The 69,315-nt window shown below is 60.3% G+C and overlaps 2 protein-coding genes and 1 non-coding gene across 4 annotated transcripts in view; 1 reads left to right on the forward strand and 2 right to left on the reverse strand.

Moving 5' to 3' along the window:
- Positions 1–18,786: 18,786 nt before the first annotated feature.
- Positions 18,787–55,645, reverse strand: LARP4 (La ribonucleoprotein 4). Its single transcript, XM_029073831.2, has 16 exons — positions 55,549–55,645; positions 39,305–39,452; positions 35,403–35,561; positions 33,455–33,530; positions 32,422–32,558; positions 29,463–29,566; positions 28,024–28,134; positions 27,513–27,566; positions 26,242–26,454; positions 25,652–25,755; positions 23,283–23,516; positions 21,056–21,104; positions 20,547–20,705; positions 19,752–19,867; positions 19,348–19,513; positions 18,787–19,151 (listed from the first exon to the last, which is right to left on the reverse strand). The coding sequence occupies exons 1-16, from the start codon at positions 55,564–55,566 to the stop codon at positions 18,807–18,809; spliced, it is 2,193 nt and encodes a 730-aa protein (XP_028929664.1). The 5' UTR covers positions 55,567–55,645; the 3' UTR covers positions 18,787–18,806.
- Positions 38,744–38,822, reverse strand: MIR1357 (microRNA mir-1357). The gene has a single exon (NR_034719.1). It is a non-coding gene; the product is annotated as a microRNA mir-1357 (primary transcript).
- A 3,365-nt stretch (positions 55,646–59,010) lies between the features above and the next one.
- Positions 59,011–69,315, forward strand: part of FAM186B (family with sequence similarity 186 member B) — a 20,136-nt gene continuing 9,831 nt past the window's right edge. Inside the window, exons 1-4 of one of the 2 annotated variants that reach the window (XM_029072798.2) lie at positions 59,011–59,313; positions 61,854–62,082; positions 62,988–63,164; positions 65,647–69,315. The exon at positions 65,647–69,315 is cut by the window's right edge and continues 610 nt beyond it. In XM_029072798.2, coding sequence (XP_028928631.1) covers positions 59,122–59,313; positions 61,854–62,082; positions 62,988–63,164; positions 65,647–69,315 — 4,267 coding nt within the window. In that variant the 5' untranslated portion in view covers positions 59,011–59,121. Of the gene's footprint in view, positions 59,314–61,853; positions 62,083–62,621; positions 62,666–62,987; positions 63,165–65,646 lie in introns of those variants that run through there. The other variant, XM_029072799.1, reaches the window with a different exon arrangement.

Consider the following 69,315-nt stretch of genomic DNA (forward strand, 5'->3'; position numbering starts at 1 on the left):
GAGAAGTCGCGCGGCATCCGCGGAGGCAGGATGGGAACCCAGCAGCGAGGCCGGGGCCCGGGAGTCAGAAGGACCCGGGTTTTCATCTAGGCCCCGCCACCCGTCGGCTGGGAGACCCTGGGCAAGTCGTTCCGCTGGGCCTCCGTCTTCTCATCCGGAAAATGGGGCTCGAGACCGGGAGCCCCACGGGGGCCAGGGACCGTGTCCAATCTGACTAGCCCTGTATCTACCCCAGCGCCTGACACACAGTAAGCGCTTAACAGAAACCGTGAGACGAAACAAAAGAAAAGAAAAACGGTCCTCCGACGGCGGGGTCCCGGCTCTTTCCTTTAGGCCGCGCTGCCTCTCTCCTCCCCGTTTTAGAGATGGGGAAACGGAGGCCCAGAGAGGTTGGCATCCGCCCGGGGTCACAGAGCAGACTCAAGGAGGGGCCGGAGCCAGAGCGCGGGTGTCCTGACCGCCGGGCCCCCCCCCCCCCCCCCCCGTCTCGCCAGCGTCGCTCTGCCAGCTCCGGGCCGGCCCCGGCCCCAGATGGCCTTGGGGGGATCCGGCAGCCCAGATAAGCCGGACGCTCGGAGACCAAGGACCCGGGGAGGCCCCGCCCGACGCCCGCTCCCTTCTCCCTTCATCCTCCTCCTCCCCTCCGCCTTCCCCGGGGAGGGAGGCGCGGGGGAATCACCCTGCGATCCATCAGCGGTGCTTGTTGGGCGCTCGCTGTTTTCGGAACACCGTATTAAGCGCCGCGGGGAGGACACCGCGGCAGAATCAGCGGACGCGTCCCTCGCCCGTAACGAGCTTACGGTCTAGAGGGCAACTGTAGGGCTCAGGTCTCGGACCCCCGGGGGGTTGGGCTGCCTCGGTCGAGAGCCCCGCAGCCCGCCAGGGAGCCCGAGCCCCCCCGGGGACGGGTGGCGGAAGCGGCGGATGACGAGGAACGAGGGCGAGCGCGCTCACATCCGTTCTCTTTTCTCCCGACGGGGCAATACGGATGTCGTCCCGTCCGGTCGGCGAGCCGCCCGGGCCGCCCCTACGTGAGAGAGCGCGGGGCCGGGGACCCAGGCCGGTCATCTAACCTCTCGGCTTCGGTCTCCTCGCCTCTAAAATGGGGAGAAGATGCCCGCTGTCCCCCCCCTCTTAGTCTGGGAGCCCCGGGCGGGGCGGGGACCGGGTGCCGTCGGATTATCCTGCGTTAATACCAGCGCTTCGCGTAGGGCCCGGCTCCTGAAAAGGGTTTAACGCCTGCCCTGGGTGCCCCCCGTGATGATCCCCCGGAGGTTAAGCCGAGACGGAGAGTCTGAGAAAGAGCCCCCGGCCCCGCCGAGGCAGGCCGGGGCAGGTCGAGGCAGCGGCCCCGCGGGGGTACCGGGGGCCCCGGCCCGGAGCTGCGGCCACCCCGGCCGGAGCCGGAGGCGAAGGTTCTCCTAGCCGCCGTCTCTCGGCCGTGGCCCGCCAGTAGCTCAATCGCCGGCCCTCCCGGGAGGGAGGAGGAGAGGGGCGACGGCAGGGCGGGGGGGCTGCGGCGCCGGGGCAAGGGGCAAGTGGACAGGAGGGCACCGGGGGTGGGGGGAAAGGGAAGCGCCGCTCGTCTCAGGGAGAGCTTCCAAAAAATAGAGTCGCTGACGTTCAGAAAGCGGAACCTCCTTCCTCCCCCCTCCCGCCCGGGTGGGGGTCGGCCGGGGTTCGGGCTACGAGCGGCCTCGGCTGACGAGCCTCCACTCCGCCCGAGCGAAGTGGAGGCTTTCGGGGTCTGGGGGACCTCGGGGGCGGACTCTGCCCGCTCTCCCCGGAACCAATCATCGACGGGCCTGAAGCCAGAGCGCGGCGCCTTTTTATTTTTTAATCTGTTTGGTATTTCTTAAGCGCTTACCGCGTGCCAGGCACGGTACGGAGCCCTGGGTTACATATAAGCTACTCAGATCGGGCACAGTCTTGTCCCGCAAGGGGCTCTCGCTCTCAACCTCCATTTTCCAGACGAGGGAACCGAGGCCCGGAGAGGTGAAGCGACTCGCCCAAGGTCACCGAGCGGTCAAGTGGCGGAGTCAGGATGGGAACCCGGGTCCTTCTGGCCGCCAGGCCCGTGCTCGAGCCACCTGGCCGCCACGCCGCCTCCGGTCCCCGGTTCCGGCCCCCGGCTGCGCCCGGCCTGCTGGTTGACCTCGGCCCTCTAGACCGGGAGCTCGCCGTGGGCAGGGAATGTCTGTTTACTGTCCCGTCGGACTCTCCCACGGCGCTCCTCGCGGAGTAAGCTTTCAAAAAATAAAACAATGAACGAACCAAGTCACACGCTCGCCCTCCCCCCCCCCAGCCTCCATCTCCTCATCCCTTAAGCGGGAATAAAATCGCCGCTCGCCGTCCCTCACTCTTCCACGGGTCGGACGGGGACCGCGTCCGATCGGATCGTGGCGCGGTGCTTGGCACGGTGAGCGCGGAACCAGTGTCCTGACTGGTCCGGGAGGGGGAGGGGGAGAGAAGGGGCAGGGAACGCCGCCCGACACCACGGACGGAGACCGGCCCCCCGCCGCCGCCGCACAGGGCCCGGGACACTTTAACTCCCCCCGGGGCGATACCCCCGGGGACATCCGGCCCTCGGAGCGCCCGAATCTAGCCAACGAGTCCGGCTGAGTTCACCCCGGGGGACCTTCCCCCGAGACTCCCTTCTCCAGCCTCTCCTCGAGCCCCGGAGCAGAGCGGGCCGGGGCGGAGGGGGACGGGGACTCCTCGCTCCAGCCCGTGGGCGCCGGACGTCGGCGGCTTCTCCGAACGACCCGGGGCCACTCGGGCCGGGCGGCCCCGGTCACCCCCCGGGTCGAGGGCTCCCGGCTGAACTTCCCCGCCTGGGAAGGCCCCGGCTCCGCGGGCCAGGGCGGAGCGGGAGCTGTTCTCGGGAGCAGGCCGGCCCCCCCGCCCCATCCGTCCGGAAGCAAGCTGCCCCCAGCTGCCGGGCCCGCCGCACACCAGGCCGGAGCCCGGGTCGGGAGGGGGACGCAACCGCCCCTCCTCCCCATTCCCATCCTCCCTCCCTCCCTATTCCCCGGCAACGGCCTCGTCGTTCCTCCCCCCTCCTCTGCCCCTTTCCCGCCCCCGGTCCAAGCTCTCTCCCAGGCGCCCCCTCCCCCGATCCCGTCTTAGAATTACGGAATCTAAGACAGGAAATAGTAATAAATAGCCAAGAAAGCCTGGCGGGGGGGCGGGGGGGCGTTTATTTTTAACCCGCCCCCAAAATGCTCACATTCAGCAAAATGCCTTTCTGCGTGGGGCTGCCTCTCTGTCTCGCTCTGTCTCTGTCCGCATTCGTTCGTTCATTCCAACTGATTGAGCGCTTACCGTGTGCAGAGCACCGTGATAAGCGCTCCAAGTTCACGTGAACTCCCGTCAGCCTTGTTGGTCTCGGTGCCCAGAGGAACCGCACGGTTACCGCTTAACTTCTCCATCCCAAGACGCCCCCAGGAACTGGTGAGAGGGGGCGGGTGACGGCGCTCCCGGGGTTCATTCGTTCAATCGTATTGATTGAGCGCCTACCGGGTGCAGAGCACCGTACTGGGCGCTCGGGAGAGGACGACGACGATAAACACACACGTTCCCCGCCCACGACCCGCTTACGGGCTAGGGGGTTGAAAAAGGACTCAGCTCTCACCTCGCGGCGGGGGGGATTTGATTCAAGAGGGCGGCCCTCAAGTCGGCGGGCACACAGGTTTCTCGGCCCGTCCACGGGGTGACCGTCCCGGCTCCCGCCCGCGGAACCGACCCCGATCGGGTCCACGGGCTGGGGGATGGGAGGACGTGGAAACCCGGAATGCCCAGGGAATCCCACAACCTCCTGTGGCCTTTCCCTTTCCGCTCTCCCACCTCTCCCCGGCGCTCCCGCTGGGCAGGGCCATCGGCCTCTCCTCCTTCCCCGTCCTCGGGCGGAGAAGGAAGAGGCGCCGGGCGGCGAGGGGGCCGGGAGGAAGGAGGAGGCCAGACGAGCCGAGGGCCTGGACAATCCCTGCCCCGGATAATCAGCCGAGGAAACTCTCCTCAAGCCGACGAGGGCATTTTCGCTCCCAGGGCACCTGGGGCGGCGGGCGGTGGGAGAGGGCAAGGATCTGGGCTAGGCCAGGGGTGGCCGGGCGAGCTTCAGCCGGGGGTCATTCATTCCTTCATTCATTCGATCGTATCTACTGAGCGCTTACTACGCGCAGAGCACCGTACTAAGCGCTCGGGAGGGGACAGAACGAGAAACGGACCCGTTCCCTGCCCACACGGGTCGCCGGGTCGCCCGCACCGAGGCTCCGTCGTCTCCCGCCATTCATCCGCTCGTTCGCTCGATCGTAACGAGCGCTCACTGTGTGCAGAACGCCGTACCAAGCACCGGGGAGAGTACGCTACGTCAAGAAGCGGCGATGTTCCCCGGCCACGATGAGCTCGTGCGGCCGGGCGGGGGGGGGGGGAGACGGCCGAGCCTCCCGGGCCGCGGCGGTCGGGAGGGACCTCGGCTTCCGGAATCGCGTCCCCAGCCGCGATCGGCGGCCCGCGCCCGCCCTCGGCCGCTCCTTCCTCGGCCGGTCGGCCCGGGCCCCGGCTTCCCGGAAAGCGGCCCATCCGGCCCGCGCGAGGCAGGGCTGGGTGGGTCGGGGACGCGGGCGGCCGAGGCCTGCCCGGGCACGGTTCCGACACGACTCGCTGACGAATCCGAGGGAGGGCTCGGCCCCGGCCACCTCCACGCGCGAGCCCCACGCTGCCGCCCGCCTCCCTCGGTGGCCGGACGGGCACCGGGGGGTGGGATGGGGGGTGGCTTGGCGACCTCCGCTCCGGTCAGCTGCACTGGGGGCACGCGACCGTTTAGGCTCCGGGAAGAGGTGGGCCGGTCGCTTCACGCCTGGGCCTCAGTTACCCCCTCTGTAAAATGGGGGTGAAGACCGGGAGCCCCCCCCCCGTCATCTGATGATCTCGTATCCACTCCAGGGCTTAGAGCGGTGCCCGCCACACAGTAAGCGCCCAACAGGCACCATCACTCACTCAGTCGTACCTATCGAGCGCTCACTCTGTGCAGAGCACTGCACCGAGCCTTTGGGGGAGTACGATACAAGCGATCCGAAATCTGAGACGGTTTCACGCCGCGGGAAGGAGCTCTGCCTTCTGTACAAGAAGAACGACCTCAGTGTGCGCAGAGCACGTACTGAGGGTCCGGGAAGTCGACAACAGAGTCGGTAACGATAACGGCATCTGTCACGCGCTCACGTGCCAGGCACTGTACTGAACGCTGGGGTGGATACAAGCAAAGCAGGTCGGACGCAATCCCCGTCCCGCATAGGGCTCCCCATCTCAATGCCCATTTCACAGATGAGGCGATAGACCCAGAAACGTGAACTTGCCCAAGGCCACGCAGGAGGCAAGAGTCGGGATGAGAACCCATGACCTTCCGAGTCCCAGACCCGGGCTCTACCCACTACCGACGAGGAGACCCTCCCGCGTCCTGCGCTCCCGTTGGGCCCCGGACGCCAGGCTACAAGACCGAGTGCTCAGTACCGTGCTCCGCACACGGTAGGCGCTCAGTAAATACGTCTGAATGAATGAACGAGGCCCGGCACGGGCCCCGGCTCAGACAACGGGGCTCCTGTCTCCCAGCTCCGTGCTCTTGCCCAGTGAGGCTCGGCCAACGCTAATGATAATAGTAACGATCGTATCTGTGAAGCACCGACTCTGTGCCAAGCCCTGTTCTGAGCACTGGAGTAGACGCAGGTTCATCGGGTCGGACGCAGGCCCCGTCCCCACACGGGGCTCACGCTCTTCGTCCCCGTTTTCCAGGTGAGGGAACTCAAGCCCAGAGAAGCGAGGCGACCCGTCCGAGGTCACGCGGCAGACAGGTGGCGGGGCCGGGATCGGAACCCAGATCCCTCCGACTCCCAGGCCCGGAGTCTACCCGCTAAGCCACGCTGCTTCGAAGTCATCCACCCCGGAGGCGGGGGAGGGCGAGCCGCCGGCCCGACCCGGCCGGACCGCGACGCGGGATGCCCTCCCGAGCCCCGGGAGGACGCCCCCCCCGGAGGGTGCCCGGGCCCGACGGTCCGTCCCGCGTCGGCGCTCTCCGCCGGGCCCCCCCGAGGCCACCGGGCCCGGCTCCCCACCGCGGAGTGCCGCCTGCCTGCCTCCGTGGGCGGACCACCCGGGCCCGGGGACGTTTTGATGGGAGCGTTTGGCTCGTCCTCGTCGTTCCTCCTCGGCCTCTCCCCTTCCTCCCCCGCTCACCGGGCCGAGGCCCCGGGGGCCGAGCGGAGGCCAGAGCCGGCCTCCTCCCGGAACGTGGCGGGGGGCCGGGGAGGGGGCTTCCCGCCAGACCCCGCGCCCGGACCCACGCCGGCCGTTCCTCTTTTCCGCCCCCACCCACGCGGGGCCGGAAGCTCACTCCGTGACCCCCTAATCCGTCGGGGACGCACGGTGAGCATCCGCTGCACCGAACCGAGCGCCGGCGGGAGGGGGACAGAGCGGGCGGACACGATTCCCGCCCTGGGAGAGCCGTACCGGGGCGTCGGGGTGGGTACGGGCAAATCCAGGTTGGAGACGATCCCCGGCCCACGTGGGGCTCGCGGTCTCGAGCCCCATTTTACACGAGGCGAGCGAGGCCCGGAGGAGCGGAGGGACCGGCCCGGGGTCGGAGAGCGGACGGGCGGGACGGGAACACACGACCTCCCGACTCCCAGGCCGGGGGTCTCCCCGCTCCACCGCGCCCGGGATGGGATGGGCAAGACGGGGCCTCCTCCGTCGGCAGCCGTCCCGGACCCCCTCGGACCGCCTCGCCCGCCCGGGCAGGGGACCTCGACGCCGAGGCTTCCGCCCTCGGCCCGCCCGAGCCCCGCGTCGTCGGGTCGAGGGTTCCGCCGAACCCCGGGCCGGGCCGGGACCCTCCGTCCCCCCGGACCGACCCCGCCGCGGGGGGGCCCTCCACCTCCCCGCTCCCGAGGGGCCGATCCACCGACCCGCCCGGCGCGTACCGCGCGCGGAGCGCCGAGCCGAGCGCTTGGGAGGGGACGACGCAACCACGGTCGGGCTCCCCGGCGGCGGCCGGCTCCGGGTTCTCGGCCTCCGGACCTCCGGGGTCCGCGTCCCCCGGCGGGGAGGATCCCGGGGCCCTCGAGCTGAAGTCCGCGGGCGAAGCCGCGGGTCAGGGGACGACCGTCCCGTCCGACCGTCCTCCGCTGGCCACGGAGCCGCACCCGCCACCCGATCGCCGCTCCCGCCGCGGGATTCGCTCTCGTCCCCGCCGGGCCCACGGAGGGGGAGCCGCCCTCTCCCGCCGGCACCCCCTCCCCCGGCCCCTCCCGCCGGCCGGGCGGCCCGGATTCCCCCGGCGCCGCGCCGCCCCCCGCCAGCTCCCGTTCCCCTCGCCCTCCGACGCGAGGCGAGCGGAGGAGGAAGAGACCGAGGCCTCCCCGTGGAGGCCGAGGCTCGCCCCGGGAATCCCCGGTGGGTTCCGCGGGCGGGAGCGAAGCGCGTGTGGCAGGGCGGGGGCGGGGGGCGACGGCCCCGGGGGGGCCCGGCGGGCCGGGGACCGGCCGGCGCCCTCCCTCTCCGCCGGGCGGGATGCTCTTCCCCGCCCAACTCGGCCCCCGGACTGGAAGTTTCTCCCGGCCCGCCCGGGCGGGTCACGACACCCCCGCCGCCCCGACCCTTCGTCTTTTCCTACTCTCAAAAAAAGGAGAGAGGAAGAAGGAAACGGGGGCGGCGAAAGGCTCGGGGTGCCCGGCGTCCCCCGCTCATCCGACCCTCGGGGCGCCGGGCCCGACGCCGGGCGCTCCGAGGAAGCGGGACGGCGGCGTCTCGGCCCCGCTCGCGGGCCGGGGCGGGGGTTCGGTACGGCGCCCGTGGGGGGGGCGGAAAAAAGCTGGGGCGTGTTGGACGGACAGGCCCGACTGTCCGTTCCGAGCGCTGGGTCCGGTGGCTCCGCACGTAGCGGGCGCTCGCTAAATACGACGGAACGAGTCGACGACGACGGCCCCCGGGGCGTCGAGCCCCACTGAGTCACGCTGCTAACGGGCGCTCGCTGCAGGGCGGCTCGGCGGCGAAAGCTCGGGCTGGACCGGCTAGAGGTCACGGGTTCGAATCCCGGTTCCGCCCCCGGGGGGCTGCGTGACCTTGGGAGAGCGGCTTCCCCGCTCTGTGCCTCAGTTTCCCCCCTCCGGCAAAAGGGGGTGGAGGCGGGGAGGACCACCCGATGACCTCACACCCAGTCAGGTGTGAACTTCCCCCCCCTCCCCGTCATCGTCCCCGGGTGCGGGACCCTGTGCTGAGCGCTGGGGGAGGAAAGACGGGGGGCCGCGGGCCGTCCGACCGTTTGGCCCAGGGGAAGGGGTGGAGGGGCGAGGTGGGGGGGCGCAGCGTGTGGGGGAGGACCGGCCCCCCCCCCAACCCCCCCGGGAGACAATACGGGGAGCGCGCGCGCCCCCGCCCAGCGCGCCCCCCCAACGCGCGCCCCCCCCAACGCGCGCCCCCCCAACGCGCGCCCCCCCAACGCGCGCCCCCGCTCACCCTCCGACAGCTCCAGGTCCAGCTCGGCCAGCTGCGCCCGCACGTCCGGAGGCAGCGCGGAGGAGGAGGCCGAGGAGGCCGAGGAGGAGGAGGAGGAGGAGGCGGCCGCCGCCGCCGCCGCCGCCGCCGCCGCAGGCTCCAGGCCCCGCTCCGCCATCGCCGCCGCCGCCGCCGCCGCCGCCGCCGCCGCCTCACGCACCGACCTCCGCCAGCAGGGACCGCCGCGCCGCCAGGGGCACGGGAGGGACACGGGACGACGACAGGAGGGGGGGAGGGAGGGAGGACCACACGACAGCCCCGCTCCGGCCCCCACCGCCTCAGCCGCCTCCCTCAGCCTCAGCCTCAGCCTCAGCCTCCCTCAGCCTCAGCCGCCGCCGCCGCCGCCGCCTCCTCCCTCCGCCGCCATCAGCGCCGCTCACGTGACCCGCCCGACCCGCCTCCTCCCTCCGCCCTCCGCCCTCCGCCCGCCTCCCAGCCCGGCGCCGCGGCGCCCTCTGCCGGACGCCAACGTCCCTACCTCCCTCGAGCAGTAGAGGGGCGCCCTCTGCCGGACGCCGCCGCCCCTCCCTCCCTCCCTCGGGCCGGGGAGGAGCGCCCTCTGCCGGACGCCGCCGCCCCTCCCTCCCTCGGGCCGGGGAGGAGCGCCCTCTGCCGGACGCCGCCGCCCCTCCCTACCTCGAGCAGTAGAGGAGCGCCCTCTGCCGGACGCCGCCGCCGCCGCCGCCCCCACCTCGCGCCGGAGAGGCGCGCCCCCTGCCGGACGCCGCCGCCCCTTCCTCCCTCCCTCGGGCCGGAGAGGAGCGCCCTCTGCCGGACGCCGCCGCCGTCCCTCCCTCGGGCCGGGGAGGAGCGCCCTCTGCCGGACGCCGCCGCCCCTCCCTCCCTCCCTCGGGCCGGAGAGGAGCGCCCCCTGCCCGGCGGACGGGGAAGCGCAGGCCGCCCCCGGGGCCCCAACGCCCTTCTTGGTTCAGGTCCCTGGTGAGGCTCCCAGTCTTCATCCCCATTTGACAGATGAGGTCACCGAGGCACAGAGACGAATAAGAATGTTGGTATTCGTCAAGCGCTTACTCTGTGCAGAGCACTGTTCTAAGCGCTGGGGGAGATACGGGGTCATCAGGTGGTCCCTCGTGAGGCTCCCAGTCTTCATCCCCGTTTGACAGATGAAGGTCACCGAGGCGCAGAGAAGAATAAGAATGTTGGTATTCGTCAAGCGCTTACTCTGTGCAGAGCACTGTTCTAAGCGCTGGGGGAGATACGGGGTCATCAGGCGGTCCCCCGTGAGGCTCACGGTTAATCCCCATTTGACAGATGAGGTCACTGAGGCACAGAGAGGCGAAGTGACTGGCCCGCAGTCACGCAGTTGACAAGTGGCAGAGTGGGTATTCGAACCCATGACCTCTGGCTCCCAAGCCCGGGCTCTTGCCACTGAGCCACGCTGCTTCTCTCACTCCGTTGACCCATCATTCATTCATTCAATAGTATTTAAATGAGCGCTTACTATGCGCGGGGCACTGAACTAAGCGCTTGGAACGGGCAACTGTGCAACAGATAGAGACCATCCCTGCCCGATGACGGGCTCACGGTCTAATCGGGGGAGACGGACGGACGCAAACAAGACAACAATCATCACGATAAATAGAATCAAGGGGATGGACACCTCATTCACAAAATAAATAGGGTGAGAAAAATCTAGACAAATGAGCACAGCGCTGAGGGGAAGGGAGAGGGGGAGGAGCAGAGGCAGAGGGGGGAAAGGGGGCTTAGCTGAGGGGAGGTGAAGGGGGAGCAGAGAGGGAGCAGAGGGAAAAGGGGAAGCTCGGTCTGGGAAGGCCTCTCGGAGGAGGTGAGCTCTCAGTAGGGCCTTGAAGAGGGGAAGAGAGAGAGTTTGGCGGAGGTGAGGAGGGAGGGCGTTCCCGGACGGCGGGATAGGCATGAGTGGGGGATAGTGTTGGTCTCTGTTAAGCACCTACTATGTGCCGAGCGCTCTTCTAAGCGCCGGGGGAGATACAGGGTCACCGGGTTGTCCCACGTGAGGCTCACGGTCTTCATTCCCCCCCCCCCCCATTTTACGGATGAGGTCGCCGAGGCCCCGAGAAGTGAAGTGACCTGCCCAAAGTCACACAGCTGACGGGTGGCGGAGCCGGGATTAGAAACCATGACCTCGGACTCCTAAGCCCGGGCTCCTTCCACTGAGCCGCGCTGCTCGTCAGCGCTTGCTGGGTGCAGAGCACTGTACTAAGCGCTTGGGAAACAACAATAAACGGGGACGGTCCCTGCCCGTGACGGCCTCACAGTCGGGAGGCCCCACCGGGGCTTCGTCCCTTCTTTGTTTTAAATGGTATCTCTTCATTCATTCTTTCATTCCTCTGTAAGTATTCAGCGCTTACTGTGTGCACAGCACTGTACTAAGCGCTTGGGAGAGTACACTACAACAATAAACGGGGACGATCCCCGCCCACGACGACCTCACAGACCAGAGGCCCTGCCCGGCCTTCGCCCCTTCTTTTTTTAAATGGTATTTCTTCGTTCATTCCTTCATTCATTCAACCTTATTTATTGAGCGCTCACTGTGGGCAGAGCACTGTCCTAAGCGCTTGGGAGGCTCCAATACGACAATTTTAACATCCGTCTCCCCCTTTAGACCGTAAGCTCTTGGCGGGCACAGAATGTGCCCATTAACTCTTGTCGCACTGACCTCTCCCGAGAGCTTAGCGCAGAGTGAGCACTCAATAAGTACCACTAACCGGATCGATTGAAAAAAAATCCCGGGTCTGGGAGTGAGGGGGTGTCCGGGTTCTGCTCCCGGCTTGGCCGCTCACCGGCTGTTTGACTTCAGGCTGGTCTCTTAACCTTTCTGGGCCTCAAGATGCCTCAAACCCCTTCTCCCTACCCTCACTGTTCTCAATTAATGGTATTTATCGAGCGCTCACTCTGGGCAGAGCGCTGTACTCGGGCCTTGGGAGAATACGGTAGGGGAGCCGGTGGACACGTTCCCCGCCCGCGACGAGTTTACCGTTAAGGAGGGGATGTTTTATGGAAGTGCTGTCGGTCTGAGGGTGGGGTGAGTAGGAAGTGCTTCAGAGGCCCCGTTCCAAGCGCACGCGTGACGCAGGAGGGAGAAGGAACGGGGGAAATGAGAGCTTAGTCAGGTTAGGCCTCCGCAAGATGGGATTTCCAATAAGGGTCGGAAGGCGGGGAGAAGAGGGAATTCCGGGCCAGAGGAAGGACGTGGGCTGGGGGCGGCGGCAAGATGGACCGGATCCAAGTAGCCGGCGTTGAAAGAGCAGAGCGCGCGGGCTGGGGTGGCGGAGAGGAGCCGGGCGAGGCGGGGCGAGGCGATGGACCACGAGGAGTTTCCGTTTGGTGCCCGGGTGGATGGGCGACCAGCGGAGGTTCCCGAGGAGTGGGGAAACCCGGCCCCGGCGACTCCGTGGAAAAATGACCCGAGCGGTAGAGTGAAGTAGGGACCGGAGTGGGGAGAGACAGGAGGCAGCGAGGTCGGGGAGGAGGCCGATAGTCATCGAGACGGGAGAGAGTGAGCGTTTGAATCGATACGGTGGCGATTCGGAGAGGGAAGAAGGGGCAGGTTTTAGCAATGCTGTGACGGTCGAAGCGACGGGATGTGATAATGATAACGATGTTGGTGTTCGTTAAGCACTGTGTGTCGAGCACTGTTCTAAATACTAATAATAATGGTGGTGTTTGTTAAGCGCTTACTATGTGCTGAGCACTGTTCTAAGCGCTGGGGGAGATACAGGGTAATCGGGTTGCCCACGTAAGGCTCACAGTCTTAATCCCCGTTTTACAGACGAGGTGACTGAGGCGCAGAGAAGTGAAGTCACTTGCCCAGTCACACAGCTGACAAGTGGCAGAGCCGGGATTCGAACCCATGACCTCTGACTCAGAAGCCCGGGCTCTTTCCACTGAGCCACGCTGCTTCTCGATGCTGGATAGTAATCGTATTTGTTAAGCGCTTACCGTGTGCCAGACACTATTCCAAGACCCACGTCCTCCGACTCCCAGGCCCGGCCTCTATCCGCTTCTGCTCCTCGTTGATGTGGACGAAGGCTGCCTCGTGCTCCCCTTTCAGCACGGACCCCAGGAGCGTCCCCGGGGTCTCCACCATGGCCCCCGGCCCCCCGCTCCCAACGCCCCATCCGTCTCCCCGCAGCGCCAAGGCAAGACCCGGGGCCACAAGACGGAGGGAACCGTCGTGACCGTGAGCTCGTCGTGGGCAGGAAACGCGTCTGTCGACTGTTGTACTGTCCTCCCCCAAGCACCGTGTGCTCTGCACACGGTCGGCGCTCGGTGAATACGACTGAAGGGACGAACCGACCCCCCCACCTCCACCTCGTGCGGTTCGAGCCATGCCGGGGTTTTCTGTCTCCCCCTCTAGACCGAAAGCTCATCGTGGGCAGGGAACGTGGAGGCGGCCAGTTCTGTCACGGTGTCCGCTTCCAAGCACTGAGTAGAGCGCTCTGCACACCGTAAGCACTCAATACCCCCGATGCTTAACAAATGCCACAATTATTATTGATAGTATTGATGATGTTGATGATCTGAAGGAGCGTGGCTTGGTGGCTAAGAGCACGGGCCTGGGGGGGTAGAAGGACGTGGGCTCTAAACCCGGTTCTGCCCCATGTCTGCCGTGCGACTTTGGGCAGATCACGTAGCTTCTCTGGGCCTGAAAACGGGGATAAGATTGTGAGTCCCGTGTAATAATAATAATGATGTTGGTATTTGTTAAGCGCTTACTATGTGCAGAGCACTGTTCTAAGCGCTGGTGTAGATACAGGGTCATCAGGTTGTCCACGTGAGGCTCAGTCTTCATCCCCATTTTACAGATAAGGGAACCGAGGCACAGAGAAATTAAGTGACTTACCCACAGTCACACAGCTGACAAGTGGCAGAGCTGGGATTCGAACACATGTGACTCCCAAGCCCGGGCTCTTTCCACTGAGCCATGGACCCCACTGAAGGTTCACCTCCAGGCCTTCCCGGACTAAGCCCCCCTCTTCCTCTGCCCCCCTTCCCCTCCCATCGCCCCGACTCCCTCCTTTTGCTCTACCCGCCCCCCCCCCCCAGCACTTGTGTATATACATATTTAATTCCATTTATATTAATGATGTGTATCTATCTATAATTCTATTCAATGATATTGATGCCTGTCTACTTCTTTTGATGCCTGACTCCCCTTTCCTTGACTGAATAATGTTGGTATTTGTTAAGCGCTTACTATGTGCCAAGCACTGTTTTTTCCACTGTGGGCACCGATGGTCTCTTTTTGCTGAATTATGCTTTCCAAGCGCTCAGGACAGCGCTCTGCACCGAGGAAGCGCTCAGTAAATATGACCGAATGAATTAAATGGATGGATGTGTCCAACCTGATTAATTTGCATCTAGCCCTAGGGCTTAGAACAGTGCCTGGCACAGGGTGTGCTTAACAATACCATGAACTCACTGTGGGCAGGGAACGCGGCTGCCAACTCTGTCGCACTGCCTCCTCTCAGGCGTTCAGTACAGCGCTCTCTACACGGTAAGTACTCTAACACCACTGGCGATGGTGATGGACAGCACGGGGGTGGGGAAGGCTGGGTGTCGCCACTCAGAACTCAACAACGGTGTCTCTCCCCCAGCCCCCGACTCCCCGGACAAAAGGGCGATGGTCTCGTCTTTTCGTCACCTTTATTTGGGTTTTTTTTTTCCTAGTTTGTTATTTTCATTTTCCGTAGCACCTCGGCAATGTCAAAAACAAAATACAAATACATGGATGTCATCGTTTCGACACTTAAAGCACGGACCTACTTCACACCTTACTGTTTCTGGATAGTTTGGACGACGGGAAGAAACCAGAGCGATGGACGGAGTCAAAGTCGGGTCCCCCCCGGCTGGTCCGAGAGGTCAACGTCAAGGGAAGCTACAATCAGCTACAATCAATCATCTTTGGAGCGTTTTTTTGGGGGGGGGGGGTGCGCGGAGGGGGGAAGAGCTGGACATCTCTAGACGTAGATTTTAATCAGAGTGCGGCTTCTAAAAGACTGAAAACAAAAACCCATTCACACGCACCGTCTCGACGTCCCAGTGGCACTTCTTGGAAATTGCCCTTTTTAAAAAAAGTCCTCGGTTCTTATATATATATAAAAATTCTCAATCACTCCGGGTTAACTAGCGAGTGGATTTTCTGAGCGGCATCACTCTCGATTGTACGTTAAAACGAACCCTCTTCCGCCAAACTCTCGAGCGTCCGAACGCCGAGCTAATTTAAAATGGAAACGAACACGTACCCTTCTTAAAGGAAGCCCGGACTAGACAGAATGTGTACAACACACGCACGTAGAAAAAAAGCCTAAGTAGCTTAGATTAATGGCAACCAGGTTACAAGGAAATATAAAAGATTAGAAACAAAAGACTCATTTGCACATCCGCCGTACTCCAGAATTTATAAAAACCTATCGCAAGCAACGGCATCCCGAGAAGGGGGGACGTTACGTCTCGTCGGGAATACGGCGGTGATTTTCAGCATGCTCCAGGAGGAGAGCGGGCGGTGAAGAGAGACGGCGGAAGGATTTTCCCCAACATTTAAGCCGACGGATCCGGCGGAAAGGCGGAGCGTCGAGTCACTTTTTAATTACCGCTCCGCCCCAGCAACCTCTTTCTCTTTCTCCTCTCCGGTAGTTCTGGTGAACCGCTTCCGGCGTCAACAGGTGGGAGACCGCTCCAGCCCAGCCCACCGCGACAACCCCTCTCGGTCGACCTTCCAACAGACGGACCTCACTCACGCCACCTCCGTTTAAGGAATCGAGCGTCTGCCCGGCGGGCCACTTGGCCCGGATTAAACCCAAGCAACCGACGAAAACCCCAAGCGCCCTCCCAGAAAGATCCATCTCTTCCACCAAGGTGGAAGATCTTTAGCGAGCCGCCGCGTGCTAAATGAGCCGGTTGGCGAGAGAGGCGAGCCCTGCATCTCCCGGGAAACCGGGGGGGTCCGCAAGCCCCGTCAGAGGGAAGAGCGGACACCGGTGGCGGGTGAGCCGGGCGGGGGGGAAGGTGGGTGGGAGAACTTATCCGGAGAGGGCTTTGGGACTTGTGGGATAGAATTCCCGCCGCGCGTAGAACTAGCCTTTTCCCGGACTCAAAAGGACCGATGGAAAGGAAGGGGGGAAGAAAGCCGCGTGGCCGCGCGGAGGAAGGCAACGGTTCCGTATCTCCGTTCTAGGCCCAAGAACCAGAGGGATACCGGGGCGGCGGTCCCAATCTGTCGGCTTCCACCGGTCCCTGCCGGACCCTCCCCACCCTCACTGCCGTGGGCTGGACACACATTGGCCGCCGTGACGCCTGGAGGCTCCGGAGATAGTGTTTCCGCTCCTCCCTCCCCACCGAGTTCCCATCCTCTATTGAGAGAACTGATGTGAGCCACGGTTGGGAGGCGGGGTAGATGGGGGAAACGGATTTTAAAAGCAACGCGGCCTCGGTCTACCCAACTTGCACCCGCTGATCCGGGGCCTCCCTTCCAGACTTGGGAGATTTTTCAAGCCGGACCAGGCGCACCTGCCCCCTTCCGGGATCGTTCCCGGTGCCCGGCACGGCGCCGACCCGAACGGCGGGAGGGGTCCCGGTGGGCGGCTCTGTTCCGCGCGGTCCCCGGCCCGATGCCGCCGCAGAGGAGATCTTACGGTCCAGTTGGGCGGGCCTCGGTTTCCCGTCTCCAGCGAACCGTTTTGCAAGGGGGATCCGTTCCTTCTCAAACCCACCCGGGGGCCGCTCGCCTCCAGTGCGGCCTTCCCTAAGTGAAGTGTGCATTCTTTTTTTGGTTTCGCTATCGTCGGTGCGATCGGTGATTATCAACAAAACAAACAAAATGAACCAAAAAAAAAAAGAGAGAGAGAGAGAGAAACACCACACAAACCTAACCCCCTCCCGACTCGGTACAGGTATGTTTATTTTAGTGAATAATTTTTTTTTGTTTATAATGGATAGAAATGAACAGTTTTAAACTGTATAAATATAGTAAGCCGTGTTATCAATCCATGAAATCAAAAAGCAATTGCCAAGCGGGATAATAAGTTGCAGAGAAATGTCAACTCTGGCTCTCTAGATAAAAAAATAGATACGCAGGGTGTTCTCCAAGCGCTCGTTAACAGTAAAACCTCCTGAATTAAAGATTTCCAAAGGTTAACTGGATAAAGTTGGAAGATGAAAGTTTCACAGTAATGTCATTTTTAACCTCCACTTACATTCATTCTAATATCACTAGCATATATTACTAAGGTGTTTACTGGATATATGTCACAATGGTACTTTCCAGTGTTCACAATTTTACAACTTCAATTTGTACACTTGCAATTCACTGAAAAAAAAAAAAATTAGGAAAAAGTACAATTCTTACTTCGGCAAACTATCTCTAAAAGAAAGAAGACGAGAACCAAAAAACAAATAACATAAAAACCCCCAACTTTTATACAGGATTTTGAACCCGGTCTCCGACTTCCGACAGACGGGCCGGGAGGCGGTCCGTCTGGTGTCTCGGGATCCGTGCTGGGACCCGGGCGAGGGCTTCGCCTCGGGCTCCGCGACGCGCGCGTCCGTCGGCTGGTCGGTGGTCTCCCAACAGAGCTGGGGGGGCGTTCCGCGACCAAAGTAGGCTTTTTCCACCCCCCAAATCCTCAACCCTCCTTCCGGAAATTAAACTTTCGTGGCCTTCGAGGTTCCACTCCAAGCAATGAAGTCCCAAACCAGAGAAAACAGTTGAACGAAGAAAAACCCACCAAAAAAGCCCCCTGTAGGCATCGAGTGTACGATGAACCCCCTAATCTCCCCCTAAATTAGAACATTGGCTTTCTACAGTACTTAACACTTTAAGGAGTCAGTTATGAAGTCTCGTCTTTAGCACTAACACAAATAAATTACTGGAGGGGGCAGTGGGACTTCTGCACTGGGCCCTAAGGGTGTGTGAATATCTGAACACAGGCAAAGAATTAAAAAACAAAAACCCCCAAACAAATCACAACAACAGTAACAAAAAAAACCTTCAACACCATCTCAGAAGCCAAGTTGTGAATTATGTCTATTGTGGGCCTGGAGCTAGGTCTGGCTAAGGCAACGAAGAGCATTCATCACATTTGTGGTAATTTAAGGGAGGCAAAAAAGGGGGGGGGGGGGGGGGGGGGGGGGGGGACAATTCCAAAACCTCAAAAACAAACAAAAAAACACACACACACACACACACACACAGACGTTATGCTCCCCTGTATGGGAAGAGAAAAGCGGACAGGTTAAAACTGTCAAGCACACCTACGTTTTTTTGTGGTTTCTTTTTTTTTTGTCTCTCTCTCCCTTCCCAACTTTTCTGAACTACGCTCAGATCTCCCGTAAAACCAAGAATTTAAAAAGCTTTTGCTGAATGAAATATTAGTAAGGTCAAAAGACAGACTAAATTTCAAGCTGGAAAAACAAAACGAGATTTCGCTTCCAGTAGTACATTCAGTTTTTTCGATCAGCGACTAATTCATGACACGACAGCGCGGGCTGCAGCTAAGCCACACGTACACACGCACGCCGACACACAGAGACGCACACGCACAACACAGAACACGCGCTCGCCCACCCACGCACACGGACCCGGCCCCTTAGCCAATTACCTGCTCCCCACACGAGGCCGAATCGGCCGACAGATCAACCTACGAGCCCAACTTTAAATAGATTTAAAAAAAGTAATTTCTAATTTTACAGAAACGCTTTTTCAAAAAATATTTCTTTCGCTCCCTCGGCTCTGGGACCGAGGGACGCGTGATAGGCATGCCTTTCCAGCTGGTTCTCGACCGCCCCCCTCCCACCCCCGCCCCCGAAAGGAAAAATCGATTCCAGGCAGGGAACCTCGGGAAAATTAAAAATAAAACAAAAAAATACAAAAAATTATAATATTTATAGCTATTTATACTGATTGGAATCCCCAGGATAACTCCCCCCGGCCCCCTCCCACCCCCATCATTTGCGAGATGAATTTCAGGATCCCACCCCTCTCTATCTCTCTCTATCTCTCAATCTCTCTCTCTCTCTCACACACGCGCGCACGCACACACATCTCAAACACCCATTCGAATTCTGCGCTTCTTTTCGCTCCCACCCTCCCCCCGCCCGGTTCTCCCTCCCTCCCACCTGCTGCCCCCCGCCTCCCCCGGGGCTGCTCCCCGGCCCCCCACCCCGCCCCTCACGCTCCCCCCCGGGCCCGGCAGGGCCCCGGCTCCTCCGCAGCACGCACAGTCCAAGCTCCGGCGAGCCCCGTGGGAGGTTTTGACCAGTTTTTACTTTGGTGATCTGGGCGGGGCCGGCTGGTCCTTGCCGTTGCGTCGCGGCGCTCCCTGAGGTAAAGGCCGGTGGCCGAACTGGCGCCTCTGTTCCCTGATTTTGAAGGGGGGCCCCCGGGGCGCCGCGCCCCCCCGGAAGCCGGCGTAATCCTTCGCGGCCCTCCCTTCCGTCTTCTCGGAAAACTTCTCGGACGCCTTCTCGGCCGGCTTGTCGGGGACCCCGTCCTCCTCGCTTTTGGCGGGGGAGGCCGCGGCGCCGGGGCGGGGCTCGCGGGGCGGCTGCGCCGGGGGCTCTTTCGGCGGTTTCTGGCACACTTCGGCGTAGCTCAGCTTGCGGGGTTCCTGCGGGGAGAGGGGGTGCCGGTGCCCGGGAGGGGGGAGGCTTGATCGCGGCGGCGCCCGGGGCAGGCGGCGCCCGGGGCAAGGACAGGGGACGGGGCAGCTGGTGAGGGTGGCTTGACGGTGCTCGATGGAGGCGGGGTGGGGTGGGGTGAGGTGGGGGGCGGCCCCCCGCCCGCCCGTCCCCAGCTCCCGTTACCTGTAGAGTCACGGCCGGGGTCACGTGTGAGTTGTTGGCCGGGGGGGTGGCGCTCGACCGGGGCGGCTTCGGGGCACCGGGGGATCCCGCCCGCAGCGGGGGCGTCTGGCTGGGAGCTTCCTTCTGAGCGGACACCTCCGCCGGGGGATTTTCCTGCTGGGTTGTGCTAACCCACGGAGCGGAGAGCTCGGCGTGAGTGGCTACCGAGACCCCCACGGCCCCCGTCTCCCTCGGCCCCGATGACCCCCACTGTCAGACCGGGGGGTGGGGGGGGTCAGAGATCACCCGGGGACCCCCACGAGTGACCCTCTAGACCAATGGGCTCGGCCTCCCCGCGTCCTCCCCAAAAAGAGAGGGGCCGGTGACACCCCGACGCCTCCCCACCCCGAGACCCCAGGCCCTACCTTGACGCGGGTGCCTCGGCGGCCAGCGGAGGGCTCGTGCTGGCGGCCGGCGGTTGGACGCCGGCCGGCTCTTCCTGCACGGGGGCTGAGGAGCTGGCCGGCGCGTCTCTGGTCTCCTGAGAAGATGACGACGGGCACGGTCGTCTGCGCGTACGACCGGAGGGCCGACCCCCAAATTCTTGGCCACTCTGCCCCCAAGGGCCGGAAGCGGGGGGGGGGGGGGTTCCACCCCCGGGGATTTCGGGCCCCGGGAACTGGCCCGAGGAGGAAGAGGAAGAGCGGAGGGCGAGGAGCCACTGGCATCGCCGGCCCGATGCGGAGGTGGTTTGCGCGACACACACTGCGACCGGGAATCAGACCCACCGGTCGACCGACGGATCAAGGTAGGGGGTTCGTGGAGAAGGCCGTAATACGTGAACCCTCCGGGGAGTTCTCTCTAGACCGTAAGCTCGCTGCGGGCAGGGAACGGGACTGTTTATTGTTATAGTGTCCTCTCCAAAGCACTGCACACGGTAAGCACGCAATAAATACAACCAACTCCCTCGACGGCAAGCCTGCCGGGGGTTCCCCGTGGCCGGGACCCTCCGCAGACCTCGGGCCCTCGGGCAGCTGACGGCCCTGGCCGGCTCCACGCCAGACACGCGGCCCATCGTGTTTTCAGGACGGGTGGCAAAATGCCAGCCGGGCGGGGGGAGAAATGGGACTCTCAGCCCACGCGTGCCCCAGAGACGCCGAGGCCTCACACGGAAAGGGGCCGGCCAGACCCACCGCCGCCTAGGCCGTCGCCCCGATTACCTTCTCTTTGCAGACGCCCCGGACGACGTCAGACATCCGGCTCTCCAGGACGGGCTCCCCTTGGGTTCTCGCTGAACTGCCGGGCAAGGGGGGGAAGTTGGACGCCAGCAGGTCGAACTTTGGTGTGGGGGCCTTGGTTTCGGCGGAGGGGAGGGGTCGCTAAGAGAGACGGACAACGGGGTCAGCGGCGCACCGGCCGACTTCTCCGCTGGGAGCCCTCCGCTCTGGTTTCCACCCGGCCAAGGCACCCAAGACTGTGAGCCCGTCGCTGGGCGGGGATCGTCTCCATCTGTTGCCGAACTGTCCATTCCAAGCGCTCAGTACAGTGCTCTGCACACAGTAAGCGCTCGATAAATACGACTGAATGAATGAATGACGACTCTTTTGGAGGACAGCGTGCGTGGCGCCCCCCGCCGGGCAGCCCAAAGACAGACCCTTGGGGTCAAAAAACGCTTCCCGGCTCCTTGGCCCTTTTTCCTTCCTCTCGGTGCCAAGGCAAGGAAACTTACTGACATCCTGTCGTCTTCTCTCCGTCTCCGGCCTCTGAAAACGTTTCTCCTGGTGGGAGAGAAGGAAGACCCACTAATCAATAACCGTGCCATTTATTAAGCGCTCAACTGTGTGCCAACCACTGCCCTCAACGCTGGGGTAGAGACAGGTAATCAGGTCCCACATCGGGCTCCCAGGGGAGGGAGAACAGGTACTGAACCTCCATCTGACGGACGAGGGAACTGAGGCCCGGAGAAGTGAAGTGACTCGCCCCAGGTCACACGGCCTGAAGGTTTTTTGGGGGGGGGGCGGAGGGCTTCAACACCCCCTATGGTATTTGTTAAGCGCTCACTCTGTACCAAGCAGTGTGCACACTAGGGCAGTTACAAGAAAATCAGGTGGGACACTCAATCTTCCACAGTCTAACGTAGGAGGGAGAAGAGAAATTGGCTCTCCATTTCGCAGATGAAGGAACCGAGGCACCGAGAAGCAAAGGTCACACAACGGATGAGCCGCGGAGCCAGGATCAGAAGGCAGATTCCTTGGCCTCCGGGCCAGGCCTCATTCCACGCGGCCACGCTGCTTCCCTATCTCCCGGCTTTCCGGCGGGGGAGGCGGGAGGGGCCGGAGAGGATTCGGGGACGTTCCCTCGCCGCCGGGTTCTCACGGGGGGCCTAGGCCGTGGGGAAATGTGGAAAAACCGGCGGGGGGTGAGGGCCGGCCCACCCCAGCGCTTACAAAAGTGTCTGGCACGTAGTAAGGGCTTAATAAATACCATAAAAAGCCCCCCAAAACAAACCAGATCTCGGGGGGCCAGAGGGTGAGTCCAAAACGGAGGACAATCCATCACTTATCAAAAGCTGCTCCAGGGCCAGATCTGCAAGCCCACACAAGGACGGCGCTTAGTACGGTGCCCGGCGCATAGTAAGCGCTTAACAAACACCATTAATATCCCCGGGACAGCCCCCTCGCAAGGAGAAGCGGGGGAAAAGTGAGACGGAGGCCAACAAAAACAGCTTTTAACCACGGGCCGAGCCGCCTGCCGGGGAAGGGAGGCCCTAACTGGGTCGGGGCCCCCTCGGGCGACGCCGGCCAGACGCTCCACCGCCAAGAATCGTGTCTTTGAGCAGGGACGCCCATCCATCTGCCGCGAGTGGATGCGGTGTGACAGAGTCCTGATTCTCCCCAGTTTGATAGTAGAGAAGACTGTGGCGGGGGAGAACCCACACGGCCCAGGGGATAGAGCCCGGGCCTACGATTCGGAAGGACGCGGGTTCTGTTCCCGGCCCTGCCACTTGTCTGCTCTGTGACCCTGGGAGAGCCACTGCACTTCCCTGGGCCTCAGTTTCATCACCTGGAAAATGGAGATGAAGACTGTGAGCCCCCACGTGAGACAGGGGCTGTGCCCGACCCAGCTTGCTCGTAGCCACGCCGGTGCTCAGTAGAGGGCTGGATACACAGCAAGCACTTAAGAACCACAATTATTATCTAATTATCATTATTATTCTCAATCATTTCCCCCTGAGGCCTACCCACAGTGGGGCAGGGGCAAGAAGCAGAACGGAGTAGTGGATAGGGCCTGGGAGTCAGAAGGTCATGGGTTCTAATCCCGGCTCCTCCACTTATCTTTTGTGTGGCCTTGTGCAAGTCACTTCACTGGGCCTCGGTATCCTCATCCGTAATGGGGATTAAGACCGTGAGCCCTACGTGGGACGACAGGGACCGCGTCCGACCCGATCCGCTTGAACCCACCTCGGCATCGAGTACAGTGCCTGACGCACAGTAAGCGCTTCACAAATACCGTCATCATCATCGTCATTATTATCCAAATCACCGGAGCTTGGCCCCAGGGTGGGCCTGGAACGGCACTGGCTCGGGTCACCCCACACCAAGCCCAGTGCTTAGCAGAGTAACCAGTTAATATGGGGGAGGGACGAGCGAACGAGCGAACGAACGGGCTTCCCCACCACACCTGCAAACCCTCACTGTCCAAAGTAACGGGGAGGAAAGGAGAAAGACGGGAGTCCAATGAGTGCTCTGCACATAGGGAGCGCTCAATAAATACTACTGAATGAATGGTGGGAGGGGGCCTTACAGTCCGGGGGAGGGAGGCTTACGGTCTAGAGGGGGTGCCCCGTGGGCAACTGACTCCCAGAGGTAAAGGCCCCAAGGAGACAACACAGGGGTGCACCAGCCCGTCGGCGAGCCCCGGAAACTTCTCCCCCCGCCCCCGCCGTGCGTCCTCACCTTCCCCGGCCGATCCCGTAGTCCCCATTCTGCTCCGGCGGGGAGGAGGGGCTCTCCTTCAGGGGGTAGGTCGGCTCCTGGGGCCCAGGGAGCGGATGGGTGTGCCGCTCCGGCGGGAAGTTCCTCGACCCGGTTCTGTTCAACGGTCCGTCCCCCAGCGACCCGGAGCCCACCGCGCCGGGGCCTTCCGTCGGCTGCTCCGAGCTACCGGCTGGCCGGAAGTGAGGCTTCACGCTACGACACGGATGGTCACGGGCTCCGTGAGCTCAGAGCGGAGTGGTCGGCGGGGGCCCTCGACCCTCCTCCAGCCCCCGCTGCCATCCCGCACGGTGCCGTGGGGTGCAGCTCCAGGTGCCAAAGGCCCCCCTTTCCGTATCCAAAGTTGGAATGATGAAACCCCAGGTGACGGGAGAGGGGCCGACCGGAGCCGGGAAGATCCGCGTCTCCGGACACGCTCCTTCCCAGCGAATCTGCTCCGAGCTCCCTCCCTCCCCGCCCGCTTCTCACTCAGGATTCCCGGGTTCCGGTGGGTCCCTAAAGGCTGGAAGCAGACTTCCCGCTCCGACAAACTCGCACTGTGCAGTGGGGGGAACGGGTGCAGCCGACAGTGGTCCTAACCCCCACAGATCGCTTGGGGGTCCCCGCGGGGGGGGGCGGCTTCTAGAACTACGAGAATTCTCCTCGCTCCCCGTCTGTCCCGTTCATCGGAAAAGCGTGGGGGGGTGGGGGGGAACGGGATTCTGGACACTCCTCGCTGGCGCTTCCCAAGGTCAGGGTCCCACCCGGATCTGGGGATCCGCAGCCAACGGCGTCCTGGAAAGGGCCCGCGAAAAAGCAATCCCGAACAGGGCCAAAGACCCGGGCATTTCTGGAAGCCTCTATGGGCTTGCTGGGGTGTAGACCCCGGCCCCGAGCCGGGACCGGGTCCCTTCACCGTCGGCATCTGCCCCAGTGGGGGGGACCAGGATGCCCCAGGGGTGAGTTTTAGCCAACGGCCCTCAGATCTCATAATCTTTCCGTCACTGAGAAGGGCGCGGACGCTCTCAGTCCAGGCAGGAGCAGAGGAACAGAAAAAAAAACCCACCACACACACACACAATCTCTCTCGCTCACACACGGAAATAAAGCGCTTAGAAAGACTGAAAGGAGGAGAAAGGAGGACAGAGGGAGACGGAGAGTGACAGAAGGGGAAAGCTGCCCGGACTTGCGAATGCTGGCCCTGTTCTCTCAAAGCGCGATATTCGATCATCATCGGGCCGGGGCGGAAAGCCCGCTCCCGGTGACGGGCCACCTCCGGGAGGCTGCTTCTTGAAAAATGCCATGCCAAGCGACTCGCACCCCGACTCCAAAATGTGGAAACACGGCTCCACTGCCAGAGAAGCAGAGTGGCCAAATGGAGAGAGCACGGGCCTGGGAGTCAGGAGGGCCTGGGTTCTAATCCCGGCACCACCCCGTCTGCTGCGTGACCTTGGGCTAGTCACTTCACTTCTCCGTGCCCCAGTCCACTCATCTGTAAAATGGGGATTAAGAGGGTGAGCCCCGTGTGAGGGACTGTGCCCAACCTGATTAACTTGTATCTGCCCCAGTGCTTGGCGCATGGTAAGCGTTTAACAACCGTAATTATTCTGGTTACGGTTATCGGAAAGGGCGCGGCCGGGGAGAAGACACGTGGACACAGAGGCCCAGAAATCCTCCCTCGGGCCCCGCAGGACGGCCCAAGTGCCTCAAACTACGTTTCTCAACAGCCGCTCCCCAAACCTGCTGGTCAAGTGGCCATGGTGAGCGAGAATTCCGCCTTGGGATTCCAGGCTAACGAAGCCCAGGGAAAAGCTGACCCCTAACTCCCTTACGGCCGAGGCCGGCGACCACCCTCGCCACACCCACGCGGAGCTCGGGGAGCCTGGATGCGGCCGTTGCCCGCCGTGGCTTCTCTTGCAGCCACCCTGGGAGGCTCGGATAGAGTCCCCGGCCCAGCCGGGCTTCCCGGTGCCGCCCAGTTGGACAAAATCTGCCGGGGGGTGAGCTTCGCCGATCCAAACCCCCACGGGCGACTCCCCAAAGCCTGCTCAGTCAACTAGAAAACCACAGAATGCCACCGCCCAGGGATCGGTTGGATTGCCGGCCCACGATTCACCTCTTTTCCCCCCCGCCAGTTCTGGTCTCCGCATGCAACTCCTCCTCTTCTGACACCAACGGGCCGGGGCGCCCGCCCCGCTGACAGTCCGGCTCCCGGGATCCTCACCTTCTCCCGCCACCTGCTGCTTCGTTCCCATCTGAGCTCCCTGGACTCTTTCTCCCTCCGCACCGGCCGGGAGTGCATTTAAATGCCCTGACCCGGCCCTCCCGGTCAACCCGGGCCTGGGACTTACCGGTTTCTATGGAATGGTCGACCTATACTCAAAGCAGCAGCATTGGTTTTGTAAGATCCCGGTGAATTAAAGCCATTCATGAATCCACCATTGGGGAAGGGGGCCTAGGAGAAAAGGCGGATGGGGGAAAGTTGTCAAAACTGACACGTGGGGCCGTATTTTTTTTTTTTTATGACACCCGCAGGGGACTCGCCAGACAGGGGAGTCGGGGGCGGAGCACCTAACAGTTGCCTTATTTCGGATGGCACGGGCGCCAAGGGGGCGCTGCGTCTCCCGGGGCTCCCGACCCCACCCGGTCCCCTCCTGTCCCGGCCGGATCTGGGCGCCCCACCCCGTGAATCACCTGGATCCCGCCGATTTACTCAGTGAAGGTCGTGGACCCAAAACGGGAGACTCGAAACCCACACGCTCTTCTAATCCTGGCTCTGCCGCGGCCTCTCTCTCCCACCCCAGGCCACCGGGAGAAGTCGAAAGCCCCTCCGATGGGCCCCCGCCCACCTCGAGGCCCGATCTAGGTCCTGCGCCAAGTGACCGGCCGGGACCGGGACGGGTGGCCAAGCGGGCCCTCTCCCCCGCCCCACGTCCCTCACCAGCGGTGTTTCGAAGTACGGTGCGGGGTTCGGGGACCAGGCCTGAGGCACGAGGCTGTAGATGGAGAACTGCTGATGGGGGCTGTATACGGGCTGCATAAAGAGCGGAGAGGCAAACTGGGCCGGCGTCTGGACCGGTTGAGGATACACGCTGGAGTCCATGACTCGGTACCCATTCTTCGCGAAGAACGTGTTGATGGCTTTTATCCTGGCCTGGTGTGCCGGGGTGGCGGGGAGAGAATGAAAGAGAGCGAGAGAACGTTCACACTCCCGCTAGGAGGGAGGTAGACGTGGCAATGCGAAGCGGCATTCAGCAGGGGATAATCGGACAACTGCGGGGAGTGCGGGGAGCCGGTCGGATCCCGTGGAGCCCAGGCGGTGGTGACCCCCGTCCGAACGCAATGCTGACCGAGACAAACTCCTTCCCTCCTCCCGGGAGCCCGCTTCCGGCCTCTGGGGCTTCTCTGACCGGTGCTGACCCTGCACCGACAGGCCCCCCCCCCCCGACACCCACCCCCTAGGACTGGCCGAGGAGCAACGGGGAGACCTGGGTTCTAATCCCAGCTCTCTCGTTGTGAAAGAAGTCACTTCGTTGCTCTGGGCCTCGGCTACCTCATCTTTAAAATAGGGATTCGATACCCGTTCCTCCGTCCCCCACCCACCTTAGATTCTGAGCCCCACGTGGGACGAGCACTGTATCTGACAGCGCTCAACGATTAGTAAAGCAGCGTGGCCTAGGGGACAGAGCCCAGGCCCGGGAATCAGAAGGACCTGGGTTCTAATCCCGGCTCCGCCTCGTGTCTGCCGCGTGACCCTGGGCAAATCACATCACTTCTCTGGGCCTCAGTTACCACCTCCGAAAAATGGGGATTAAGCCGTGAGCCCCAGGTGGGACAGGGCCAGCGTCCAACCTGTCGACCTTGTCTCTACCCCAGCGCTTAGAAAGGTGCCTGACACAGAGTAAGCACTTAAATACCACTCATAGTCAGCGCTTAACAAATACCGTGATGGCCGTTCTTACGGCTGGGATCGTCTACGTAAGATCGGAGCGGATGACCGCTCCCAGGTTTCCCGCCTGAGACCCGGCGGGGAGGGGCCGGAGGGTGACATGGCGGGAGACCCGAGAACGAGAGGAGGGTGGGGGTCGGCCCGGAAGGGGCCAAGCCCTCTTGAGCAGCGGGTCCGGCAGCACCCCCTCACTGGCACGGGGCCAGAGGAGGTCTGTTCCAAAACGGCCGCGTCGCTTCACGCCGGCCCCGTCCTCTACTTACCATGATCGGCCTGCCCTGAAAGGTCTTCACTTCTTCCCTCAAGTATCTGAAAGCCTAAAAAGGGAGGGCAGAGGGAAGGAATGACGCTTCCGTGAGCACGACGGAGACCGGAGGAGGATCGGCACGGGGTGGGATGACCCCGGGTCTAGCCTGGGGGAGAGGCAGGGCTGAAAGGCAGGTGGATGGGTGTCGTGAGAGTCCGGGCGGGGGGAGAGTCCGCAAACAGAGAGGTGCTATCTGAGCACCGGAGCCGGGTGAGGAGAGTTCAAATCACTAGGGGCCAGGGGAGAGGAGACCTCCCGCCACCCCCGGGGCTCCCAAGGGCAGCTGGCCACCGTTGCTGCCTTAGGTTCCCAACGGCAAAGCGCTCCGCTGGAGCAAGAGCTGTGCTAGGAAGCGGACGTGTGGGCACGGTTACGCCCCAGGGGGATCGTCGGGGGGGGGGGGGGACGGGACGGGACGGGAGAATGGGGCCCGGGATCCCGGGGACCGGGCCGGCGGGCCTCCTCACCTGCTGGGCGTCTGTGTCCGACTGGAATGTGATGTACCAGCTGTTATTGTGGGCAAACTCGCAGCTTATCACCTTGGGACAGTTTTCACTTTGGAACAGCGCCTTGACCTCCTGGAACACGCAACAAGGGGGGGGGGGGGGGTTGGTGGCGGGAGGGGCCGTCTCCGGGCCCCGGCCGAACACGGCGGATGTTTGGCCTTCTGGTCCCGAGCTTCAAAGCGAGTGACGCTGCCCCCCGTTCCCAAGGGAGGCAGACAAGGTCTAGATTCCCCCCCGCCCCTTCCAACCGGGCTTCCCTAAAACCAGGCGGGGGATCGGCTGGCGAAGGATACACCAAGGAGACCGGGATGGGTGCCACTATGCTGACTGACCAGATCGCCCGGGGAGATGGCTAAACTCTGCATCGACTAGTACGGTGTCCGGCACCTAGGAAGCGCTTAACAGATACCATATTTATTAGAAGGTCGGGGGCAAGGTGGGACTGGGACCAATGTTCCATTTATACCGCTCCCCTCCCCCAACCAAGAGACGCCTCCCCGTCCTCGCCCGGGCTCTACCTCCCGACCTGAGCCGGGGAGCTCAAGACGGGGGACCTCCCTGACGCCTCGGGGGGGCCGGCGGCGGGGCCGAAGTCCGAGGGCCGCACGAGGCGAGAGAGGGCGCGGCGAGTGACGAGGCAGTCTTTGGACCGGCCCGCCGAGACCGAGCCAGAGGCCCTGGAGCCCGGCCCGCCCCAGGAGGCTCGCTCCCCAGACACCCAGGCCCCCCAGGCCCCGGCCTCGGGCCCGGCCGCCGTCCTTCCTGACGCAGCATCCGGGGCTCAAGTCCCACCGAGCCGACCGCCGAGGCTGACGGCCACTGCCCTCTCCCGAAGCACCCTGAACCCCCCCTTCCCGTGGGCACTGAAGCGGCCGTCCGGCCCGAGATCCCAACTGCCGGGGAGCCCGGGCCCGGACGGTGTCGCCGGGCGAGGACTCCTCCGCAGGGCCGCGGACGGTGCCCTGGCCGGGGAGCAGAGTACCCAACGCCGGTACCTTCTTCTCCCAGGGGAGGGGCCGCTGTGGCGCTGGGTGTTGCATGGTGCTTTGTCGCCTGGCCCTGGGGTCACCCCTCAATTCATTTCTAGCTGACAGATCGGGGCGGTACCTTAAACTGTGTGGGCGATTTTAGGGGGGCTGCGGGGGGAAGGAGAGGCGAGCGCGTGTGAGGTAACAGAGGCCCGTAACCAAGGGAAATAACCCCCCACCCAAGTCGCTCGGAAATTCAGCCCAGCTCGCACTGCCGGAGCTTCCAGTCGGATCAAATCCTACGGGGCCCAGTGACCCACGACGAATCTTCTCGGCTCCCAACCTCCCCTCCCTCCCCAACCCCGACCGAGGTCGCCTCCCCGTCGGCCCCTGGGCGGGTGAAGTCGCCGGCCCCACCCTGGGTCGCCTCACCTCGATGGGTGTGATCTCGGGGATCTCCCGGAGGATGATAATGCAGCGCTTGTGGTTCGGCCTCACCTTCTCGCCCTTCTCGTCCACCTGGACCATGGGGGAAGCTGAAACGTGGAGACGAAAGGGGGATTCAGAAGGCAGCGCGGGGAGGGACGGAGCCAACGGCGCTCGATTCGTAACAACCGAGGTATCTGTTAGACGCTGTGGGACCGGCCAAGGACGAGGTCCTGGGGGCGGATACAAGACCATCGGGTCCCACGTTCATTCATTCGATCGTATTTATTGAGCGCTTACTATGTGCACAGCACCGTACTAAGCGCTCGGAATGTACAACTGGGCAACAGATAGAGACAATCCCTGCCAAGTGACGGGCTCACAGTCTAATCGACTGGTGCTCACAGTCCAAGGTAGGAGGGAGAGCGGGGACTGAATTCCCATTTTGTCGATGAGGGAGCTGAGGCTTACAGAAGCGACTTACCCAAGGTCACACGGGGTGGGGGGGGAGTAAATAATAACGAAAACAATAACGGTGTTTTTACCGTGTCAAGCGCTGTTCTAAGCGCCAGGACAGATATAAGCCAATCAGGTTGGACACGGTCCCTGCCCCATATGGGGCTCACAATCTTCATCCCTATTAAGGGGATTAAGATGAGGTAACCGAGGCAGAGAAATGAAGTGACTCGCCTTTGGTCACACAGAAGACGTGCAGGGGAGCCGGGATTAGGACCCAGGCCCTCCGACTCCCAGGCCTGGGCCCCCTCTGCTAGGCCACGCTGCTTCTCAAGAGTCGAAGGGGATCGAGATGTAGGCAAAGGCTCCCTGGTGGAAACCTCGTCTCCGGCCGGAAAGGCGGCTCGAGGGCAAATCCTCCACGTTCCCGTACTCATATATTGATCTTTTCGTTCCATCGTCTGTCCAGCTGATTCCTGTTTGTACCGCTTCCCGCTTTATGCTGGTACTTTTCTTTTTTTACGGTATCCCTCGCTACGAGGCCTTCTGACTCCGGGGCCCGGGTTCTACCCACTAAGCCACACTGTTTCCTCTGGGTTTCACTATCCGCCTATCGACCGCCCTTCCCCGCGGGCGGGCGTCTAATTTATTTTCATGTCTGTCTCCCCGCCGTAAACCGTAGGCTCCTTGTAGGCAGGGATCGTGTGACCCGAGTCCTTAGGGCAGCGGGAAAGCGCTCACTATGTACCACTGGCTGATGGCAAACTCTCTGAGGAGGGGGGATTCGCTGCATCCTCCTGCTAGACGCTCCCAAGCTCTTCGTACGGAGCCAAGCCCTCGGGAGGCACGGAATGGATTCTTTCCCAACGATTAGTACGGAGGCCCGTGCAAAGTAAGCATTTAATCTCTAATACTCCTTGAAGCCTCACGTGGCCCGCCGGGGCTCGTCTCCATTTCAGGGTTGGTGGCAACGGGCGCCAGAGACCCCAACGCAACGGCCCTTCCGTCCTCATCAATCGGTCGCATTTATTGAGCGTTTACTGTGCGCGGGGCACAATTAATTGTATTTATTACGTCTTACGATTCACTTGCTCGTTCCACCGTATTTACCTAGTGGGTGCGTGGCACCGTTCAGCGCTTAAAACAGTGCCTGGCACATAGTAAGTGCTTAATTAAGCGCTTAACAAACGCCCATATTATTACTAAGCGCTTGGGAGAGTATAATTCAACACATAACGGACACGTTCCCTATCCACAACGAGCCTCCGGTCCCGGGTCAACCCCAGAGGTTACTTCGGTGGAAGAGAGTAAGGACTTCACCGACACCTCAACTGTTATCATCATCATCGTCCTTATTTCCACTCTCCGCCTCACCACACCTCGATCGTTATCATCATCCTTCTTGCCAGTCTCCGCCTCACCACCATCCCGGTTCTGACGGTCATCAGGCTTACGGAACCGCAGAGAAGCAGTGTGGCCTAATGGACGGAGCACTGGCCCGGGAGTCAGAGGGACCCAGGTTCACTCGTCTGCTGGGTGACCTCGGGCAAGTCACTCCACGTCTCTGGGTCTCAGTTACCACGTCTGTAAAATGGGGATTAAGACTGTGAGCCCCAGGCGGGGGCAGGGGACTGGGTCCAATCTGATCTGCTTGGATCCACCCCAGTACTTAGAACGGAACTTGACACATCGTAATCGCTGAACAATTATGATTCTTATTTCAGTCCCATCCAAAAAACCGCTCAGCTTCCCCTAAAAGGCACCCAAAAGGGAACCTCGTCCAATGAAGGGGGGACGATGGGCTGTTTGTGAAGTGTCCGGGCCGAGCCTGGCCAAGCAGAGCCCCCTGGGGTGACGGAGAAATATTTAATGGAAGGGAGAGTCAACGCTCCCACGTGGCTGAAGTCAACTGCTTCTTAAATCGGGGTGGGGATGGGGGGCTGTTAGAGCTCCTCAAGGCAGGTGGCATCAGAGACGCAGCGCGGCTCACTAGAAAGAGCACGGGCTTTGGAGTCAGAGGGCATGGGTTCGAATGCCGGCTCTGCCACTTGTCAGCTGTGTGACTGTGGGCAAGTCGCTTCACTTCTCTGTGCCTCAGTGACCTCATCTGTAAAATGGGGACTAAGACTGTGAGCCCCACGTGGGACAACCTGATTCCCGTGTCTACCCCAGCGCCGAGAACAGTGCTCTGCACGCAGTAAGCGCTTAACAAATACCAACACTATTATCATCACGGAAAATTGGACCTCACCCACCTTGAGGGGTGGCTGGATAAAACCAGAGGGCAAAGGTTCCCGTCACTGGTCACAATCCCTGCCTCCCACCCCCTCCTCCTCAGGAAGAGCCCCCCGAGGATCCGACTGAACCCAAACCCGGACCCCCCGCCCCCGTTTCACGATGGCAGGAAATCTACGCCGCCGGCACCCTCCGGCACTGGGCAAGCTCAAATTCCTGGAACCCTGCTGTCGGCTCCTCGGAAGGGCTAGCTCCTCAAACGCCACTCACGTACATTTCAACACTTCGAGAATGAGGTCCAGGTCGGTGGTCAACTTCTTGATTTCCTCCATGTTGGCCACGGTCCAGATTGGGACAAACTGATCGCTGTCCATCTGAGAGATCAGGTACAGGTCCTTCGAGAGATTTTCTCTGAACGGGACGGAGAGAGTGCGGAATGAGCGAGGCGCCAGCCTCGAAAGGGGAGCCCCGTGCCCCACTCCAGAACCACGACTTGAGCCGCGCTCCCGGTGGGGAATCTACGGCTCTTGCAAAGCGCTGGGAAAGAACTGGATCCCTGGGAATTTCCCAACACCGCTGCTGAGAAGGCCGGGTGAAGCCAGGGAGCAGCATCAGTTTGGTTGGGGGGACGGGGAGGTACGGACAGATAAAGCTTCAAATCCTCACCTAACCATTACAAAAAGGACCCACCCCAACCATCACAAATGCAGAGAAGCAGGACGGCCTCGTGGCTAGAGCCTGGGAGTCGAAAGACGTGGGTTCTAATCCTGACTCCTCCTCCTGTCTGCTGTGTGGCTTCAGGCAAGCCATTGCACTTCTCTGGGCGTCAGTTCCCTCATTTCTAAAATGGGGATTAAGACAGTGAGCCCTCTGTGGGGAAGGGACTGTGTCCAATCTGATCAGCTGCTATCTACCCCAGCGCTTAGTACGGCGCCTGGCACGTAGTAAGCGCTTAAATACCACACACCAAAAAAACCCCACATAACAAAGGGCAGGAGATGTACCCAGCCAACCTCCACAACTCAGCTGGGCTGTAGGTGTAGGCCGAGTTCGACTCCGCAGGACGGCATGACCCCCGCGCTCCGTTGCGACCTCGTTCTGGGCCACCCTGACACCACCCTTGGGGTGTTCCTCCAGTCTCAGAAGACCCCTAAGGGAGGACCCCTCAGGCCCCCACCCCGTCCGCGCCGCCCAGAATGGCTTGAGTGCGGGAGTCGGACTCAGGTGCCCTCCCTCCTTGGCCCCCGAATGAAATCCAAGTGGTGTTTCTGAGGTGGAGGGGGGTGGGGGGTGGATGGGGTCAGTACCGTGAAAAGCAGAATTCGAGCTGTTTCTTCAGGCATTCTTTCAGGTCTTCTGTAGAAACCACAGGATTGCCTTCACCTGGAGAGCCAAGGTCAAGAACGAGTCAGTGAAGTGACCAGTTGTCGACACCACTTGTGGAAACCTAATGCTGGCAAGCCCAGAAAGCCCCTGGCTTCCCGCCAGGCGGTCTCGTGACTTTCCACCCGCCGAAGGAGGCGCTTCTTCCACTGGAAAATGCCGGCGAATCGCCCCATCCCCCCGCCCCCAGCTCCCGCCCCTCAGGCTGCAGCCCGCCCCGATGCTTTGCGGGGCTTCCGAAGCTCCCGGCAGTCGTGACGGTTGGCTGCCCAACACCCTCTTACGGACACTCGGCTGCTGGGTTAAAACACCCCTCAAGGGAAGACTTGGCCGTCGGGGCGACAGGGTCCGCCCGGCCCCAGACCGGACTGGGGCGGGGCCTGGGCCACCTGAGTCGGGCCGGCCCTCTGAAGCGACAGCGTGCGGCCCTGGTGACCCCTGCTCCGTCTGAGGCCTAGGGAGATCCCGCCCCGCCCCGGGGGTCCCCCTGGGACCCCCTCAGCGGGGGCCCACACTGCACCTTGCCAACATCAGGACTGTCTGTGGGGCTGTGGCAGGTGAGGCTGTTTGGGACGCAGCGTGGGGAGCCTGTAAATCACTCCTATAGCCAGAGTGGACCCACGCATCTGTCGCTCTTTCTGCCTTTTGCTTTTGTGAGCTCGACTGGCTGCTCTCCGTTCCGTGCTCCTTGTGTGCCCCACTTCCCCATGCAGGGCCAGGGACCCCGCCAGAAGGAGCGCCCCGTTAATGCACCTGCTGCGGCGCCCTGTGCCCGGCAGGTACCCCATAAATCCCCCAGAGAGTACGAACGATCTGGGGTCCGTGTTTTAGCAGCAGCCCCGGCTCCCCCATTCCGAAGTGGCCCAAGGGGGCCCCTTTCGCCTCAGCCTCTTCTATCAGGCGGCCCCCGGGGCCCGTCAACTCTCGTGATGGACGCTCCGAGGCCCGGACACCTTATCGCTTTGGGATCTGAGGCTGAAGAAGCCCAATTCTCTCAAAGGAGGGTCCGTTAGGAGCTGCTGGCCTCATCGTCGAGGGGGCCCGGAGGCTCTGTGAGACGCTTTGGGCCTTCGGAAGGATCTCCCCAGAGGCCCCTACCCTCCCAATGCGGGCCCCTCATGACGGGCCGGCCTGGAGCCCCGCCGTCGCCACGCCCAGAAACCCTTGCCCAGTCAGGCAGCCTCCGGACAGAGACCAGCGTGGACCTTGGCACCTCCGAAGGGGTGGGAGGCCAAGAGCGGGAGGGTCCGTCGGCGGAAGCCCCGCTCTCCAGGGGGCCGGCCCGGGTAGCCACACGGCTTCGTCGGGACGGGATCCCGTCCCGACTCGGCTCCGCTCCGCTTCCCGTCCCAGTCGGGTTGCCTACGCTAGTTCCGTCCCAATTAGCCGGGATTCCAGGCGGGCGACGGGTGATGGCTTCCAAAGGGCCGGTGATCTCATCGGCACTGGCCGGGGCAAGGCCAGGCGGTAGCCGCCCTTCGGTCCGGGGAAAGAAATGGGAGACAGCGGCTAAGTGCCCTTGCCCCTGACCCCGGTTCTGCCTCCTCCTGACTCTCCAAACCAAAGGGGTCTCCCAGAATCGGCGGGATTTGGGGGGGAAGAGGGGGATTTGGATCCCGTGGAACACTAAAGGAAAAATGTGTCACCGTCCAACGGACCGGGGAGGGGAGCTTCCCCTCGCCCAGCAGGAGGGGTGACTTGTGATGGGGGGCCTCGGTTTCCCCGGCCCAAATGCCCACCATCATTCCCGGGCACGGTCGCTTACAGTGTAGGGAGAAGCGGGGGCACCCCGGGGCGGCCCGGGACTGGAGAGCGACAGCCTCGGGGGGCCCGGGAAGCGGGGCCCTCTTAGCTCGCGCCGCGGCCATTTACCGGAAACATCATAAATTGGGTAACTGAGCTCCTCGGCGGCTAGGACCATCCCGTTGGCGGCCGCGTCTTCCGCTCCGGGGCCGTTCCTTGGGGCGTCACAGGACGGGGAATACATCACTTCATACTCCTTGCAGCTGCCGTCTGCGATCTCCGGGCTCCCTGTTTGGAAGACGGGGCCGTCAGGGGGACCCCAGGACGACGACCCACGGAAAGCCCCCCTTGCTCCCCGGTTCCTCCCGCTGCTACCGACCCCGGCTCGGGAGCGGCCTCGCGGTCAGCTGTGGGCGGCGGGGGGCCGCCCTGACCGCTGTCCCCGTGGGGAAGGTCAGCTCGTGCAGATCACTCGCAGCCGTACGCAAGAGGAAATGTCAGGGGACAAAAACGACCCCGACTCCCCTCGCTCTGGCTGGGCACCGGCCTCGGCGGCCCTCAGTCTCCCTCCTCCGCCATCGTCCCCCTGGCCGGACCCAACAAGAACGGCAGGTTGGGTTTCGAGCTGGAGGCGGGCCGGCACCCCATCACTCGCCTGGGGACTCTGCATCTAAAATGGCCCCCGCGTCTCTTACTGTAAGCGAGCGCGAGTGGGGACACTTGCATTCTTGGGCACAACCCCTCTTTCGCGGGGCTTCCCCGTACTCCAGGAGGAGCTCTGGCCAAAGACGGGCAGCCTCTGGGGGTTTTGGAAATCCCCCGCAGGAGCTGCCCCAGGAAGCAGGAGCTTCCCTCGCCACCCACCCGCAACCTTCTGCCTCACTCTCCAGGTACGGGTCTTCGCATCGAAAAAAAAAAAAAACGAGGAAAGTTGGGTGCCTCCACCCGGCAATTAGCCCGCTCACAGCTCCCGTGAGCCCCCAGGCAGGGAACCTCTCCCAGAAACCGCCAGGTCTAGATGGAGATGGGCCTCGTGGAGCTCCGTTACTTGGTGTTTTGGGACAAGGCAGGTCGGCCCTCCCGCCGGCGCCTTGTCGAACGTCGCGGACAACTAACCATGGGAGGACAGAGGCTCGGGCCAGACTGGGCCGGGTCGGCATCGGCCGCTACCCGGGGCTCGGCCTCCGGACGGAAGCGGAGACGTGGAGCGGTCCGAGACGCCCCCGACGGACCGACCGGCGCTGCGCGGGCCACGCCGGCCCGCCTCGGGTCCCGTGCACCCCGAGACCCTCGCAGCCGACACGTCCGGAAGGCATTCGCGACCTCGAGGGCGCGGAACCCCTTGGACGAGCCACGGGACCCCCGAGTTGTAGCCAGCCCCCTCCCTCGGCTCTGGGGACACGTACGTTTGGGCCTCCTTCTTCACGCTCTGACAGCAGTTTGGTACCGTGACAAAGTAAATATTTATCGTGTGGGTGTTGGGAGTCTTCTGCCCTGTCAGGGTTAGTCAACCTAAACTAAAGCCTTATCCTTTCAGAGAAAAGCCAGAAGACTCACCCATCGGGTCCGATCTGGAGGGTGGCACCTTTAACCCAAGTGACTACCGTTTCGGACACAGGCCCGGACAGGCAGGGCCAAGCCATCCTCCCTTAAGCGGGCAGAGGAAGTGAAAGGTTGCGGTCGCCACTCTACACCTTGTGGGAACAAGGTGTTGGACTTCCTTTGAATTTAGCGGGAATCTGAATGGGGCAAAACTGATATTTGCCCAAAAGGACCCATCTGGACACAGAAAGTCAACTCTTCATCTGCTTCCCGTCAGGTACCCGCTCAAAGTGACTTCCGCCCTTTTCGTTTCTCCACCAAAAACCCTTCAGCTTGCCAGCTCTGCCCGCTCTTTCTGGCGAAGGAGGAGAGAGGCTCCGTAGCAGGACAGAGAGAGGAGAGCCCTTAGAGGCCCAGGATACCAACAACGATAATAATAATTACGACACTGACAATGGTATTTGTTCAACGCTTACCTCAAGCGCTGTTCTACGCGCTGGGGTAGATACAAGTTAATCAGGTTGGACACGGTCCCTATCCCACACGGAATCAGCCGAAGTAGGAGGAAGGGCACTGAATCTCCATTTTACAGAGGAAACCGAGGCACAGAAGTTAAACGGCTCGCCCAAGGTCACGCAGCAGGTGGAGTCGGAATTAATAATAATAATATTGGTATTTGTTAAGCGCTTACTATGTGCAGAGCACTGTTCTAAGCGCTGGGGGAGATACAGGGGAATCAGGTGGTCCCACGTGAGGCTCCCAGTTAATCCCCATTTTACAGATGAGGTCACCGAGGCACAGAGAAGTGAAGTGGCTCGCCCACAGTCACACAGCTGACAGGTGGCAGAGCCGGGAGTGGAACCCATGACCTCTGACTCCGAAGCCCCGGCTCTTTCCACTGAGCCACGCTGCTTCCCAGGTCCTCTGACTCCCAGGCCCCGGCTCTTCCCACCAGGCCTCGCTAGATGACAGGGAAGTGCGGGAGCAGGCTTCCTCGGGGGCCCCTGCCCCCAAGGTGGCCCCAGAACTGGGGGTCTGGTGGGACTATCTGCAACCCCAGCAGGAGATCCGAAGAGCCATTGGGGGGGGGGTGGGTAGGGAGCCTCGAAAGCTGGACCTCGCTCCTCTTTCCGGCGGCACCCCTGCAACCCGGAGCCCCCACCCCAACAGGGACCGGCGTCGTGCGCCTCTGCCCCGTAGCTCTGCCCATCTGCCTCCCTCCCACCGGACTCCCCACAGACAGTGCTGACGGCCAAGATCCGTGGATGAGAGACCAGGAAGGTTGACGCCTACTGAAGTGTGAACGCTGATGATGACGGGTGTTTTGGAATTCTTAACATTATTGGATTTGTTAAGCGCTCACTATAGGCCACGTAGTGCTCTAAGCCCCGGCGTAGATACGAGTTAATCAGGTTGGACACAGTTCCTGTCCCACATAGGGCTCACACTCTTAATCCCCATTTTACAGATGAAGGGAACTGAGGCCCAGAGAAGTGACGGACGGGCCCGGAGCGCGCACATCCCCACGCCCGACACAAGACCGGCCGGGGAGGTGAATCGGCGAGCTCGGGGACACCATCGGGCCGCGCGATTCCGAGCTTCGCGTCGGCTCCGGGGGCCCAGAGGGGCCTCATCTCCAGGAGGCTCCTCGCGCCGGCTCTGTCCGCTTTGCCAGGATGCTCCCGCTTTCCTTCCGAGGAATCGGCTCACTGGTCCTCAGAGCACTGTCTGAGGTAGCGAGGGATGCTATCACGGCGCCGGGAGGGGGGCAGAGCCGGCGGAGCTCCTCCCTCCGGCGTTGCCGATTTTCAGCCCCGAGGGGGGTCGTCGGCTGGGAAATGGGTCGGTGGCGGGGGGCCGTCCCGAGGTGAGGGGCCTCTGCCCGTCGGGCCGGCCGAAGGGAAGCCTCCCCGCCCGTCTGGCGCCCCGACCCGAGGAAGGCTAAGGAGCACTCGGCGCCCCCGGGGGAGGGCCCTCAGATCTCATAATCTTGCCATTCACTGGGACGAGTTTCCACTCGAGTGCAGCCATGGGGAGGAGGGAAAGCAGCAGAGATCACAGGAGGAAAGGAGGAACAGCGGTCGAGAGGGAGAGTGGAAGAAGTCAGCCCCATTTCTGCACGGCGAATGGGCTCGCTTCCCTCTTAGCGCGATACTTTGGTCATCATCGGGCCCTCCGTCCTCTCCCCTGGGGGACCGCCACGGCCCGGCGCTCCGGAGCTAGGGTCCAACGGACGGCCGAGCGAGCGCGGCCGGTGCCTTTCCACCCCTCGGAACGGACCCCAGGTGGCCGGTTCCGCCTGCGACTTCTCCAGACCCCCCAGAACTGAGCTCCCTCCACAAGCCTTGGCCGCTCGCCCCCGCGGCTCTGAGGCCGAGCGCTATCACCCCGGCATGCCCCCTGACGGTTTGGCGGCGGCATCCCCCCCCCCCCCCCCCGCCTCCGGCTCCCCGACGGCCGCCCGGACTCCCGCCGCGGGGCCGCCTTACCCTCGGGACGGGGCCCGGCCGTGGCTGCTGGCTCCTGCCAAGAGCTTTCTGCTCCATGAGTCGCTGGGGCCGCGTCAGAACTCCCCTGAGGAACCTCCTGCCATACTTTGGCGTTGGGGTTTAGGCCGGCTCCTTTGGATGGGACCTGCTGAGAGGATCGAGACAAAGGCAGCCGGGTCAGAAAGGCACCGGAGACAGAGCCCGGCTCGACTGGGGGGAGGAGGGGAACGCGCCCCAGCGGGCCGACCTCCGGGACCGGGGACCTCTGCCCAGGCGCTCCCGTTTAAACCGAGGGGCGGGAGGAGGGTGTGGAGGGGAGAGACGCACTTTCCGCCCCTTCCGTTCTTTCAGACCACTCCATTCGTGCGGCCGGAAGGGACCGGGGTCCCAAAGCTGAACCGTCGGGGAAGAGCGGCACCGAGTCAGAAGACCCCGGGCCCGTCCGAGACGCCCCTCGGCGCCCAGCCGCGACTCCTGAACCCAGGACTTCGCTGCTCCCGCCTCTATCGGTGCTATTTACCGAGCGCCAACTGTGCTAAGCACGGCTTCACCCCACTGGCGACATCCTCTACCTGAAAGATCACCCCGCATACGCCCCTCCTGTGGGAAGCGGCCTGGGCTGGTGGAAAGAGGTCAGGCCTGAGAGTCAGGGGACCTGGCGTCTCCTCCCCGTTCTGCCACTTGCCCGCCGTGTGACCTCAGGCAAATCCCTTCGCTTCTCTGGGCCTCAGAGAAGTGAAAATTATTATTACTATGATGGTATTTGTTACGCGCTTACCATGTGCCGAGCACCGCTCTAAGCGCTGGGGCGGTTACAAGATAGGTCGTCCCCCGTGGGGCTCACGGTTTTGCTCCCCATTTTACGGATGAGGTAACCGCAGCACAGGGAAGTTAAGCGGCTTGCCCGAGGTCACACGGCAGACAAGTGGCGGAGGCAGGATTAGGACCCATTTCCTCGGACTCCCAAGCCCGGGCTCTTGCCACTCAGCCACGCTCCTTCCCCATAAATAGCGAGTCAATATTTCTTCTCCCTCCTAATTAGACTGTGGAAGAGGGACTGCGTCCCACCAGATAATCTTGTATCTACCCCTGGGCTTAGTACAGTGCTTGGTACATAGTAAGCGCTTAACAAAAAAGTCCATTATTATTGGGGGAGGGAGGTGTCGATCAATGCTTCCACTCCTCCCTCTCCGATCCCCGGCTCAGGCCTCCCCCTCCCCGATCAAGCCTTCAGGACCACGGCCTCCCCCGTCTTCAGATCCTTTGGGAAATCCCACCTCCTCCGGGAAGCCTTAGCCGGATTCACCGTCCTCTTCCCTGCGTCCCATCCTCTCGGCTGCCACCTCGGCACTTGGGCGCTCACGACCAGGGGCCGGCACTTAAGCCCGGATCGAGTTACACGCCCTATTACTTAATCGCTTATCCAGATCCGCATCTCTCCATCCCTTCTTCCTCCTATCCGCAGATTATCCCGTGTCTGTCTCGCCCGCTCCCCCGCAATCGGCTGCCGGCTCCTTGAGTTTTTTGAGGATTGGGGTGACATGTCCCCAGCGTTTTTGTAAAAAAATGAACCAAGAAGCGGAATGAAGTACGGACTGGAGTGGGGAGAGACGGGAGGTTCCCAACATACCCTACCCACTCCTTCCCTCCTGCCACACTCACCTCCGGGGTGGGTCAGCAATATGGGGGGCTTAAAGAGAGCCCACCCTTGAAATTGGGGGGGCGGGGCTGCTTGGGAAGTGATTTCTCAGAGGACACATCCCTGGTTTCTGAGTTAACTCCACCTCGTCACCCTCCTCCTTTCTTTATCGGGGCGTATGAAGCATTTACCCGGCACTGTACTAGAAACGAGACAATCGGGTCTGACACAGTCTCCCACATGGGGCCGTTGGTCTAAATGAGAACGAGATCGGGTACCGAACCCCCAATTTGCAGATGAGGGAACTGAGGCTCATAGAAAGGAAGTGACTTGCCCCGCTTCACAGCAGGCACGTGGAAGAGGCGGGATTAGAACCCAGGTCCTCTGACTCCCACGCCCGGGCCCTTTCCACTAGGCTGAGCTTACATTTCACACATCTGGTCTCTCACGACGTCCCCGGATTCTTTCATCTGATTTCTTTCCCACTCACCACCACCTCCCGCCCCGTCCCAGACCACAAAGGTCCGGGCGCGTTTTCCACCATTTCGAGCAGTGAGCAAACGTGCCTCGGAGCAGAACGCTGCAAGGAAGCGTCCGGGCAGACCCACGGCTGAATCAGCCGAGGACGGAAAGAGCTACCCGTTGGCCAAAGAGGAGGATTCCGTTCCCTCGAGCTGAATGGAGCCTCTCCCTCTCTCGGATCGATCGCTCGTCTTTCTGCTCACCTCGGGCGTGACGCGCTCTGTTTCAGGTACACCCGCACCCCGGCGCGAAACCTCTTCTTCCAATATCACTTCTGTGTTTTACCCAGACCGGGGCGTGATGTCGGCAGGACCCGACTGCCTGACTGCGTTTCTTAACCACAGTGCCCAGTGGAAACACGCATTCTGGAAGAAGTTGGGGAAGTCGAGCATCCGAAAAGCGAAACGTTTTGACGTCTCTCTGCTCACGGTTGATTTTTCTTTCTTTTAAATGGTATCTGTGAAACACGCACTTATGGGCCAGGCACTGCACTAAGCGCCGGGGTGGGTACAGGCTAATCAGGTTGGACGCAGTCCATGTCCCACATAAGGCTCACAATCTTAATCCCCATTTTTGCAGATGAGGTAACCGAGGCAAAAAGGCACAGTCGGAACAGGGTTGCTCCAAGATGGGGAGCCTCAACCATTTTTCCCCCATGGACACACCGGGACAGTGCTGAGGATCTCACTCCTGGGAACATCAGACCACAGAGCATCACGTAAGTGGCAGGCTCCGTACATTCCGGCGAGATCTTTCTTTGTCTCCTCCACTGCCTTCTCCCCCAGAGTCTGAGGGGATTTCACCACTCCTTAGCCCGATGAGCCGGAAAAAGAAATAAAACATCGGGGTTTTCAAATGAGGAGCCACAATAGATGGGCTGGGGGGGAGGGGGAGGTCCTCTCCCCCATCCGCCTCTAGCTCCTCGTGGGCAAGGAAGGTGTCGAACAACTTTGTCGAACTCTCCCGGCCATTTAGTAAGGTGTTCTGCTCACAGTAAACACTCAGACCAAACCAAATGAGGTGCCACTTCCTTTAGAGAGCCCCACCCCACCGCCCCCCAGATATTAAGCCAAGTAACAGGAGGGTCAGGTTGGGTCACCGAGCTCCACGGTTTTGCCAGGAGCGTTTTAGAATTGCAGGAGACAAGGAATTCTCCACCCCCTCGCTCAGTCAGACAGAAGTCAGAGGCAGTGATTTGGCATGATGAAAGTTTGCGCTCTGGCCGGGGTGGGTGCCAAGAGAGCGGAGTCCTTGGGAATCAAGCTTCACCTTGACTCTGGCTAGGCCAGCAACTTGCCCCCCCCCCCCCCCCGACCCCCCACCAAAAGCTCAGGAGCCGGTGACCTCCCACTCCTGGAGCTGGCGCCTGTCCCTTCCTGGTTCTCTCACGACGAGCCAAACCAGTTCCATCTTGGAGCCTCTTCCGTGCCCGTGAACTGAGCACAGAAGGGGCAGGTGGGCCGGGGACAGAGCGAAGAAGCGGCGGGTGAGCCGCCGGACCCCCTCCTCACTGAATCTCAAACTCGGCGGAGGGGCTGGCTCTTCCGCGACGGCCCGGGGGAAGGGAAGGGGAGGGAGGTTCCTCTGGGGATCCCGGAGGCAGGCGAGCTAACCTAAACCCGAAGAATCTGCCGAAGCGGTCAAGAACGCAAGCGCGGATCGAAGGGCCTCATCGGCTGGCCTCTCCGGGTCCCTCTTGAGAGCCACCGCTTTAAAGAGCGATGGCTCGCCGAGCGACGGGACTAAGCCCTCCAACTGCGGGACGCCCCCTCCCCGCCCCCCGGAAGGGGTACCGGCCTAGTAAGAATGAGGAAGGCCTGCCAGCACCAAAGCCCCAACCGATAGGCGGGTTAATCAGCGTTCCAAAAGCGTCCTGCCCAAATAGCTCCGGGCCTGGAACGACCAAGCCTGGGCCCGGGCAGGACACAAACACTGATCCGATGAGCTGCTGGTTTATTCTCCGTGAAATCCATGACGCCGCCGGACTCTCTGCTCCCAGAAGACCCCCGTGGTGCCACCGGGGCTACCGGGACTCTCCCTTCTCTCTTCCCACCTGGGATCACCCGTCCCCCGAAGAAACGAGCCCTAGGATTTTCTCAGAAGCAGACGGAAAGCCGGGAGGGGGGTGAGCTCTCGGTCCCCGTTGGAAGGAGCCCACGCCCCGGGCTGGGACAGACCTTCGGGGTGGCAAATCCTGGGCGGGAGCCACACGGGGATGAGGCAGAACTCGCCCCGCTCCCTTCCCTCTGGCCCCGTAGAGCGAGCAAAGGACTCGGGAGGGGAGATCCTTGCCAACGCCTGCCGCCGGGGAGCAAACGCTCTCCCGCCGGGGACCACCAGGGTTTAGCGAAGGTACGTCACCCCCTCCCGACCTTCTTCCCTCCCTCTCTTGCCGCGGCCCCGCCCTGCCTCACTTCCACGTGAACCAGTGGCTCTCACTGGGTGACAGAAAAGGCAATCTAACATGAGGAACCAAATTATTTTACCCTGAGAGTGGGATGCCCAAAAACCTCCTCTGAACCCCCCCCTCCAAACTTTCTAGAAGAGCCCTAGAGCAGAGCAGAGCCAGGCGAATGGTTCCACTGAATTCTTCCACCTCCTCCGTGCACCTGGGGCCTCCCTTCGGACTCATCTCCATCTCTTTCTACTCCGCCGCCTCCTCCTCCCGAATAATCTACTTTACTGTCCATCTCCCCTCGGCCGGACTGTGAGCTCCTTGAAAGGAAGGAGCACGTCTATTAACTCTCCCGGGCTCCGCACGCAGTAGGTGGCCCAGTAACCCGCCAGTGACCGATCCCCGGCCCACCCCCTGGGGGTGATGCCCGCAGAAGCAAATGGGCCGGCCGGAAAAGCGAGGCCGTGGTCTGCCGAATCGGCCCCGCAGGCGGAGCCAAGAGACGAACGTTCGCCTCGCCCGACGGGGCTACCAAGGGGTCACCGGACGGAGCAGAGAGCGTCTCTCGGGTCTCCGGTGATTTCTTCCCCACGATGCAATCAGACAGCTGCCATCCGGGCACTAAGTGGGTCCTGGCCACCTACTCCCGGTGTGGTGGTAATAACAACAACAATAATAACTGTGGTGCCTGTTAAGCACTTACTGTGTGCCGGGCACCGTACCGAGCGCTGGGGTAGATGCAAGAGGTCTATGTCCCACAAGGGGATCACAGTCTTAATCCCCATTTGCCAGATGAGGAAACTGAGGTACACAAGTGACTTGTCCAAGGTCTCCAAGAAAAGTGATGGAGCCAGGATTAGAACCCCGTTCCTTCTTACCCCCAGGCCCGTGTTCTTATCCACTCGACCGCACTGCGTCGCCTAACATCCAGTCCAACGGCTCTGAACTGCCGTCTCCAAAAACCAGAAGCGGCGGGGCCATCTCCTCCCGTCTCATCGACCACTTCTATTCCGTGGGGAGAGGCCGCCCCCGGCCCTCGCAACGCGCCCCTGGAGACCCCGGGGCCCCGCCCCAGAATTAGAGAGAAGGGCACGTTTCCGTTCCCCCACAATAAAGCCCTCTTAGCGTACCACTTGGCGCCCGGCTTTGCTCGGCCGACGAAAGCAAGTCTCTGTGTGACGGGCACAACGGGCGCGGGCCATCGACGTACGTTTCGGGCAAGTTCCGCCGCCAGGCTGACAGTGGGGCATACTTAGAGTCCTGTGATTTGGGAAGAGTGCGCACCCGGGGTCAGTAGCTGCCATAAGGTGCCTTACTGTTGGTTTAGGAGAAAAAAAAAAAGGGCTTCGGTGTCACCATCCCATTTACCCGCAAGGGGTAGGCAGATAAAAGATAAATAACATCAGCATTCTCATCCCCCAAGGGGGTGGGGGTTAAGGAGTATCCCAAGGAAAACGTGCTCCTGAGAAGCAGCGTGGCCTGGTGGATAGAGCCCGGGCTTGGGAGTCAGACGATGTGGGTTCTAATCCCAGCTCCACCGCTTGTCTGCTGTGTGACCTTGAGCAAGCCACTTGACTTCTCTGTGCCTCAGTTACCTCATCTGTAAAATGGGGATTCTCCTGCGAGCCCCACCTGGGACAACTAGAGAAGCAGCGTGGCTCAGTGGAAAGAGCACGGGCTTTGGAGTCAGGGCTCATGAGTTCGAATCCCAGCTCTGCCACTTGTCGGCTGTGTGACTGTGGGCGAGTCACTTAACTTCTCTGTGCCTCAGTTCCCTCATCTGTAAAATGGGGATTAAGACTGTGAGCCCCACGTGGGACAACCTGATTCCCTTATGTCTACCCCAGCGCTTAGAACGGTGCTCGGCACATAGTAAGCGCTTAACAAATACCAACATTATTATTATTATTATTATTAACTTGATTACCCCGTATCTTCCCCAGTGCTTAGAACAGTGCTCGGCACATAGTAATAATGTTGGTATTTGTTAAGCGCTTGCTATGTGCCGAGCACTGTTGTACGCGCTGGGGTAGATACGGGGTCATCGGGTTGCCCCACATGAGGCGCACGGTCTTAATCCCCGTTTTACAGATGAGGGAACCGAGGCCCAGAGAAGCGAAGTGACTTGCCCCCAGTCACAGAGCTGACAAGTGGCAGAGCCGGGATTCAAACCCATGACCTCTGGCTCCCAAGCCCATGCTCTTTCCACTGCTGCTTCTCCAGTAAGCGTCAATACCATTATTATTATTATTATTCAAGCCTTACTGAGGGCACATCTCCTCCGAGAAGCCTTTTCTTACTAAGCCCTCCTTTCCTCTTCTCCCATTCCCTTCCTGCGTCGCCCTGACTTGCTCCCTTTCTTCATCCCCCCTTCCGGCCCCACACCACTTGTGTCCACATTTGTAATTTATCTCTCTCTCTTAATGCCCGTCTCCCCGTCTAGACTGTAAACTCGCCGCGGGCAGAGAGCGCGCCCTGTTTATTAGTATTCTGTACTCACCCGAGCACTTAGTACGGTGCTCTACACTCAGTAAGCACTCAATAAACCCAACGGATTGAACGAATAATCCCTGCTCTGCCACATGCCGGCCGAGACACCTTGGGCAAGTCACTTCCCTTCTCCGTGCCTCGGCGACCTCACCTCAAATGGGGATTAAGACCGTGAGTCCCATGGGGGACGTGGACGGTGTCCGACCCGATTCACTTGTACCTACCCCAGGGCCTGGCATATAGTACGGAAGCGGCGTGGCTCAGCGGAAGGAGCCCGGGCTTGGGAGTCAGAGGTCGTGGGTTCTAATCCCGGCTCCGCCGCTTGCCAGCTGTGTGACTTTGGGCAAGTCACTTCACTTCTCTGTGCCTCAGTTCCCTCCTCTGTAAAATGGGGATTAAAACTGTGAGCCCCACGTGGGACCACCTCATCACCTTGTATTCCCCCAGCGCTCAGTACGGTGCTTTGCACATAGTAATTTAGAGAAGCAGCGTGGCTCGGTGGAAAGAGCCCGGGCTTGGGAGTCAGAGGTCATGAGTTCGAATCCCGGCTCTACCACTTGTCAGCTGTGTGACTGTGGGCAAGTCACTTCACTTCTCTGTGCCTCAGTTTCCCCATCTGTAAAATGGGGATTAACCGGGAGCCTCCCGGGGGACAACCTGATTCCCCTGTATCGACCCCAGCACTTAAAACAGTGGTCTGCACATAGTAAGCGCTTAACCAATACCAACGTTATTGTTATTAGTAAGCGTTTTAAATACCACTATCAAAAAAAAAGGGGGGGGATTCTCTGAGTTAAAATGAGGTTTTGGGGGTTCCCTCTGGCTTTCGAAGAACCTCCTTGGCCCCGGCTGTCTATTTTTCTCAAAAAATAAGCCAACGGGACCAAAGTAGGGAGGGAATGCATTTGGGGCCCAAAACTCCCAGGATCCACAGGCGGCGGCGCTCCTGGTAGGAAAGCCAAGATGAGGCTTCAAATCTAGTCACTTTTCCCCCAGGACCCGGGGCCCGCCCGGACCCTCCCATCCCCGGCCCTTGCGGTAAGCATTACGGCCCTTTACTAGGCCACAGACCCACGTATTAGGACGGAGAATCAGCGGGGAACGGTCCATCCCTCTCGTCTCGATGATCAGAGCCTTTGCTGATTTGAATGTCCTCGCTCCGTGGTGGCCCGTGGCGGAGGGACTCAGCCAGGAGAGGCCTTACCTGACCGCCACCGAGGCACGGAGGGGAGGAGCCCCCGCCCAGAGGAGTTCGCCTGCCCCGGGCGGTCCGGAACAGGGCGCATTGCTAACCGGGAGGGTTGCGCACGTTCCCCTCAACGCCAAGTCATTCCACGGGTTGCTCCAGAGCGACTGTTTTCCAAAGCTCTACTGGGGGTGAGGGAGAAGCGGCATGGCACACACCTGGGAGTCAGAGGGTCATGGGCTTTTAATTTAATTTAATCTGGCATTTGTTTAGCATTTACTATGTGCCAAGCACTGTTCTAAGCACTGGGTAGATACAAGGTAATCGGGGTGTCCCACGTGGGGCTCACGGTCTTCATCCCCATTTTACAGATGAGGGAACTGAGGCGGCGACAAGTTAAGTGACTTGCCCAAAGTCACACAGCCGTTAAGTGGCAGAGCCGGGATTAGAACCCACGACCTCTGACTCCCAAGCCCGGGCTCTTGCCGCCGAGCCACGCTGCTGCTGAGATGGGTTCTGACCTCAGCTCGGAAACTTAACTGCTGTGGGACCTGGGGCAAATCACTTCGCTTCTCTGGGCCTCAGTTACCTCATCTGCAAAATGGGTCCGAGACCGCGAGCCCCATGAGGGACGGCGACTGTGTCCAACCCGATTCCCAATTTCCCAACGTCCAAACCAGAAGGAGCAGCGTGGCTGAGTGGAAAGAGCATGGGCTTGGGAGTCAGAGGTCGTGGGTTCTAATCCCGGCTCTGCCACTTAGCAGCTGTGTGACTTTGGGCAAGTCACTTAACGTCTCTCTGCCTCAGTTCCCTCATCTGTAAAATGGGGATGTAGACTGCGAGCCCCACGTGGGACAACCCGATTACCGTGTATCTACTCCAGCACTCAGAACAGTGCTTGGCACATAATAAGCGCTTAACAAATACCATAATTATTATTATTTGCTTGCATCCGCCCCAAGGCTGAGAACGGTGCCTGGCACATAGTAAATGCTTAACAAATACCGTAATAATACTAGTTATTATCGTTATTATTATTATCCCAGAGCCCGTCAGCTCCAAGAGCCCACTCCCCAGGCTCCCACCTCTCCTGTGGGGAACAACCCTGGGTCAAAATGTAGCCGGGCCGGCTCCTGTGGTGCCAGGGCAGCCCGGGGAAGGGCACGGGGCGCACGGAGCATGTTGTCGCGACACGGGCCGGGGCACCCCTGTGGGCAGGAGATGCGTCCGCTTATCGTCGTACTGTCTCCTACCAAGCGCTCAGCACCGTGCCCTGCACTCGCTAAGGGCTCGATAAATACGATCGACTGATTGAGGGGAAAACCGTTCGTTCCTGACTCGCAGAGGCTTCGTCTGCTACGGCCCGTCGGCGGGCACCGACTGGCCCGTGGGGTCGGGAGTCAAGCCCAACCTGTCTGGAGATGAAGGAGGCGGGAGGGTACCGGGGTCCCCCTTCCTCAGGCCGAAGGCAGGGTGGATTCTTGTGGGGGGCAGGGTGGGGGGTGCCAATAACTCCACCACACCCAATAAACTCCTGCATCAGCTTCTCGCTGACCTCCCCGCTTCCCGTCTCTCCGTCCTCTCCTCTGCTGTCCCGGATCACTTTTCTAAAGAAGAGTTCAGTCCGCGTCTCCTCGCTCCTCGAAAGCCTTCCAGCGGTTGCCCACCCACCCCCGCTCAAACCGAAACTCCTCCCCGTCGGCTTTCAGGCGCTCCATCGGCTCTCTCTCCCTCCCACCTCACCTCGCCGATCTCTCACTCCACCCCAGCCCGCACGCTTCGCTCCTCCGAGGCCAACCTACTCGCCGTTCCTCGGACTCGTCGGTCTCTCTCGCCCACCTCCACCCTCGGCCCTGGAACTCCCCGCCCGGTTTACGTGGGGCAGACTGCCGCTCTCTCCGTCTTCAGGGCCCTTCTGAGATCACATTTCTTCGAAGAGGCCTTCCCCATCTAAGCCCTATCCCCATCCGCCCTCCCGCTACACTGCTCACGCGCTCGGATCTGTACCCTTTAAGTACCCGATAGCCACACCCCCCCATGGCATTTATGGTCGCACCTTTACTCTGCCATTTCCCCTCTCTGTAACGGATAGGCTTGTAAACGCCTTAAAAAAAAAAAAGGTATTTTTTAAGCACTATGTGCCAGGCACCGTGCTAAGCACTGGGACAGAAAGACGATCATCAGATCGGGCACAGTTCCACGTCCCACACGGAGTTCAGTCGTAACCCCCATTTTACAGATGAGGCAACCGAGGCAGAGAGAAGTTAAGAGGCTTGCTCCAGGTCACACGGCAGACGAGAGGCAGATCCGGGATCGGAACCCAGGTCTCCTGACTCCCAGGCCAGTGCTCGGACGCGCTGCTCCTTGTGGACGGCAAACCGTGTCTATAATCAATCCATCAATCTGGGGTATTTACTGAGCACTCCGTGGGCCCAATTCCGTACTGAGCGCTCGGGGGAGTTCATTCAATAGAGCTGGTCGACACGATCCCCGCCCGTAAGGAGCTTGATCCCAGCTCCGCCACCTGTCAGCCGCGCGCGGACGAGTCATTTAACTTTTCTGTGCGCCTCAGTGACCTCATCTGTAAAATGGGGATTAAGACTGTGAGCCCCCCCATGGGCCACCCTGATTACCTCGCATCTACCCCGGCGCTTAGAACAGAGCTCGGCACACGGTAAGCGTTTAACAAACGCCGCCATGAATTAGAGCGGGGCGACAAGATATTAAAATCAATTACAGAGAGGGGAAATGGCAGAGAATAAGGATAAGGACAACAATGCCACGAGGCTAGGGTGAATACCAACGTGCTTTCGGGGTCAACAGCCACGTGCGTAAGGTGGTGCAGAGGAGAGGGCGAATAGAGGGTGGGGGAAATGAGGCGTTAGCCAGGGGAGGGTTCTTGGAAGAGCTAAGATTAGGGGTAGGGCTCTGAAGGGGGGGGGAGAGCGGTGGGCTCTGCCGGATACGAAGGGGGAGGGAGAGCGTGGGCGAGGGGTGGGCGGGGAAGCAGCCGAGGAGCCGGAGGTACGGCAAGTAGGCTCGAGGAGCCGCGTGTGCGGCACGGGCTGTCGCACTGAGAGGCCAAAGACATTTGGAGACGGCCCCGGACGCCCCAAAAACCCCAACGCCCGGGTTTTCGATCCCTGCCGTTCCGGTAGGGTGCCACCGCTCGATTCCTGGCGCGCACGGCAACGGCAGCAAAGCGTCCGTCCAATTCCACTCTGAGAACCGAGAGCGAGGTAACCTCGGAGCGCAGGAACTCTCCCGACCGCCCCGTCACACACACAGACTCTTCTCCCCGGGCGGCTTGGGGGCGGTTAAAACGGGACAAGGAGGCAAGGGCGGAGAAAAAGGAAGGTGCGAGCCCGTCGGTTTTCCCGGGTGATTTACCCACACGGATTCCCGTCATCCGCAGAGGCCGCGATCTGGACCGAAAGGCGGCCGCCCTCGCCGTCCCCCGCACCCCCCCCCCCCCCGCTCCGGCCTGTCCCAAAACCCGGCGGCCCGCGGCCCTCCCCGCGAGTTTAAGCCCACCGGGCGCCGCACGGTCCAGACCACGCTCTGTCCCCGTCATCCCTGGGATTGGTCTGCTCCTCTCAGTCGGGTCCCGGCCCTGCCCTTGACAAGGACGAGCTTGGGGAGGCCGGGGGAAGCTCTCTCCCGTGGGGGAGGGGGAGGGGCATGTCCTCACGATATGCCTCGTCACCTTAATGGACCAAAGGTACTCACTGAACCCTTCCCGTGCACGGAACGCCGTACCGAGCGCCTGGGCGAGTCAACGGAGTCGGTGGAAGCGATCTCTGGCTCTTCCAACCTTCCGGCGGCTCAACTCGCCCCCCGGTTCGCCTGCCCCCGGAGCCCGGCGTCCTGACCCCGGCGACTCCCAGCCCCACCCCGGCCCTGCCTCGCCCCGACTTCCTCCTCCGGCACGTCGACACCTCTGATCGCTCCCCGCCGGGGGCCCCTCCTCGGCCTCCTCAGACTGCAGAGGCGGGAGCTCGCGGGCCCAGCGGACCGGGTAGCCCGACCGGCTCGGAGCCGAGTCGGCTTCGGCAAGGGGCAGCCTTTAAGGGAGGCCCTTTCACCCCACGTCACGGACTCTCCGGTCCCCGGTCACGGCCATTCGGCCGGTCGGACCCGGGCCCGTGGCAGAGCCGAGAGCCGCCGCTGTTAGCGCTTGGTGATTCATCACAATTCAAGGAGAAATCCCGGTGTGGCCCTCGATGGCCGGTGACTTTGGGCAGTTAACCGTCCATCTCCCGGCCGGCTTAGGCTCCACCCGGGCCCACGCGCCTTCGGGGAACCCGAACGCTTAAGCGCGATCACCGGCAGTGACCTCTGACGGACGCTCGTCTCTGAGAAGAGGCTGGGGGAGGGGGGAAGGGGAGAGGTGGCGGCAACGGGAGAGGAAGAGAGCCGGGGAAAGGAGGGAAGGTGAAGAACGCCGAAGGAGCCGGGGCCAGGAATAACTGCGAGGCCCGAGCCGGAGACTTGCTTAAAACACGCGAAAAGCATCCCTCAAGCCTGCCTGTCGACACCTGGTACGACGAGGTGCGGTCTCTTTTAAACATCGCAATCCAGTTACCGTACTAAGATGGCTTCGGGGCGACGATCGCCGTGCCTTTCAGTGCTCAGAGAGGTTAAATCCTGTCCCGGGAGGTCACACAGCAACGGCGGCAGAGCCAAGATTAGAACTCCCGGCCCCCAGGCGGACGTCAGCCATCCATCTACTCGGGTTACCTCTTGGGTCGGGGCTCGCGCCCTTGGGGTTAAACTTCCCAAGAAACCAGAGGTTGACCAGAGGCACGGGATTCGGGGGACGCGACAGCAAAATAGGGAACCGGGGCCCAAGGACGGGCTACTCGCTAACTTGGTTGGACACTGGGAGTCGGAGCCGAGGAGACCCTAGGAAGGCCAGTCTCTGTCGGGTCGGGGAGGATCCGAAAGCCCCTGTAGCCGCCACTCCCGAGTCAAGAGGGACAAACCCTGGTTATTTTGCCAGGTTTCCTGGGGAGGACCCGACCAGCAGCGTGGCTTAGTGGAAAGAGCCCCGGCTTGGGTGTCGGTGGACCTGGGTTCCAATTCCGACTCTACCTCTTTGTGATTTGGGGCAAGACACTCTGCTTCTCTCTGCCTCATCTGCAAAGTGGGGAATGAAAACCCGTTCTCCCTCCTGCTAAGACTGGGAGCCTCCCGAGGGCCCGGACTACCCTGTATCTACCCTGGCGCTTAGTACCGTGCTAGGCACACAATGAGCGCTTAAATACCACAATGATTATGAAGACCTAAGCAGTAGTAGTATCGAGCACCCACTTGGTCCCGTGCACTGTACTAAGTGCAACCCGATTCAAAAAGTGGCACGTTCCCTGGCCACAAGGGAAGCACACCTTTTTTTTTTTTTTAAATCAACGTACAACTGGGTTATCCTGCCCTTGGTGTTTCCTTGTCTGTCTTTTTCTCCTACCGACTTTCTGGCCAGTTTCGCTCCTCTTTAGCACCTCCTTGGGAAGGTGACCAGGGAAGGCTTAAAAAGGTCATTTTTGCTCCTCTTTAGTAGCTCTGATAAGGGAAGGTAGGGGGAAGATTGGGGGGCTGGAGCTAAAATGAGGCCTGTGGCTCATCTGTGGGTTTTCAATCCCTCAAGGTCTCCTCGGGCTCCCTAGTTCTCCTCGCCTTGGAGCTGCCTGCGGGAACAGGCCCTCTACAATAACAGCCATTTTCAAAATCACCACGCACCCTGGGATTTGTTCCGGACGACTCCTAAAATACGGGCGCCCTGGGAGTCTACATGGCGTAGTGGATAGGGCCTGGGCCTGGGAGTGAGAAGGTCACGGGTTTTAACCCTGGCTCCGCCGCCTGTCTGCTGCGTGACCTTGGGCAAATCACTTGTCTGGGCCTCAGTTCCCTCCTCTGGAAAATGGGGACTGAGACTGTGAGCCCCGTGTGGGACGGGGACCGTGTCGAACCCGACGCGCTTGTATCCACTCCGGTGCTTAGTAAAATGCCTGGCACATAGTAAGCGCTTAGCAGATACCATAAGACAAGCAGCACGGCTTAGTGACAAGAGCCCGGGCTTGGGAGTCAGAGGCCGTGGGTTCGAATCCCACCTCTGCCGCCGTGTGACTTCGGGCAAGTCACTTCACTTCTCTGTGCCTCAGTTCCCTCATCTGTAAAGTGGGGGTGAAGACCGGGAGCCCCACGTGGGACAAGCCGATCACCTTCATCTCCCCCCAGCGCTTAGAACGGTGCCTGGCACACGGAAGGCGCTTACCAAATACCAACATCACTATCAGTGGATGATAAATGCGAGCGACCCGCTGGATGAACTTACGGACTAATCTGAAGGAGAAGACTTGCTCGTTAAACGTTTTCAGGGTTCTACCTGGCAGAGCTAAATGATTGGGGCCGAAAAAAAATGAACTTTGTCAAAAGTTTCTCCCGGTGAACGAAACCGTGCCCCCCTCCAGGGGGCAACCTCGGGGCCTGGAAGCCTGAAAAATAAAAATGTGGATTTTTGTCCAGATGACCAAAGTTCACATTCTTGCTTTTATTCGGCAGGAAAGAAAAATAGGTCAGGCCTCGCTACCGAAATTTCAAAAATCACTCACGGCGCTTTGGGGGGAAATGACAGGCGACGCCTCCGAACAACATTCCAAAGGGAACGGCTGGGAAAGGAAGACCGCATCGTCCACTCCCAGCGCTTACTACAGTGCTCCGCACCTCGTAAGCGCTCAACAAATACTACTGGGGGAATAAAAGAAACAAAGGCGGGGCCACCCCATTGTGGGATGGGTCCCCCCCCCCCACTTTGCAGGCCTATTGGAAATCCAATCGATTTAGAATCTTTTCCATCGAGATCGATCGAGTGGGGCAAATCGGTTAAGGGGGCAAAGCGGGCCCTGGGAGACGACGGTCCGTCCCCTGCTCCCATCCAACTTTTACTTTTCGCGACGCCAACTCGGGAGAAAACTCGTCAAATCCACTTCTGCTGGGCAGGGACCGTCCAAGTCCGCTGTAGCGTCCTCTCCCCAGCGCTTAGCGCGCCCCACCAACACCCCCGGCGGGGGCTTTTGCCCGGGGCTTTCAAATTCAGCGCCCCCCACCCCTTCTCACTTCTTTTTCAGTCGGGGGGGGATACAAACGTTGCCCGCAGAGTCAACGGAAGACCCCCCCCCTCGTGTGTGGGGGGAGGGAGGTGAAAATCTGCTAAACGCTAATGAGAAACGTGGGGGGAGGCGACGGATGATGGAGCCCGACCATGAGGGAGGGTGAAGGGCATCGACTAGACGCGGGGAGGGCGTCCTGAAAAGTGCCGGGTGCGGTGCTCTGCACGTAATAAGCGCCCGATATGACTGAGAGGGGGAATGAATGAATGAAGAGGAGGGGGGCGTCCTCCTCACCCCCCCCCCCAACAGACGCCGTCGTCCTCCCGCGCCCCCAGATCGACACCACGCGGCCGGGATTTCGCAGCTCCGGCTGGGGAAGCGGCGCCAGGAGCCTCGTTGGGAGGAAAGGGGCGCCAAGTTGGGGGAGGAGGACCGTCCCGCGGGCCCGGGCTCCCCACCAAAATGGGGGCGACTCCGGGCCAGGTCTTGGACCCGGCCTCTCCCCGCCCGCCATGGAAGGTTCCAGAGGCCCCGGGCGGGACCGGCGGGGGAGGGGGGACCCCCGGAGGGAAAGGCAGGGGCGGCCGCCAGTCGGCCACCACAAAGCGGGTGGGTCCGTCCGTCCTCTCTCACACACGCGCTGCGCTTCCCGCTCCACGCGGCGGCAGATACAGACCCCGAGCGGCGGCGGCGGCGGCGGCGGGGAAGGCCGGGCCCCCGCTGGGCGCCGCCGCTGCTGTGTCAGCCTCCTCGCCGGCCCGGCAGCGTGTGCGGCCTGGAAAGTCACATGGCGGCGGCGGCGGCGGGAGGGAAGGAGGGAGGGCGGGAGGACCGGCCGGCGCCTCTCCTCCTCGTCGTCGTCGTCGTCGTCCCCACGCCCGCCCTCGTCGGGCCTCCCCCGCTTACCTCCACGAAGAGAAGCATCTCCTCCTCCTCGTCCTCCGCCGCCGCTCCCTCTCACAGGCCCCGGCGCTAAGGACACCTCGTTCCCCGGCGGCTCCTCCTCCTCCTCCTCCTCGGCCCGCCCGCCGAGGCCGCTACCAAGGCCCGGCCCCCTTCCCCACCTCCCGCTCTGAGGGAACGATCGCTTCCGGGGCGGCCGGCCGAGCGCTTCCGGGTCACGGGGAGGGGAGGGGAGGAGGGCGGCTCGCGCCTGCGCGGATGGGGGGCCGCGCGCGAGGCGAGGAAGGCTGCCCGCGCCTGCGCGGAGGAGCGCGGGGCGGGGGGGGCAACGACGCCGGCTCCCTCCACCGCCCGGGGAGGGGCGGGCCGCGCGCACGCCGGACCAGACCATTCGACGTCCTAGGGGAGGGGAGGCAGGGCCGTCCACCTCTTCGGGCGAGGGGCGGGCGGACGGTACCATTCCAATCAGGAGGGAGCGGTCTCTAATAATAATAATAATAAAAATAATAATGATGGTGTTTGTTAAGCGCTTGCTCGGTGCCACACACTCTTCTAAGTGCTGGGGTGGTTACAGGCTAATAATAGTAATAGTAGTGATATTTGTTAAGGACTTGCTCTGGGCCAAGCACTGTTCTAAGCTCTGAGGTAGATACAATAATAATAATAATCATGTTGGTATTTGTTAAGCGCTTACTAGGTGCAGAGCACTGTTCTAAGCGCTGGGGGAGATACAGGGTCATCAGGTTGCCCCACGTGAGGCTCACAGTCTTCATCCCCGTTTTACAGATGAGGGAACTGAGGCCCAGAGAAGCGAAGTGACTTGCCCACGGTCACACAGCTGACAAGTGGCAGAGCCGGGATTCGAACCCATGGCCTCTGACTCCCAAGCCCAGGCTCTTTCCACTGAGCCACGCTGCTTCTAATAATACTGGTATTTGTTAAGCGCTTGCTATGTGCCAAGCGCTGTTCTAAGTTCTAATTTAGATACAGTAATAATGGTAGCTGTTAAGATCTTGCTATGTGCCAAGCACTGTTCTAAGCTCTGAGATAGACATAATAATAACAATAATGATGATAATAATGATGGTATTTGTTAAGCGCTTGCTAGGTGCCAAGCACAGTTCTAAGCACTGGGGTAGTTACAAGGTACGCAGGTTGTTCCACATGGGGCTCACAGTCTTTAAGCCCCATTTTACAGATGAGGTAACTGAGGCACAGAGAAGTGAAGTGACAACCAAAATCACACAGATGACAAGGGGCGGAGCCAGGATTAGAACCCATGACCTTCTGACTCCTAGGCCCGGGCTCTATCCACACCGCCTTGCTGTGTCCGTATCCACCATTCATTCAGTCGTATTTATTGAGCGCTTACTGTGTGCAGAGCACTGTACTAAGAGCTTGGAAAGATAGGTGCCACACATAGTACTAAGCGCTGAGGTAGATACAAGGTAATCAGGTTGAACAGTCCCTGTCCCACATGAGACTGGCAGTCTTAATCCCCATTTTACAGATGAGGGAACTGAGGCTCACAGAAGTGAATTGACTTGCCCAAGGTCACACAGCAGACGAGCGGCAGAGCCGGGATTAGAACCCATGACCTTCTGACTCCTAGGCTCGGGCTCTATCCATTATGCCGTGCTGCATCTGTATCCGTCAGACAGTCCCTTGGGATGGGCCAAGCTAGGAGAGATCAGATAATAATAATAATGTTGGTATTTGTTAAGCGCTAACTATGTGCAGAGCACTGTTCTAAGCGCCGGGGTAGATACAGGTTCATCAGTTTATCCCATGTGAGGCTCACAGTCTTCATCCCCATTTTACAGATGAGGGAACCGAGGCCCAGAGAAGTGAAGTGACTTGCCCAAAGTCACACAGCTGACAAGTGGCAGAGCCAGGATTCGAACTCATGACCTCTGACTCCCAAGCCCGTGCTCTTTCCACTGAGCCACGGCTGCTTCTCTAATCGGCCAACCGTGCGGTCTTCCCTCTGTTTTGTTTTCACGTTCCCTTAATACTTCCTGACCACTAATCGATCAGTTAAGAGTATTTATCGAGCACCTACTATGTACCGAGCGCTGGGGCGACTACACTACGACAGACCGTCTAGACGGGGAGACGGACCTTAAATCTGTTGCCGATTTGTACATTCCAAGCGCTTAGTACATTGCTCTGCACATAGTCAGCGCTCAATAAATACTACTGAACGAATGAATATGAATAAATAGGTCATTTATCATTTGAAGATGTACATCAGGGCTACGGGGTTGGAGGTGGGGCGAATAATAAATGTCCAGAGGTCACAGAACCAAAAGCATAGATGAGGCAGAAGGGAGAGCCGACTGGGGGAAAGAGGGCTTAATCTGGGAAGGCCTCTCGGAGGAGACGTGATTTTAATAACGCTTTGAAGGTGGAGAGAGTCTGGCGTATGTGGAGGGAGAGGGAGGTCCCAACCAGGAGAATATTGCCTGTTTCCTGGTGCCTGTTTTGTTTTGTTGTCTGTTCCCCCTCGTCTAGACTGGGAACCCGTTGCTGAACTGTACTTTCTTAGTACGGTGCTCAAGCGCTCAATAAATACGATCGAATGAAGAATAGTTCTGCCGGCAGCCTCCTCTCCCCCTCGGAGAAGCAGCATGTGGCGAGAACCCGGGCTTGGGAGTCAGAAGGTCATGGGTTCTAATCCCCGCTCCGCCACGTCTCTGATTCATTCAACTGTATTTCATTCAATAGTATTTATTGAGCGCTTACTAGGTGCAGAGCACTGTACTAAGCGCGTGGAATGGACAAATCGGTAACAGATACAGTCCCTGCCCTTTGACGGGCTCACGGTCTAATCGGGGGAGGCGGACAGACGAGAACGATGGCAATAAATAGAATCGAGGGGAAGAACATCTCATTAAAACGATAGCAAATCAATAGAATCAGGGTGATGTACATCTCATTAACAAAATAAATAGGGTGATGAAGATATATACGGTCGAGCGGACGAGTACGGTGCTGAGGGGATGGGACGGGAGAGGGGGAGGAGCAGAGGGAAAGGGGGGAGAAGAGGGTTCAGCTGCGGAGAGGCGAAGGGAGGGGTAGAGGGAGCAGAGGGAAAAAGGGGGGAGCTCAGTCTGGGAAGGCCTCTTGGAGGAGGTGAGCTTTAAGTAGGGTTTTGTAGAGGGGAAGAGAATTAGTTTGGCTGATGTATGATCTCGGGCAAGTCACTTCTCTGGGCCTCAGTTACCTCATCTATAAAATGGGGGTTGAGACCGCGAGGCCCAGGCGGGACGGTGGGACTGTGTCCAACCTGATTACCTTGTATCTACCACCGCTTAGTAGAGTGTCTGGCACATAGTAAGCGCTTAACGAATACCACTAAAAAAAAAAAAATAGATGCTGACGGGAGAGAGCTCCGTAAAGATGATGAGGTCACAGTGAGGCAGAAGGTTCGGGAGGAGGACGCTCCCTGCCAACCCATAGTTCGGCGGGACGCCGGGTTCCCCCACAGAACGAACGGGAGAGACCGCTCCTTCTCTCCGCCTCTTGGGCCCAGCCCCGGTCCCCTCCCCATCGCCGCCACCCCAACCTCTCGAGATGGCCACCAAGAAGCCGTTGGCCCGGGACTGCGGGTCGGACAGCGACGAGCTGAGGAGCGGCCCCGAGGATACCATGCTGAGGCCCAGATTTGACCTCCAGGAGGCCACCGGGCATAAACTGGAGATGCCGTCCGCGGTCAAGGCCGTGCTCAGTAGGATCGAGACCGCCCAGCTGGTCCGGGTCAAAGAGGTGGGTCGGGGGACAGACGGGCCACACCGGGGCCGGGGGGGGGGGGGTTCCGGGTTTCAAAGCATCCGATGAACCATTCGACGGCATTTATAAGTAGAAGGAGAAAAATGTGGTATCGGTTAAGATCTTACTATGCGCCAGGCACGGTACTAAGCAAATCGGGTCAGACGGCGTCCCTGTCCCACATGGGAGTCACGGTCTTAATCCCCGTTTTCCAGATGAGGGAACTGAGGCCCAAAGAAGTGAAGTGATTTGCCCAAGGCCACACAGCAGACAAGTGGCGGAGCCGGAATTGGAACCCATGTCCTTCTGACTCCCAGGCCTGCGCTGTATCCGCTATGTCATGTTACCTCCCCTAATTATTGAGCTCCTAATGTGTGCAAAGCCACTGGACTAAGATCACCTCCACTGCACACTAGGTTGGAGCCCGGGCCCGAGGGTCAGAGGACCCTTTTTGTTTTTAATAGATTTGTTAAAGGCTTATTATGCGCCAGGCATCGTACTAAACCCTGGGATAGTTACAAGGAAATCAGATTGGACACAGTCCCTGTCCCACGTGGAGCTCACAGTCTTCCTCTCCATTTTACAGAAGAGGTAACTGAGGCATGGAGAGTTGAAATGACTTGCCCAAGGTCACACAGCAGACAAGTGGGGGAGCTGGGATTAGAATGCAGGTCCGCCTGACTTCCAGGCCCATGCTCTATTCACTAGGCCAAGCTGCTTCTCACCTGGATTCCTGGATTCCAATTCCAGTTGTGGTATATTATACTGTTGGTATTCGTTAAGCGCTTACTATGTGCCGAGCTCTGTTCTAAGCACTGGGGCAGATACGGGGTAATCAGGTTGTCCCACGCGAGGCTCACAGTCTTCATCCCCATTTTACAGATGAGGTCACTGAGGCACCGAGAAGTTAACTGACTTGCCCAAAGTCACACAGCTGACAGGTGGCGGAGCCGGGATTAGAACCCATGACCTCAGACTCCTAAGCCCGGGCTCTTTCCACTGAGCCACGCTGTTCTGTTACTTGCCTGCTGAGTGACTTCGGGCCAGTCACTTCACTTCTCTGGGCCTCGGTTTCCTCATCTGTAAAATGTGATTCAATACCTGCTTTCCCTCCTCCTTAGAGCGTAAATCCTGTGTGCGACAAAGATTGTGTCCAACCTGGTTAGCTTGTCTCTACCTCAGTGCTTAGAACTGTGCTTGACACATAGTAAACGCTTACCAAATACAATAATTATAATTCTGCCCTCAAGCCAGCCAGAATGTCTGTCCCAGCAAATGATAATAATAATTGTGGTATTTTTTTAAGCACTTATTATGTGCCAAGCACTGTCCTAAGCGCTGGGGTAGATACAAGGTAATCAGGTCAGTCACAGTCCTTACCCCACATGGGGCTCACGGTCTTAATCCCCACTTTACAGATGGGGTAACTGAGACCCAGAGAAGTAAAATGACTAGCCCAAGGTCACCCAGCAGACAAGCGGTCACACACCGGACCCCAATGCCACCGAGTCCCAGGGCTGGGACGCGGCTCCAGACCTCACTCTGAGCTGGGAGGGGAAGGCAGAGACTCGGGAGCGAGTAAGAAGCAGCGCAGCCTGGCGGGAAGAGCCCAGGCCTGGGAGTCGGAAGGACCTGGATTCCAATTCCGCCTCTGCCACTTACCTGCTGTGCGACCGCGGGCAAGCCACTTCACTTCTCTGCGCCTCGGTCCCCTCATCTGGAAAATGGGGATTAAGACTGGGAGCCCCATGGGGGACAAGGACTGGGTCCAACCTGATTATCTTGTACCTACCCCAGGGATGAGTACAGTGCCCGGCGCGTAGTAAGCGCTTAACAAATGCCATTAAAAAAAAAACCGGGAGGAAGAAAGGGATCATGTGCTCATGTGGGAGAATCCAAGACGAGAGGGCGGTCAGAGGAATCAATCAGTCAATCAGTCGACGCCGTTGAGCGCTTACTGTGCGCAGAGCACCGTTATAAACACTTGGAAGAGTATAATAATAGAAGAGAATTAGCAGATGCGTTCCCTGGCCGTAACGGTCGTCTTTAGTCTGTCGGCTCACTGTGGGCAGGGAATGTCTCTTCATTCATTCAATCGTATTTACTGAGCACTTACTTTGTGCGGAGCACTGTACTAAGTGTCTGGGAGAGCACAATACAATAATAAACAAACGCGTTCCCTGCCCACAATGAGCTTACAGTCTCAGTGGGGGGAGACAGAAATCGGTACAAATAAATAAATGTGTATTTAAGTGTTTTGGGGCTGGGAGGGGGAAAAACTAAGGGAGCAAGTCAGGGTGACCCAGAAGGGAGTGGGAGAAGAGGAAAGCGGGGACTCAGACTGGGAAGGCCTCTTGGAGGAGATAATATATTGTTGTGTTGTCCTCTCCCAAGTGCTTAGTACAGGGCTCTGCACACAATAAGCGCTCAATTAATACACTCGATCGACTGACTGATTGATGTCCCGAGTCTGGTCCCGAAGTCTGGGTAGAACAATCTCTTCTGCCTCCCTCATCTGGTTCTCTACCCCCTTCCAGAATATCGCCAGAGAAATGTCTGACATCGTAAGCAACGTCAACCGTGTGATCGAGCGTTACAGAGACTACTCGAGCCCTGATTTTCTGACCGGAAAGGAGTTGTCCAGCTTCATGGCGGACAGGAGGAAAAAGAAAACCTTTTTAATACAGAAGATTGGCTTCCTCGACGAGGCCATGGAGAGCAAAAACCAGGTCTTGCAGGATATTTACGAATGGCTGGTGGAGTGGAGTGAGTGTCCGGCTTACCTAGGAGACCCCTTCCTGCACTAAGAGGAGATAAAAAAAAAAAGCAAAAGCGATTTGGTAAAATAAAAGTGCTCTCCGAAAGATATTATTGGTAGCCTCCGGGGAGATTTGGGAATCATCCGCGTAGAGACGGCAGTTGAAGTGGTGGGAGCGAATGAGTTTTCCGAGGGAGCGGGTGAAAATGGAGAATAGAAGGGCACCCAGAACCGAGCCTTGGGGGGCTCCCACAGTTAGGGGGTGGGAGGTGGAGAGGGAGCCCCCAAAAGAGGCTGAGAAGGAGGGGCCAGAGACATAGGACGAGAACCAGGAGAGGACAGTGACGGCGAAGCCGAGGTTGGATAACTTTTCCAGGAGAAGGGGGTGGTCCACAGTTGAGAGGAAGATTAGGATGGAGTAGAGGCCGTTGGATATGACAAGAAGGAGATCGTTGGTGACCTTAGAGTGGTCATTTCCGGTGGAGTGAAGGGGGTGGGAGCCAGATTTGAGGGGGTCAGAGAGAGAATTGGAGGAGAGGAAGTGGAGGCTGCGGGTGTAGTCAACTTACTCGAGGAGTTTGGAGAGAAATGGTAGGTCATAACTGGAGGGAGCCATGAGGTCGAGGGAGGTTGCTGGGGATTTTTTTTGGCTAGGGGAAAGTTTGAAACAGTGGAGAAGAAGCCACTGGAAAAGAACGGTCGAAGATGGTGGTCAGGGAGGGATGAAGGGAGGGGGGCAGGTGTTTTGATAAGGTGCGAAGGGATGTTATTAAGGCAACGGGCGGGAGTTTCGGCAGAACACCGGCAGAGGCTTTTCCCTGCATGGGGGTTGAAAATGTGACGGGGCCGAGAGGGGGAGGGGAACGCCGGTTCCATCCTGTCACTGACTGTCTTATTCTGACTCTCCTCAAAGATGTCATTTTGTCGGAGGAAACCAAAGAGGCCCTGGGAGAGGAAGAGCAAGACTGGGTGGAAGCCATGGAGAAGACGCTGCCTCTCTCCCTCATGGCCACGCAGGGCAGCGTCGGCTCCCTCAGCTCCCTCTGCTCCTACTTATTAGCGGAGCATAAAAGGACGAAAAAGAAACTCAGTAGGTGCTTGTCGGCTGCAGGGGGTCTGCGCTGCAGCGGAGACAAAATCCGTTTGGGAGGGTCCCGGGGCGAGGAAAGATGTGCCCCCTCCTCCCCCGACCCCCGGCCATCCACACTTCTGCCCCCTCCCATCCAACCCTGGACAATCCCACGATCAAGGTCCCCAGCCCTCGCTCAAGATGGGGTGTTCGCAGCCCCCCGACCTTGACCTCCCAACCCCTCGCCCCGATCAAGGACCGGATGGAATTGATATTCCCATATTCCTCTGAGGGCCCATGCTCCTTCCCAAGAGCGGGAGTGGGCTGGGGAGAGGGATGACCAGAATTCGGGTCAACCTGGCTGCCAAGGAGGCAATCGATCGGTCGATCAGTCAATCAGTTAATAGTAATAATAATGTTGGTATTTGTTAAGCGCTTACTGTGTGCAGAGCACTGTTCTAAGTGCTGGGGTAGATACAGGGTGATCAGGTTGTCTCACATGAGGCTCACAGTCTTCATCCCCATTTTACAGGTGAGGGAACTGAGGCACAGAGAAGTAAAGTGACTTGCCCACAGTCACACAGCTGACAGGTGGTAGAGCTGGGAGTCGAACCCATGACCTCTGGGTCCCAAGCCCATGCTCTTTCCACTGAGCCACGCTGTTACTCAGTTACCGAGTATCTAAACATATCGGGAGAGTTCAGAGGAGTGAGACACCCACGGTCCCCACGTTCGAGAGGCTTAGCAACTCATAAAATAGATTTTGGGGTCCCCCGGGAGAGGGGGTGAGAGGCGTGGCCTTATCCGAACCGATGTCCTGGGGCTGGGACACAAAATCTCCCTGGTCTTGTTTTCCTTTTTTGTTGTTTTTTTTTTTTTTTTGCGGTTTTTGTTAAACGCTTACTTTGTGCCAGGCGCTGTACTCAACGCTGGAGTGAGATACAAACTAGTCGGTTGGACACAATCCATGTCCCACGCGAGACTCACAGCCTCGATCCCCAATTTACGGAGGAGATAACCGAGGCCCAGAGAAGTGAAGTGACTCATCCAAGGTCACCAAGCAGGCAGGTGACAGATCCAGGAATGAAACCAGGTCCTTCTGACTCCAAGGCCCATTAGGCCACGCTGCTTCTCTTCTGATTATTATTTTAGCACTTTGAGTACTCAGTCCACCCCAACAACACCTACGTGCATATCCCTAGACTTAGATATTTCTCCTACCTGTAGTTTAATAACGCTACTAATAGTAAGTCTGTCTTTTGTAAAGCTCTTCGATCAATCGTTGGTATTTATTGAGCACTTACTGAGTGCAGAGCACTGTTCTAAGCGCTTGGAGAGCTCTTACTCCGATCTTACTACGGGCTCCACAACGGGGTAAGTAGAATATATGCCTAGTATTCATTCAAAGGTATTGGTCGAGCGCTTACTGTGTGCAGAGCACTGTACTAAGCACTTGGAAAATACAATACAGCAAAAAAGAGAGACAAGTCCCTGCCCACGACGGGCTTACAGTCTGGGAGGGCAGGGGGCGGGGGAGACAGACATCAAAACAAGTAAACAGGCATCAATATAAATAAATAGAATTATAGATATATTCATATATACGTAAGTGCTTTGGGATTGGGAGAGGACCACAGTCCTGACCCACGAGGGGCTCTCAGTCTAAGGGGAAGGAGAACAGGTATTTTATCCTCATTTTTCAGATGAGGAAACCGAGGCCCAGAGAAGTGAAGGGACTTGCACGAGGTCACACCGCCGGCACGTGACAGAACTGGGCTAAGAACTCAGGTTTCCTGACTCCCAGGCCCATGCTCTTTCCACTAGATCAGGCTGCTTGTCGATTTATTTCAATGTCTGTCTCGCCCGCTCGATTGCAATCGATCAGTGGTGTTTATTGAGCGCTTAGTGTGCGCAGAGCACTGTACTAAGTAGTTGGGAGAGTATAACATAACAGAGTTGGTAGACCCGTTTCTTGCCCACAAGGAACTTATAGTCCAGAGGGAAGCTCCTGAAGGACTGGGGTCGTATCACCTTAACCCTCTCGTCCTTCTCAAGCGTTCAGTACGGGGCCCTGCACAAAGTAAGCGCTCAATAAGTACCACCGATTGATTCCAGCCTCTCTCTGAGGCCTCCAGGCCACACTGCCTCCTTAAATAGGTCAGGTGGGAATCTGGTCGGAACTGGAGTTGGGGAATTTGCCCAGGACCTGAGGAAGCCAGGAAGCAGGGAAGCAGCGTGGCTTGGAGGAGAGATCCCGGGCCGGCGAGTCAGAAGATCTGTATCCTACTCCCAGCCCTGTCGCTTGTCCTCTGTGTGACCTTGAGCCAGTCACCTCACTTCTCCCGGCCTCGGTTACCTCCTCTGTAAAATGGAGATGAAGACCGTGAGCCCCATGTGGGGCTGAGTCCAACCCGATTACCTTGTAACTATCTCAGTGCTTAGAACAGTGCCTGGAGCATAGCTTAAAAAAAAAATCCCAATTTTTTTTCTCCAACTTCCTCAGTAACCAAGGGAAAGCTGTGGAAAACCTGGAAGGAGAAGAGCCTCCGTCGTAAATCGGTCTCGGCAATTCAGGCCCTGAGCCCGGCCCAGATGGTCAGAGACGAGAAAATTCTGAACAGGAAGGTTTTGGAAGTCCGGGGGATGCTGCAGGAGCTGGTGGGGTCCGCCATGTTCAACAAAACCGAGGTCCACGCCATCCAGTACATGTCTGCCACCGTGGACAACCTGACCAAGGCCCTGGAGCTTCAGAAGCAGGAGATGGCCCGCCTGCAGAACCAGCACGCCATCTGGGAAGCGGAAATGGAGGAGAACCACAAGACCCAGTGTCTGTCTTTCCAGCAGGCGGTCCAAGCCCTCATCCAGAAGAAAGGCGCCCTCGAGAAGCAGGTCCAGAACATGGAGGAAAAATACAAGCAGGCCCTCCGAGCCAAAGATGCCGTCCAGCACAAATTGCAGGCGGAGGCCATCGAAGCCGCCTTGCTGAAAGACGAGGAGAAGTGGCCCAAGGTCAGGGGCTCCCTGAAACTCCATCCCGGGACTCCCAGAGGCGTCGAGGAGGAGGTGGAGAAGAAGGCAAGGCCCAGGAAGGTGATGCCGAAAACCCTGAAGAGATCTGACCGAGGCGCGGAAGGGGGACAGGTGGCGGAACGTCCGCCCGAGGAGGGGTTGAGGTCAGCTTTCCGAGAATCCCCCAGGGACCAAAGGATGGGAGGGATCGCTCTGCCATCGGCGAGCCCGCCGAAAGACCTGAAGGAAGCGGGGCCCCATCCCGAGGAGGAACGGGGGGTCTCTGAGGGACCAGGCAGGGGTCCGAGGGAGACGTGGGCCGGGGGCGAGGAGGACAAAAAGCAACCTTCCCTGGGCACGCTCTCTGATAAGGCTCGGGTCTCAGAGGAGACGGAAGCCACGCCATCTCAGGCGGCCCTCACCGAGGAGGCCGAGACGGAGCCGGGTTCCAACGTCCCCAGCGTGTGGGATGAGGATGAGAGCGAGGGGCCCGGGGCCTCTTGGGATTCAGACCTCGGGAGCCGAGACTGGGAAGACATCGTTGCCAACCTTCCCAAATTGAGAGGCCCCAGACCCCCAGGGGACACGGCCCCTTCCTCCGTGGGCACCGGGGAAGACTCGAGCGTGGCCAGTTTCGAGGGTCTGGGGAGACCACCCAAGCCCCAGGGCCCAAGGGGAAAGGGCCAGAAGCAGAAGGGGGCCCCGCCCAAGGGCGAGGGCAAAGCGAAGCCAGGGAAGGACCGGGGAACCCCAGACGGCCGCGACGAGCTGGACGTCCTGACGGATTTCCAGCGGGCCTTGATGGCTTTTATCCAGAGGAAGATCGAAGAGCTGGGAAAGGCCAAGGAGCTGGGAAAGGCTAGGGAGCAGGAGGGCCAGACGGAGAGCGGCGTCCCGCTCAGGAACTCCAAGGCCCAAAAGCTCTTCGAGATCACCAAGAACAAGATGGAGGAATATTTCCAGAAAGTGATGGAGGTGTTGATGGCCGCCATGAAGCAGCCGCAGTCGGGCTGGCGGGCCGTCCGGGCCGGAGAGAAGCGCAGAGGAGCCGAGGGGATCCCACCCGCCCCGCGGGGAACAGGGAGGCTGAAGGGAGGACCCGCCGGACGCTCCCCGGGACCCCCTGGAGCAGACAAGATGGAGCCATGGGTGGCCACGGTGTTCCGGGTGCTCCAGAGGGAGGCCGGAAGGCCGGCGGACTCTCTGCTCCCCTGGGAGGCGGAGGAGGGCGGGAAGCCGGGCGAGAGCAAGCCGAGGGGCCCGGGAGGGAAGCCTGAGGCCCCCGGGACCGAGCGTGGGGAGAGGAGAATCGCGGGCAAGGCCCTGGGGCGGTGGCAGCAGCAGAAAGGCCAGCTGGGGCAGCAGGCGGCACCAGGGCAGAAGGGGGCGAGGGCCCGTCTGCAGAGGGAGCGGCGCAGCCTGGAACCCACGGAGAAGAGGGCCAAAGAGGAGGAGGATGACGAATGGAAGACGGAGGAGGAGGAGGAGGAGCCGAAGGACAAGGCGAACCTGGAGGAGAAGAAGGAGGAGGAGGACTACCTCTCCACGAGGTTCCTGCCTGAGCTGGCCCCCAGCCGCCTGCCGACGATGCTTCTGTCAACTCCGCTGACCACCCAGAAGCAAGGTGTCGGCAGGGGCCTCGGCCGGGCCACCCGGCTCAGGAGATCCTCCCGTCCCCAGCAGGCCCGGGGCTCTGCGGCGAAGGCCCTCAGGAAACTCATGCTTCTGAACCAAAAAGCCCACGCGCTGCTCCCGTCCCCCACCACGAAGAAGGACCAGGAGCTATCGTACTTCAGCCCGGCCTCGTCCTTGGGGCTGCAGGCCCCCAAAACCCGGGCCCAGGAGGTCCCCCTCCCCTCCGACAGACTCGGCGAGGAGCTTGACTCGGCCGTCTCCGAGAAGCCCCGGGTCGCGGACGTCGCGGCCTTGGCCAAGGGACCCCAGAAACCGGGGCGCCCCCTCTTGTCTGAGAAGATGCAGAAGATGTGGAGTCCGTACGTCACCAAGCCACCCCGGGAGGGGGGCCCGGCTCTGACCGCAGGCCAGCCCCAGACCACTGACTTCCCTACCCTCGTTGGACAGGTCTGGGGAGCGATCCCTCCCTCCACCACCGGCGACCAGCCCCCGGCCTTAATTGGTCGGGTCTCCAGGACGCAGCCCCAGACTTCGCTCCCTCCTGTCCCCGGGGACTCCCGGACGTCGCTCCCTCCGGTTCCTGTTGAATCCCAGGCGTCGCTCCCTCCTGCACCCGCACAGGACCGGATATCGCTCCCTACAGACCCCGTGGATAGCCAGAGGCTGGTCCCTCTGGTGCCCAGAAAGCCCCGGACATCGCTCCCTACAGTTCCTATGAAACCCCGGACCTCACTCCCAGTGGTTCCCACAAAGCCTCGGACATCGCTCCCTCCGACCCTCACGGGACTCCGGGCATCGTTTCTTCCGGCTCCCAAGGAGGCCGAGACATCACTTCCTCCGGCCCCCACGGGACCCCGAACACCGCTCCCTCCAGCCCCCACGGGACCCCGGGCATCCCTTCCTCCGGCTCCTACAGAGCCCCAGATTTCAGTCCCTGCGGCGGTCCTCACGAAGCCCCAGACATCACTTCCTCCAGCCACCACGCAACTCCGGACTTCACTCCCTATGGCCCTCGTGGAGGCCCAGACTTGGCTCTCTCCGGCTCCCACGGAGCCCCAGACATCGGTTCCTCCAGTTCCCCCGGATCCCCGGACGGCCCCTCCGAAACGGCTCCAGACATCGCTCCCTCCAGCCCCCATGGAACGGCCCCAAACGTGGCTTCCCACAGGCCCCCCACCGCCCCGGACCCGTCTCCCTCCGGCCCTTCGGGCCTCACTCCCTCCGGCCCCCTCGGTGCCATCTGCCCAACCTCTGTGGCCCTGGCAGGCACCCAGCCTTGCCCCCGCTGACTCTCGCTCGGTCAGTCCTGCCCCTCCCAGGCCGTCCGGGGCGGCGGCTGCCCCCGCCGCTCCCCGGAAGCCGTGGCTGCTGTCCCTGCCGGGCTTTTCCACGCGACTCCGGACACCGGACATCCCGGTCATCACTAAACATCCCCAGAAACTGGTGGCTTCGATCCCCGCCGGCCGGCCCGGGCGCTCTCCCGGCCCCGCCCATCTTGGGCGGCCGAGGCCGTCGGATCACCCCGCTC

Source organism: Ornithorhynchus anatinus, chromosome 10 (genome assembly GCF_004115215.2).
Source record: "Ornithorhynchus anatinus isolate Pmale09 chromosome 10, mOrnAna1.pri.v4, whole genome shotgun sequence".
Classification (NCBI taxonomy): Eukaryota; Metazoa; Chordata; class Mammalia; order Monotremata; family Ornithorhynchidae; genus Ornithorhynchus; species Ornithorhynchus anatinus.

Coding starts and splice junctions, on each gene's coding strand:
- LARP4 (XM_029073831.2), bottom strand. Junction 33,531..35,402: donor CCCAATTTATGATGTTTCCG/GTAAATGGCCGC, acceptor TTGGCTCTCCAG/GTGAAGGCAATCCTGTGGTT. Junction 23,517..25,651: donor CGACCATTCCATAGAAACCG/GTAAGTCCCAGG, acceptor TCCGTGTCGTAG/CGTGAAGCCTCACTTCCGGC.